General features: G+C 42.8%; 4 protein-coding genes and 1 pseudogene across 4 annotated transcripts in view; 1 reads left to right on the top strand and 4 right to left on the bottom strand.

The window, feature by feature from the left end:
- The window catches only part of LOC115315983, a 16,292-nt gene extending 1,867 nt beyond the window's left edge, over positions 1-14,425 (bottom strand). Inside the window, exons 1-4 of the mRNA XM_029975295.4 lie at positions 14,356-14,425; positions 14,205-14,266; positions 6,957-7,046; positions 6,847-6,873 (exon numbers count right to left, since the gene is read on the bottom strand). Coding sequence (XP_029831155.4) covers positions 6,847-6,873; positions 6,957-7,046; positions 14,205-14,266; positions 14,356-14,404 — 228 coding nt within the window. The 5' untranslated portion in view covers positions 14,405-14,425. The remainder of the gene's footprint in view (positions 1-6,846; positions 6,874-6,956; positions 7,047-14,204; positions 14,267-14,355) is intronic.
- A 21,791-nt stretch (positions 14,426-36,216) lies between these two features.
- On the bottom strand, positions 36,217-41,119 carry LOC115315978 (antimicrobial peptide microplusin-like). The gene is made up of 5 exons (XM_029975291.2): positions 41,044-41,119; positions 40,893-40,954; positions 40,387-40,476; positions 40,186-40,212; positions 36,217-36,336 (listed from the first exon to the last, which is right to left on the bottom strand). The coding sequence occupies exons 1-5, from the start codon at positions 41,117-41,119 to the stop codon at positions 36,217-36,219; spliced, it is 375 nt and encodes a 124-aa protein (XP_029831151.2).
- Positions 41,120-48,197: 7,078 nt separating this feature from the next.
- Positions 48,198-54,856, bottom strand: LOC115315980 (antimicrobial peptide microplusin-like). The gene is made up of 5 exons (XM_029975293.4): positions 54,709-54,856; positions 54,499-54,560; positions 52,574-52,663; positions 51,102-51,128; positions 48,198-48,434 (listed from the first exon to the last, which is right to left on the bottom strand). Exons 1-5 carry the CDS (start codon positions 54,782-54,784, stop codon positions 48,315-48,317), a joined length of 375 nt encoding a protein of 124 aa, XP_029831153.2. The 5' UTR covers positions 54,785-54,856; the 3' UTR covers positions 48,198-48,314.
- Positions 54,857-67,407: 12,551 nt separating this feature from the next.
- LOC115315988 lies at positions 67,408-67,996 on the top strand (annotated as a pseudogene).
- A 3,704-nt stretch (positions 67,997-71,700) lies between these two features.
- LOC115315996 overlaps positions 71,701-71,802 on the bottom strand; it is an 8,061-nt gene continuing 7,959 nt past the window's right edge. Inside the window, exon 5 of the mRNA XM_029975304.2 lies at positions 71,701-71,802. This exon is cut by the window's right edge and continues 349 nt beyond it. The gene's annotated coding sequence lies outside the window, so the exon portion shown is untranslated.

Raw genomic sequence — 71,802 nt, 5'->3', positions numbered from 1 at the left:
CAAAACAACAACAAGTCTCAAACACAGCTTCTCAAGCTGTGTTTGAGACTTGTTGTTGTTTTGTCCGTTTTTTTTATTTTTCCGTGTCTCCGGTTTACGATTGAAACAGATCTTGTTGCGTTTTTGTTGATATAGCGTCGTTATATTTTTAGTACTCGAGTAAAGCGAAACGCCCGTTTATAAAGTATTTTTGTTTGGGGATCGACTATCAAAATAAAAACAAAATTGGAGCGGCTTGTCCACAAGGGCGCTAATATTTTCTTAGTGTAGAACGTGTTTTTGTAGAGGGGTAACTTGGTGGAAACGTGATATAAATGCGAGACGCGCATGCGTCACGATTGAATAAACTACTACCTGAATTCGACGGAGCGATTCGCCGCCTGCCATATTTAGACGATTTTGCTGACTCGATACGGAGCAGACTTTGGCAGCCTTTGGAAAAAATAGTTCTTCCGCCTCAACAGATGTCGCTCCCGGATGGGACCTCACTTCCATTGAATGGTGTAAGTGATATTGTGACAATATCGACAACAAATGGCTTTTTTATGGGGAAGCAGCGGTTTTAATCTGGCTACATACACAGTTGCAAAGGGATTTACACACTCAAAAGCGTATTCTACGTATGTAGATTTTTTTCAAGTATCACCGAGTGTACTTCCGTAATCATGTTTGTAATAACGGCTGGCTTATATGAACTCTATTATGTGTTATTAAAACTAACGGCTTAAACAAAAAAAAAAAAAAAAAAAAAAAAAAGACAACAACAACGCAGGTCGGGGCTTAATATGTTCTAGCTTCCGGTTTTGTGATTCGTTCTTTGGTGTTCTTATCGGATCAGGCAGCAATCTAATTGGCCTTTGAGCTATGATGAAGAGCTCGGGGCTCATTCCGTCCTGCTTTCCTTAAACTGTTATTGCCTATCGCATAAAATCTTTCGTTGCCCCCCACCATTTTTATCTGTCACTCGTGCTCTCCTCTCTCTCTCTCTCATTCTTTCTTGATTGTGTAGCTTTTTCTTGCTTCTTCATGTCTTGTGGAAATAAAAAAAAAACTTCGTATTACGCTATGTGGTACTATGTCGCTGACAACTTAAGGTGCGTGTTAAATGATGACTCTTTCGTGATTACTTATTCGGCGATCTTAAAGGCGGGCGCTCAAAATTTTCTTCAGCGTGGCAGAAGATTCCCCCTCTTTTCTTTTTTTCCTCCTCCCCTTTCCTCCTCCATTTCCTCCTCGCTTTTTACGGCCTTCTCGCACGAGTGCTAATGGGCTTACCGGCCCCCCGACGAAATCTCTGTCACCCTTCAAGGTTCTCTGCTTCAATCCCAAACACCAGGGATTAGTTAGGCAGGCTGAATATGAGCTCGGAAAAGTTCAAGCTGGCTCAATTTTTTTTTTTTTGCTCTTTTTTTGCAGTTCTAAAAAACACTCAGATAGTCAACACCAACTAGCCCAACAACAAGTTCTTTTACATTCGGATACTTCCGCATGCGGCCGCACACGCTACAACACCGCATATTTATCTCGAGTGAACGGAACTTGAACATCACAGCAGAAGGAAAGAAGATGGGTATTTTTATTTGAACTTTGAGCTCTACCCAGAGAGTTGAAAATTGCTCGTTCTAACAACGGCACTCTGAAGAGTGATTGTATCACTAATGTGTTTTCTTCTTCTTTTTTGTTTGTTTTTTGTACAAACTAATAATCATGAGTAATTACAAGTCAAATATATTACAGTCAGAGAGACACAGTCTGACCATTTCTGGGGCATAATATATAGGTTCGTACTACAGGTGTTTTCTAGAGTGACGGCCGCCTCGTTCAAGCTACTAAGAAGAGTAAAAACAAACTTCCATAAAAACTGAAACGGTTTATGGTATATTTCATCTATCTTCAGCCTTTGAAAAAAATTTCTTCGTGGCCAAACGTGCATTTAGTTTCTGTCAACAAATGTAACTGAAAACTTCACACCCGACAAATATCTTGCGTATCAGCAAAGAGAACGGAAAACACGGAGATTGAACCGCAAAATCACAATTTTCTTCGCGTAAAATAGTGCAACTAGCAATAGTAGCATATTATGCCATTTATTAAAAGACAGCAGGTATTACGAAGTTTTCATTCTCTTCTGTTCGCATTTGTTCGCTGATGAAGAAATGGAATGCCCAGATAGCCTCTGCAGCCCTTACATAATTGTTTGGGGCTTTGTCAGGGTGGGCGAAGGCCATCTCCAGAAAAAACCAGGAGTTCGGAAGGTGTGCTACCGCAAGTTTTAGGGCTGCTTGGCTAATTTAGGCGTCTGGCGTTCCCCGCCTACTTAGAAAGGAAGCGGAACAGCGGTCAGCTCAACGTCGTCACCAAGCGGGAAATCATGCCGAAATGCGTCCTTGAACACGTGCGAGATCTTTACCCGAACCCAGCCGGGATTCGCCACAATTCATCTACGAAAAAAGCTATAAAAAGGGGTAGGCTTAAAGGATTTCGCAGTTTTTGAATATATTCATGCGGACTAACTGTCCACAAGTACGGAAAGAAATGCAGTAGAAATGCAGAGCTCTGTTGTGTTCTTTATGTCCATACTTGTCTTTCGCGCAGCACGCCAATTAAAATGAATTCTGCAATATCCGTAGATTATGCCTGGTTATGTTGTCTTTAAAAGAAAAGTAATCAAGCAAGTTCGGTATCGTGTCACAATTTGTGCATATACAATTTTATGTGGAATTCAAAGTCAAAACAGTACTTCCGTGGGCAATAATGCATCCGTCGTTCTTCGTCTTCCTGAAGCTATGAACTACCGATCTTGGTTACAGGACTTTTGGGTCCACAAAATATCACGCTCAGTACAAAAATTCGCATTTTCTACCAAAAGTGCTGGAAATTATTTATTTTTCAAACAGGTCGGGTGGTGATGCGTGTTTGAGTGTAGGACCGTTGACTGGGCACTGGTTCGCGCCAAGCAGTGCTTCCTTTCACGCTGCCCGCGACGAGTGTTGAAATTTGAATATAGCAGAAATAAAATCAACTGACACCCTTAGAATTATTTTAAACTTGCGCTTTCTTCAGGCATTAAGATTTTGATCGTACCTTTTATTCATTGTCGTCTTCGATAAGGGAACAACTTGCCGAGGAGGCCGCGCTGTCCGCGTACGCGGTCGCGGCTTGACAGATAAGGTCGCGAATGCTTTTCACGAATCTTTAAAGACGAAGCATAAAAATGAAAGACGCAGCCACTTTACGCCAATGAAACCAACTTTGTTTTGGGCAGACGTCTTGCGAGAGTTGCAGTATTTTAATTATGCCTAATAAATTAAATGTTTAGGACTAAGTACCAAACTTTTTTAGATGTATTAAGAACCAAAATGTCATTTGGAAAGTTCTAGAGCTGCTTGAGAAACACCCGATAAGCTGTTTGCAACCTGATACGGCTCGCGTGGCTTCCTTCTGACTAGTAATAAAGCTTATGAAACATGACAAAATACCCCGTAATATAGCGCCCGCCCCATCATAAACTCAGTTTCGAATGTCCCGGTATTTGTTTTCATAGGCCGGAAAAAGAAAGAGATGCATGCTTTATTTATATCAGAAAAGAACTGCCCTCTGTTTTATATACAACGTTTGTTTATTGTTTTTTTTCACCTACTAGATATTACAAAAAACGTGGAAATTAACGTTTTGTCGATGTGAGCTATGCGGCCAGGCGAAGATTGGGTTAAAGAAAGAACGCAACTAAAACCGACTGATTACCTAACATTTGTTAATTAACTTTTTGATTATAAAAGAAAACGGGATAGTTGATTTATAAAGTTGTTGGGCGTAATCGAAAGCCACCAAATTGTGCAGTGAAAATTAACGCCATTGCGGTTTGTGTAGGTAAGTTATACGGCCAGGCGAGGATAAGGTTCAATAACGTACGCAACTAAAACCGACCGATTGCCTAAAATTCGCTAATTAACCTTTTAATTAGAAAAAAAAACGGCATCTTGTATTTAGAAAGTTGTTGGCCATAATCGCAAGCCACCAAACCGTCCATTCCTAAAAAGATGTAACGCGCGTACACTATTATACGGCGTCCTCCTAATTTGGGCGCGAAAATATAGTTCTGATTTTATGTGGGCTCCATCTCCGCGTGGCACAGCCTAACGCCATGAAGCCAAAGTGACAAATCATGCGCATCGTTGTGACAACGCCACTGTAGAAGGGGCGAGGAGTGCGCTGGCCGAAAAGTTTGCGGTAACACGATTCGCGTCCAAATTAGGCTTTTTAGGACGCCGTGAGCCACTTCACGTCCACTACATCTCTTTAAAAATGAATGATTTGGTGTTTTTGATGACTACAGATAAGGCAAAAACCGCAATTGCGTAACTCTGACGTCTTTTTTAGAAAAATGTCTAGTCGTTAAAAAAAATCGCTCTGTATAAGCACGATTGTAAGGCAGTTCTTTACGTCTGGCGACATCATTACGGCATGGAAGGAGACGTTGACCACAGATCATCATACGCTGTGTATGATCTGTGGTCACTGCTGTTTTTTTTTTCGTACGAGAATGAGCAAACATTTGATACCAAATAAAATAGATTTAGCATTCACCAAATTCGGCTTGTTTGCTTGATTCAAATTGATATTTGATTTGATTACACTTATTTTGTACCCCCACACGCCTACTTTATTCCCTAATGAGTTACAAGTGATAAATACATTGTTTTTTGTTGTTGTTGTTGTTTTTTTTTGCTTTTTTTTGTCGTGCGAGGTCATTACAATTTATTATTAACAATCGGAGCTATGCGATTACGCGGAGGAGGCGCATTTGAAGATATTCAAAATTGTTCTGAATGCACAAACAACCTCAAACGCCTTGCTGTTTGGGTCGTTTCCTACACGCAGGACCAATAATAAAGCCAAAACCTTATAGAGGAGACTATCTCTATCAACTCAACGCACAAACACGATGTGAAGCGTGTCTGCGTACGTTGGAAAAGAGAGACCGGCGAGCAAACCATAGCGTCGAATGTCCATGCAACAAAATGTCCGTGCACCGAAATATCCGCGCACCGAAAGGTCCCACACCGAAAAGTCTTTGCAGCAAGAAGTCCGTACACTGAAATGTCTGTGCACCAAAAAGTCCGCACCGAAATGCCCTACAGCAAAACGCTCTACTCCGAAAAGTGCTAGACCCACTACGGATGGGATCCTCCGTCCCCTCTGCCGGTTTACGAACAATGATGATTCAGAACCACTGGTCTATGGAGCGCCATCCCTGATATACAGAAAACGCTGCTCGTACTTCCCGTTGTCGCCATGAATTCGCCTAAACAACGAAAGATGCGAAACCAGATATTTATATTAAAATTGATACTTCAATGACTACTTCTTTGAGCAGAACGAGGCATTTGTGCTCTCACAACAGCAAAGAATCGTCTTCCAAACCAATGCTAAAAAAAAGCCAATGCAACTCGTTGGGAAGAGCAAGTTCCAAGCTCGCTCAAAACAGCTACATCGGTTGGTTCAGCTCCTTGTCGCAGGTGTGCCGGCTGGCTTCTGGATAATCTTTTCAAATCCTTGAAGCTTTCATTTCCTCCACCCCAAACTTGTAAAAAAAAAAAAAAAAAAAAAAAAAAAAACAGGCAGCTGGCAAAAAAAAAATATATATATATATCGGAAAATGGCGAGGAGGAAGCGAGAGGTGATTTCCTCCTTTCACAGCGGCGAGAAGGAAAGTGAGGGTCGGGTTCCTTCTCTCTGCTTGCGGGCCGGCGTTTAAGGGGTGTCCAAACAGGACACTACAAAACGCACGACTCCGACAAATCGTGAAAATTGAAGCGGGCGCGTCCGCTTCAATTTTCACGATTTGTCGGAGTCGTGCGTTTTGTAGTGTCCTGTTTGGACACCCCTTTATCGGATGATCGAAACTCCAGGGCGACAATAGATCCCCTTTTTCCTTTTGATATTATTTCCTCTTTTCTTTTTTTACGAATACGATTACGCCCCCCCCCCCCCCCCCCAAGACGCTACATTTTGAATTTACCATTTCATTTGCATCAATTGTATTGCAGTAGATTATGTCCAAATTTTATTTTTGATCAGGACAGGCCGTCACCTGTTACTTATATCACTTTGTATTATTTTTTTACCAACGACTCAATCCGAGATTGGTAAGTCTCACAAGCATAAGCCCGAGCCGTAGCGTCTCATCTCTTTTCTTTGCAACTATAAAACGTATCACACTGATTTACATTTCTTTTTGCTGCAGATACCCGTCACTTTGAGGTATAGGTGCTTATGTGCACCTTCCATACAGCTTCCCCCTCAAGGTCATACTTTTTGCCCTACCCGTGTGGCGGCCTCTCCATGGCCCGCTGGAACCACTTTTTGGTAGTGTCTATCTCCCACGCCACGACGGCTGCTTCCAGCTTAATTATAACCCCGAAATGGCGTTCTCGCAGGTGTTTCTTCATATCCCGACCGATGATAACCACTGAGGGCCCGGTCAGACCATAGTCATGCTCGACCAAACCGTTTGACTGGTCACCAGACGTGTCAGAAAGACGGCCGAACCCGATCAGGCTCCGGTCAATCACTGCATCATGTGCATTCAAGTGAGGCTGTGATTGGTCGGCGGCTGAATCGATTGGCTTTCTCTAGTGAATTGAGGGAAAGTCGTCGCTTTAGATTTCTTTGAGCGCAGAAGCATATGTAATTATTGGGAGAGGAAAAATCTAAATTTATTAAGGGAGAAAATGGGCATCTTGTAATTTACGTTTAAAGAGGTGATGTTCGATTACACATGTTACGGCTACTTTCAAGAAGGTTTCTAGTGAAACTGTAACGTAGAATCATATAATTTCTTACCTCAAAGTGCCTGACGGCCTGAGTTCTCTGCGGGGGAAAACATATATTATTGTTTGAATAATTCTTTTTTCAATTAAAAAACAACTTTTTTGTTTTAAGGTGGTGCTTACAAAGTCTCCTTTCTTGCACCACCTGCGAACGAGGCACAGTTCTGAATCACATTGCAGATGTCTCACGAACTGGCGGAGGGTCTCTTGTAGCTGCGGACAAAAACACAAAAACAAAGGGGAAAAACAGTAAGAAATTTGATTCCAGCGTATTTCAAGGAAGATTTAAGAATATAAACTGTACAATGAAGAAAGCTGTTTGTTTCACATAATGACGAAATTACCCGAGGCAGAGACAATAGAAAGATAGCACTACCATGAAACCTGAGTGTAGACTACATGTTTGCGCTGTCCATATTTTGCCTCAATTTGGTGTTTTCTGTGCTTATATTTAATTTACACCAGCTCGTTTTTGCTCTTACTTTTTTGCTCATTATACATTTAGAGCGTTTTCTATTGTGAAAACTATAAAATCAACGTAGTTTTTGTTAATGGGGATGCTTGGACAAGTTGGTAATTTATGCTTCGATGGAACAGCGCGGATGAAAAGTCACACTCACATGCACACAACCTTTATTGTATTACCCAACTATTTAAACCTACCAATCATCTACATACTAATCTGCATATTTCCTAACAAACATATGAAATCTTCATAGACTTTTCAAAAGCCTCCGACCGGGTCCCCCATAAAAAATTAATATCCAAACTCACATACCTAAACTTCAACAGTAAAGTTGTCTCCTGAATTCAAGCTTTCCTTTGACATCACATTTAATCTGTGATCATCGATAATGACACTTCCCCTCCCCTGAATGTCATCCCTAGCGTCCCTCATGGTTCTGTTTTAGGTCGGCTACTTTTCCTAATTTATATAAATGATATTGCCTCTTCATTATCCTCTACCGTCCGATTATATGCTGACGACCTTGGGCTCTATCAAAATATTGTTTCAATAGATGACGGCACAACCTTGCAACAAGATCTAGAAGCATTAGCAACTTGATGTCATTCATGGCTCATGACCATCAACCCGGATAAATATAAAATAATCTAATTGCCAAGATCACAAAGCAGTTTTTTAATATTTTTCTGGCGAAATTGAACGGGTGAACACATTTAAATATTTAGGGGTGTACCTTTCTGAAGATTTATTATGGAAGAGTCCCATAAACTGCACTTGCTCTAAAGCTCACAAAACATTAAGAGGTTTAACAAGGCATATTTTCATCGCGAAGTCTTTTGTTGAACGTTTACCTTGTATTACACTAGTCAGAGCGTGGTTGGTGTATGCGTCACGGATATGAAACCCTCACCAAAGTTTTTTTATATAACCAACTGGAAGCTGTTCATATCGTGCTACTCATGTTATCACTCATAACCACTTCTAAACTAGCGTCTTTTTTTCACAATAATCCATTGTCCTGCAAACTCTCGACACCTCGGGAAAAATAGACCGGCACTTTTTCATGCACAGATTGTACTATAACCCGTGGTCTCCGCGAACCTTGATCTCTCCGGCCCACCATATAGTTCCTCGCGCCTCGATCACCCCTGCAAAGTTTATTCCCTTTTTACAGCGGAGCTGTTAAGGGCTAGTTTGCCCAGGGTCGTGTCCGTCCGCACAGAAATGTCGACACAACACTCTGGTTGCCGCCGTCGCTCATAGATGGCGGTATCTGTTCAGACTGTTGTGTTTGCCGGTTGTCTGCTTGCCGCCGTCGCTCATTTTTTTTATAATAATAATAATAATAATAATTAATTGTTTTCTTTTCGTTTTACAAAGTTCGGGTTCGTCAAAGCCCATAAGGCTTGTATGACGTGGCCCGGCAGTCTCAAAACTAAACTAAGCAAAAGCTGCTCTTCGCGTTGAACAAAATCAGGAAAAAGGAGGAAAAGATAACTTCAAGCCTTGTACAAAAGAAAGGACAATGACTTCCATCTGCAAAGAGCAACACGACAAATGACAAAAGTTCAAATATACATTCACTAATCTGAACGTCTGATACACCACAAAATCTTAGTTCCTGTAAGTGCCATATAGCAACTGAAGCATAAAGGACACAATTCGCACAATAGAGACAGGCATTATTGAATTAGAAATACTTGATAATTTGAACACACATAAATTCAGCACATATACCAAAGTACAAAATTATACAATATAAAGAGATCATCACCGCAACAAACATAAGGATCAGGAGGATATTGCTTAAAATTCAGATACCTAAATACGTATACTGTAATCACTGTACAAGAGGCATCAAGGTCAGCACACAGGAAGACATAAAACGTTCTAAATATACTTTTGCAAGCACCATGTTCTAAATTTGTCTTTAACTGATTTAAGAGACCCTAGGTCCATAAGTTCTTCGGGTATATCATTGAAAGTGCAGGGAATATAGAAATCTCTTTGGTCTTTTTCCGTAGAGCGTATGTATTCTTGGCAAATAGAACCTTTCCGCCTTTCTGAGGGGCCTTTTACGAACTGGTTGTTTGAATTCTGTTCTAGAGAAATAATGCGTTGTTATAACGATGTATTTGAATAGAATATGCAATGGCATGATGTTAAATGATTCAAGTTTGTGAAACAGACCTAATTGTTGAAACTGAGTCCCACATGAAATGTTGTTTGCTATCCTAAATATCAATTTATTTACTGTCTGTGGTGTGTGATTTGAGCAGGAGCCATAAACTAATTAATATCTGAGCACAGATTCTCCAAGAGCACGATAGATATTTTGTTTTATAGCGGCACTCACTGCCGTACCAATACGGTATATATATGAAGAAACCATTCTCAACCTCTTTTTTATGTAATTCACGTGATATTCCCAGGTCATGTGTTTGTCAAAATGAAACCCTAGATATTTTACGCTGGCCTCATAATTAATTTCCGTATAAATTTGAGGTCCCCTTTTGGTTCACATATGCATAAAAAACGATGCAAAACTACTCGCTTATGTGGATTCCTAAAACACTTCCATTTGGTCTTTTTCAAGTTTACAAATATCCTACTTTCACTAAACCAGTTCATTAATACGTTTACATCATTTTGAAATATTGTTACTGCAACTTCGTAATTTTAATGCGGGAGAATTAAGGCCGTATCATCCGCATACATAAATAATTTCGATTGCAAATTGAGTGTGCCCAGGTCATTAACAAAAATATTAAACAACAAGGGAGCTAATGATGATCCGTGTGGTATTCCATAATTTACCATTACAGTTTTGCTCATATAATTCTTTATCTTAACTCTCTGCGTTCTGTTAGAAAAATAGCTCTTAAAGAACTGAAAAAAAGGTCCTCTCAAGCCCAAAGCAAAGAGCTTCTGAAGCATTTTTGAATGGTCAATTGTGTGAACTGCCTTTGACAAATCTAAAAACAATGCTAAACCAATGTTATTTTCATCCAGAGTTTCGTTCACAACATCAGTGAAATCCTCAAGAAGCGACGTTGTGCTTTTCCCTTTCCTAAAACCGTACTGCGCTTTATTAATTAAATCAAATTTATCACAGAAAGAGTTTATTGTGTTCGCAATGTGCTTCCCATTATGTGGGAGATTACTGGCATAATCGATAGGGGTCTGTAATTTGCTACATCTTTTTTATTTCCTCCTTTAAATAACGGCCTTACAATCGCACTTTTGAGCCCAGCTGGAATAACCCCCGTCTCGAATATGCCATTTAGAACAGATAGTAACACATCCTTTAGCTTATCAAAATTATGTACAATATCTCTTAAACGAATCTGGTCAATTCCTGCCGGATTTTTATCGACATAGTGTTTATGATACAACGCAAATCTGCGTGAGTCATCGAAGGCAGATACGCCGACTCCAGGTTGTGTGCTAGATTTGATAACCCGGTTTGCTGCTGGAAGTTTATTTTAGCTTTAAGTTCCTCAACATCAGTTGCAAATTTATTACTGAATGTTTCACGTAACGATACCCAATCACCTGATTCACCGAAGTTTCTTGCGATTGTATCATCAATGCTTGTTTTTGTTTCTTTTCCTGTTAGCCCATTTACTAGGTTCCACGTTCCTTTAGCGTTACCTTTAGTATTATTACATTTTTCTTTATAGTAACTGTGTTTTGCAAATTTGAGTTTAGCTGTCAACTTGTTCCTTGCTGAACGGAATTCATCTTTTAAGGACTGATTTCCCGGATTTTGTTTACACCTAGTCCATAGTTTGTCCTTGAGTCGACATAGCTCTAGTATGTCACTGTCGATCCATACTTTACCCACACTTCTCTGTTTCAGTCTGATAGTTTTCTGGGAGTTTTTGTATATATTAGAGAACACTCCAACCATAGTTTCATATATGTGAGTGTGAAGAAGATGCTTTAAAGAGTTCCAGTCGAACTCTGAAATCAATTTATCTACATTTTTTGTTGTCCAATATTGTTATTCATTTTTTATCCTTTTTATTTTCTGCAGCTATGTTATCCAGCATTGCGACACAGACAGTAAAATAGTGATCAGAAAGCTTTTTACAAACTACACCAGCAACTATGGACATGCAGTCTAGTCTGACCAATACGTGATCAATGCAAGTTTTTGTTATTTTGTTTCCAAGATGCTCCTCTCTAGTGTAGTCCGCAATCAAGTTTTCAATACCAAAGCCTGCTAACATGTCAAGATAGTCATTGAAGCCACTTTCTGAAGCATTTCTGACGTCTATATTAAAGTCACCGTCTGATAATAAAGCTTCACACACATTTAAATTACTTAGCATATCCAAGAACTCAAAAATGAATGATCCCACATTTAAATCAGGAGGCCGATAAACAACACAAACTGTAAATGAAACCGTCGGATTACTTACTTCTACCACTAACAACTCTGCTTGTTAGTGGTTGAACCCCTCCAGCCTTTCCACTCTGGCCTGCCGACTTGCGGACGGCCATTATTTCATTCCCACCATAGTACATCTTCGCTGGTCTTCCTTCTTCACCAAAGTGGAAAGGCTGAAAGGTTTTTGCAATACCAACACATTCAAACGCTCACTCCTGCCATTATGCCTATCAGACTGGAATAGCCTGCCCTCAAAGTTGGCAGCTAAAAACAATTACAAATGTTTTTCGGAAAAGATTTCTGAAGTAGTTGAATAATGTTTATATCAGGTTATTTACTAACCCTTTCTTATTTTTTTTGCAGTATTTCTGTTCGTTTAATTATAGAAAATTGAATTTGACACCCCCCTATGTAATGCCTCCCTCAAGTGGTCCTTAAAGCGGTACAGAATCAAAGCTTGAAATGTCCCCGGAACACTTCGAAACGGGCAAAATATGATTCATAATATCCGTACATGGTGATTACTTGCTTGTGTTGTCTGCGGATGACTATATTTTTCGTTCTAACCGACGGATTCTGGCTAGCGTTTCGAAATCAGCAATCGAGGCGGCGCGGTTCGTCTCGGGATATTTGACCGTGACGTCACACTCTGAACTTTGTCGACACGGCCAAGGGTGCCGTAATTGCGATCGTCATCACTAGGTGGCGCCAGCTTTATCGCTCACGCGTTACAGTCTCGCCAAGTGAGAATAACCGAGGTGTGGTGTGCTAGAAGAGGTGTGCCAAGCGCCGCTCTTTCCCGGGCACCTCCATCGGACACGCCGCGCCAAGGTGCTGCTCCTGATGGGCACGTGACCTGAGACATTCCAACCAACTACAAGGTGGTATTGGGAAATCGTTTTATTGGTCTTGAAATTGCTTTTTTGCGATTACGGACGAAAGTTTGGTGTTTCTGAGCGGCTGTCATAAAGGAGACCACGTATACACAAAGGAATAAGCGCTAAAATTTCGCTTCGTATCCTTTTAAGGTAAGGAAGTGAAATGAAATGATAAAGTTATGTCAGAGCCCAACAAGTGTGTTACGTCTAATAGTGTTTTTCTACAATGGTTGAAAGCAAAAATGTCGAGTACAAAAGAAAAACAATTTATTTCCTTTTTGTGCCCGTTTTTTTTAAATATTTTACTGTTTTGTTTATTAATGCAACTTAAGCAGTTGACCTTCTCTCACGATTTTGATCTTTTCAGCAGTGTGAAGGATTATGCAATTATGTGCGATCATCGTGAAGTCAGTGGTTTGCATTAAAATAAGTTAAATCAGCATTTGAGTAACAAATAAACGTAAATAATACGTTTAAGATTTTGACCACCTACCCCTTTTACCTGCCGCGTTTTTGACAACGGTGTTCTTCCATGCAGGTATAAAACCTGTCAGAAAATTCTTTCAAACTGTACATCGTATTACTCTATTTTTATATTCAGTAAACTTATATTAGTAGAGTGTTCCGAATATTTGTTTCCAGCCTACTGCACTTTCACTAGCGATGAACCAGTCGCTTCTTGATCAGGAACCCGCTGTGCGATAAAGTATAAGAAGCTTCAAATGTATTTCCTTTGTGTATGTCGCATGCCGCGTCAGGAAATGTTCTGTCTACACTGAACGAATCCTGGAGCTTCTGTTTTCCCGCATGGCACTTGAAAGGGCCAATCACTGTCGACCAGACGCAGCCGGCGCTTCGAGCCGATGGGACAAATCAGACAGCAACGAAAGCGCACCATCCTGGTGCTCGTCAAGTTTCTGTACGTGTCCTACCTTCAACTGAACTTGAAAATCTTCAACAGCTGAACAAATCGTAAACGAAAATGCCCAGTGACTTTCGCTTTTCACGCTGCTTGATTCGTCTCATTAGCCCGTAGCGTTGGCTGTGCCAGGACTTAATTTGAAACGAAGTATGGCACTAAGAAAACAGCGCAAACAGTTTTCTTAGGTTAATAGATATATTTTCAGCCGCGCCATTCACCGAACCTCCTTTAAAGGACAAAGCGATTGAATTACCTATGTGCTCTGTGGGAAAGCAGAGGCTCCAGCTTTCTTAGAGTATCGCGTGGGACACAAACCACGGGGACAGAAAGTTTTACGTTCGTCATTCCCAAAATCTCACCGGCTGGGTCATCCCCCCTCTGTGCATCATGATGCATGATGCATGATGTTCCCCAAACGATCGGTCTCAGCCTTGCGCGCTGCCTCGCGTAGTTGTATTAGCGAGTTCTGGAATAGCGTACGCCAAAACGCTAAATGTGCAAATAAGTAGCGTCTTCGCCCCTGTGCATGCACCAAGCGCTAACCAAATTTGAATTGGCGCATTGTGACGAAGCTTTTGTATATGCTATTCTAAACCTCGCCATTGTTAGTCAGAAACATGCGTCATTCGAAGAAACAAGCCCAAAAGATAACCTTGGAAACTATTGTTTTAAATGGGACACGAGAGTAAAACGTTGTTTGTAGACTCACACTAGGTGAAGTGTTGGCGCGAATGCAGTAGAAGATCGATTCTATTTCCCGATCCTTTATACCTGCGACAGAAAAAAAGACACGCAGGGTTGTAACAAGTATTTCTGACGCAAATTACCAAGATATAGTGTCAAAGAGCGCATGTACTCACCACATATTTCCAGGGGTTCCTGGCATACTACGAGGCTCCAGTTGACCATAAGGATGAAGGCAATAATAGTCTTCATGACTGTACGTGTGCGTTGCTCAGTTTCGCTTGTAAACCGAGTGCGATCAAAACCAAGTATGAAATACCCCGAGGCCCCGAGGCAGCTGACCAACCCCCCGAAAGAGAAACAGAGGTGTAAACAACAATCAGCAACTTGGGAATCGCGATTAGTTTCGCCGACCTCGGCGCTGACCTGTTCTGGTTCCTTGTGCGCGTCGCAGGCGAGCTGACCCGGGAAGCACGTGAGTACGAATCGCGTGATAAGGCGTCGCTCAGGCTGCTCGTATTTGACGTAGCTCGGCATGCAACGTTTGTCGTACGCTTGCTTGCCTTGCTTCTCGAGGGCCCTACCAAAGTCGCGTATGGTCGTTTCACAAGAAATCTATATTTTCCATGTGAAATGCGTTGAATTCAAACTTTGGATTGGACTAGTTGGTTCATTATGACCTGAAGGACTTAGAAGTGCGAAAAACACGATGGGGGAATACGTACAACAGAGACCATGGGATACGTAGCCTTTTCTTGATGTTTCGATTGGATGCTTGGCACTTTTTTTGGAAGTTAATGTACTTTATTTAGGTATGACGAAAGCTCTCGATATAATCAATAATTAAATGTTTTCGTTAAGATGTCTAGATATGGAGTAACCAAAACATACACAAGGTGGTTCAGAAGGTATTTGTCGGGCGCGAGAGCTTTGTACGCTGTCAAGAAGTCATGTCTCCCGCATAGGTCGATACTTCTGGGGCGCCTGGGGGTTTAAATCTTGGTCACTTTTTATACATAGTTTTTGACTATGATCTTCTTGACCGTAAAAACTGTTCTCAGATACTACCGTACGCAGATGGCGTAAAATATTCCACGAAATTGAAACCCCTGTAGATTGCTTGAAATTGCAAAACTTTAGTTGAAACGTGAACCTTTAGTTGGTGGTGTTCAAAAATGTGTCGTATGTTAACTTGAAAAGACATGGTGATTACAATAAGCCGAAAACAATATGCTATATACTCATTCTTACATGCTAAACATGCGTGAAATAAAACGGAGGTCTGAACTTTGAAATCTCGATGTATTCTTGGATTCCGGTCTTCTAATGGAAGCACAGCCGTGAATGATGTAGTTGCTTCATCATTGAGGATGCTTGGCATGGTGTTTAGAATTACACGGATCATTAAAACCCCGAAAACTGTTATAGCACTTTAAATCGTTTTGTCCGCTCGAGATTAGAATTTCCACTAAATGCGCGGAATTCACTGCCGTCGTCTAGGCTAGAGAGAATTGAAGGAGTGCAGAGACGTGTTAATCGTTTGGTTTACGACTGATACCTCGATAAGAAATATTATTACAACTGGCTACTTCTGGAATTCCAAATGCTCACACTTGAAGAAAAAAGGTATATTAGAGGTTTGTAACATTTGCAACAAAACTATTGAACAACAGAGTAGCTTGTCCAGGTTTGCTAACAGGCATGCACATTCGTGTATCATTTCGCTTCTAGAGGTATAATTAACGTTTTTTTTTTAATGTTCCTAGACATTCACAACTTTCGCCTCCAAGGAGAATGGTAGACTCGTACAACAGTTTTACCTCATCTGGAAAAGATGTGTTTATAGGTTTTAACGTCCTTTTTTAAAGGTAGTAGTAGGGGAAATACATAGAACATGTGCTTTTCACTGTTGTGTTTGTACTTTTATTATTACAGTTTTCGCATCGCTCATTTTGTTTTGAAAGTATTATGGTGAACCACCGGTGAGGCGTATAGCTGTTGGTGGACATCTTCAACTCAAGAATAAGAATTAAAAATACCCTACCTTCTCCCCACCTTCCCCCCACCTCTAAAAAGACACAGTGTTTTCTTCACCACAAAAAGAACCTTCGCATCACCGATGCGACAATTTACGCTCAAATGCAGCGCTAGGTTTCTGAAACATTTACCAAAGTTTCAGAGGTTGCTGTTAACTGATTAAAAATGACGGACAACAAGGCCCATGTATGCACAAAAATGATGACGTCAGCTAAAGAGAATGGAGGACCCAATCTCTCTTTGGGAAGAAAAACAAAAGCGCTTCTTATTTATTTAATACGATAACGGTAGTTCTGAAACTTCGGCAACTGGTTCGAAGAGCTGCCGCTAGATTTGGGCCGGCACTGCCCTCTGCAATGTGTAATTTATTTTTGCAGTAAAAAAACATATTTTTTTTTTTTTGGGGGGGGGGGGCACAAGGTATACTCTAATTGCGGCTTGACTGTTCCGTGACGATGCGCCGTTGGAGTTCGTGCATCCGCGATCGGTGTGACTGTTCTTACAACAAGCGTGCTTCTGTATGCTAAAAAACGAAAAATGCTTTTGTAACTTTAAACTGTCATTTCGTAAAAATTTATTTTTCGGAAATTTTTCACGTGAATCGATCAGCTAAAAGACTATACTCGTTTTCACCTCAAGAAAAAAGGACGTTTTGCGCATTGTTCATACGCCGGGCGAAGTAGTTCTTAGAAGATTTGGCTGTTGGAGAAAGAAACGACGCTTTCGGCGTTTGAAATGTTTACGTCTTGGTAAGATAACACATATCCAGTCTAAAATACACCTATAGAAGTCTTAATGCTCCACATAAATGGGAAAATTAGTATTGCGCCGCGAGGAGCCGGACTTGTTTTACTGCGATATTTGAGGTGGAAAACGGGTATAGAGCAAGAAGCTGCATCTACAAAAATAATCTTGTTGAGCCTAGAAGAGGTGAAGGAGAGGTTCGGCCTCCAAAACAACTGCCAAGTAATCACCTCTTAAGGACAAAGTATTTCTGCTTAGTCCAAACATCACATTTATTTTTTTATTTATTTATATATTGCACCTAAAGTGAAATGCTGAAGAATCGTAGAAGGGCGGGGCATGATAAAAAAGCTTGAGGTACACCTAAGCACTTCTTATGAGTTGTGCATGCGAAAGCATATAACGCCGTTCCTCCGCTCCCTTATTTCGTCTGCGGAGTACTTGGGTCGACGGTCGAGCGCGCGCTCTCTCCTAGCCGGTTTGACCTTGGGCGTGGAGCGGTGGAGCCACTGCCTTGCGGACACGCAGCGCCATGGGGTGGCGCTCATTGAAACTGACGCGCGGCTGCTTCATATCACTGCCATTCAGCAAGGCTTTCTGCGTGGTTTGAAAGCTGGGATGAGTCAGATCGCGGCTTCGGGAATTTACCTGCCGTTTGGCGCGGCTGAGGACGTCTTCTCGCTCCATGGGAGAGTTATTGCTTTCGCATCGCAAAAAGACCCAGATCTACCAAGTATCTAAAAGTTGAAAAACGCACAATGTATGCAAGATACAAAAAAGCGAAGTGACATGTGTCAAAAAGAATATAAAATGCAAGGTCAAAAACACTGATTGAGGAGCGGAAAAAAAGAACGAGGACAAATATGTATGGTAATAAATTTTCAGCACAAGCATTTTTTGGGGTTATCGCGCATGGTGTAAATATATGTGCGCAAACGCTATACGCCAAGTTACGTTGCAACACACTGCGTCAAGCCCCATACAGAAGGTCGGGGTTATTAAAATCCGTCCGTTCAATACACTTACTTGGTTTAGATCGGGCCGCATCATATTAAATGACCTCACCCCAGGGATAAACTGACTTTCAACTGAAATGGTGGGGCAAGTGGCGCCTTCTAGGCTACTGGAGGCCGCTGAAAAAATCTGCCGGGTACGGGGTTGGTTTCTGGGACCTCTCCAAGACTAACGAAGCGCTTAACCATCTGAACTCATCAGGAGCTCGCAGTCAGTAGAACAGACGGATGCTAGCAGCTGCAACCACTCTTGATCATAGTCCGCGCAAGGGTGAGATCAGTCGTTAATGATTTGATACAATACATTTTTATGGGAAGTTTACAGATAGAAAAAATTCCACAACTTGAGAGCTTCCACTAAAACATAAATATATCAAATCACCAATGATTGTCACTATTACGACACTTAGAACATGATGTTAGGACAGTCAGGTGCCATATTACAATCAATCATTCGAATGTTTATTAACAGCAAAGTATGTGAACGGCTGAGGAAGTAAGGTTGTGCGTGTCGGTGAGATCTTGGGCCAGGTGCAGTAGGGCTGTTTCTCCGTCGAGGATTCGCCGTGTCGGACCTCGGCACGCAGTTCTTTGTCATGCTACTCATTATAAGGTAGACCTATTGCGCCCAGATTTTAGAGTATCTCCAACTCCCCGGTTAAAGTGATTTGGCTTAGGGACCGCGTTTGCAATACAAGCTGCGAAAAAGAGGCAGAAGGGTAGATTTTCGTCAAGCGCCACCAGGCTTGGCTCAACATCTCCACCGCTATCTCCTCGCCACATCCCTACTCACGCATGCTTGTAAGTATCCAATGCGCTCCAGAAATATACGCTAATAAATTGGAAACTATCTTAAATATAGGCCCGCTCAGCCAAGCTTTCATGAAGCGCAGGGTGCGGTTGTCTGCAGCCCACCTTCATCGATGCAAGAAAAATAGCATGTGGCCCAATTTAATATTTTTCCCACTGCTTTTATAACGTTACGTATCATCGTGTATGTGTAATCGACGAGCACATATCGCTTGAAAGGTTGCGTGATTAGTGACGTTTTGGTATTTTGTTTACTTGCATAGGTTTTGAACATAAATTATACAATTTACTAGCTGAACCTATTGCCGTGTCTGCAATGTAATATTATGCTGCTCTTTGTTATTTTGTTGGAACTCCTAGTGTGCATAATGTTTGGTGTTCTGGCGCCACCTTTCCGGTGTGGCCTAAATGAATGTACAAACTGAGTTCTAAATTCATATAAAATTAAATGCCACCAAAAGGCAATAACAACATGATGATAACGCTGAGACAAGACGAAATTAAATAACAAACAATACGGCACAAGCTTTGAAACGAAGCTAGGTTTATTCGGTCTTCGTTGCAGTGTTACCCCATCTTTCACTTTTATTTCATCACGCTGTTCAATGCAAGGCGCGTTCATCGAGAAAACTTGAATAAAGACAAGAAACGTAAGCCGGCACTCCAGTAGGCAAATTTGCTTGGTTAGCAATATCAACATTCTAGACTTTTATAAACTTCCACGTTATGCCATGGTATGCAGGTGCAAGATGCACACAAACACCTGTTGATTCGTATGTTTACGCGTCAGAATTTGGTTCCCATTCAATATAATCCTCACCAGTAAAAATAAAGTAGCTTATGACAAGCTGTTTTATTTTCGCAATGCTTTAGGGAAGACGGATATACAAATGCTTATCGATACAGTTTTTATACCAATTTTGAATGAGAAGCAGTAATAAACAAGCAGACGGATAGATACGCCTCAAAAATTATTTTCCAAATAAAAAAATAAAAAACTCCTCAGGTTAATAATAAAAAAAGGAGTATAAAAAACTGCGTGTGAAAGGTGTCGTGTTCAGAGATGTGAATATGTTTATCGGTACCCAATGGCATTTTGCAGAGTTTCCTGTGGGATATTTGAGTGGGGTGTTCCGTAATGTGTGCAGTTTCTTTTCGTCGCAGACTTCTTTGAATGCTTTCATTTTACTAGTGTATATCTGAAAGGCAGTAAAAAATTTCCGAAGAAATTTTAATTTCCACGGCTTAAAAATGAAAAGAATTACCGGCGTCTAGTTAAAAAATAACAAGTACTAAAGTTTGGCGAGAATATAAATACACTGCCATTCTCTAAGAAAAAAAAAAGCCGATAAAGTCAGATATTTGTTCAAGGGACTTCGATGTTGTGCCCAATTTATTCTGGTGTTGCCTGTCGAGAAGTTTTCGCTTCTCATGCCAGAAGTGATAAATCTTCTAGAATATTAGCGACGTTAATTCGGCATAAAAAAGAAGGTAAATTTTACATAAATATTTTTAATGGTAATGTAATTTTTGAAGAGCTAAAATATATGTACAGGGTGTCACAAAAAATTACAGTCTGTTTTATAGAAAAATAAACTAGGCATCGCCGAACGCTCATTCTCCGCCCAAAGGTAGCGCTAGAGGTCACAATTAGATTAAAATGCAATCAAATGCAAAGGTGCAAGCCAGCTGGACAAGAATGACGAAAATAATCCCTGGTGAAGGGGAACAAGAGTGACAAAGGACAAACACAAATCTCCGAACACAGCCAGGTGACTGGTGCGCGACCAAAAACATCCGGACCAGGCGGATTTTTTCGGTCGCGCACTAGTTTGGAGATTTGTGTTTGTCTTTTGTCCCTCTTGTTCCCCTTCTCCAGGGATTATTTTCGTCACAATTATATGCTGAAGTTTCAGCCCGATCCGATATCTTATTCAAAAGTTATAAGTGATTTTCTGAAAATTTCAATCGGAGAATAGAGCCCATTTCTGCCTGTTTTCGGTTTCTGCATGGTCCCATAGAGCTCCATGTATTCGAAAACTCCGTCGGCTGAGATTTTCCCATTGAAATTTTTAGAAAATCACTTTTAACTTTTGAATAAGGTATCGGATCGGGCTGAAACTTTGGCGTCTGGTTGTGACCTCTAGCGCTACCTTTAAGCGGAGAATGAGCGTTCGGCAATACCTATTTTATTTTTGCGGCAGAAAAAGGAAAAGAAAACTGTGTAAATTTTTTTTTGTAACACCTTGTATAAATTAAAAAAAAGGAACGATCGGTACATTTTCGCTTCAATAAATGCAAAAACGTTTCGAGTTTTAAAATGAAAAAAAAAGGCCGCTCTCATTTTTTTTTGGATCAGAGCCCTTGTACGTGTTTATATGACCCTGCGCCTTTTGTAGCATTGGATGGCAAAACATGCATGTATTTTTTACGTCGTCATTTTTTTACATTGCGGCCAACATCGGTTTTCAGCATTTTTCGCTGGCCGGTTCCTCCAAGAAAGTGCCAGTGACTGATCGACATAGGTTTTTTGTTGCGTTCACGTGCCAGCCCAGCCATGGAAGTTTCGAGAACTGACCATTTTATGTTTGCTGTCTCTGCCGAGCAGAAAACAACTGCGAAAGTTAAAGAAGATTGGCGCTATGTATGACATTTTCCAAGAAATATTCCAAAACATATTCAATATGGAAAATAATTTAACCTATTAAATATAATGAGATAAAACAGCGGAAAAAGGTACAAAAGGAAACGACAACGATAGGCTCCGTGAGCACAGGTCCCGTTTCGGAGCCACAGTGGGAGGACACCTTTTAGTTCACTCTAAAGAGTGCCTGTATATTATTCAAGACTTGGGCGATTGAGTGACAATAGATCGGAGCAGTTTTCGGAACCCAGTTAAGATGTGACAAATTGACATAAAATAACGACAACATAATTGGGCCAGTAGGCGGTCCCCTGTTCAGATATGACAAATTGACATAAACAACAACAACATATTAGGGCCAGTAGGCGGTCCTCAGTAAATAGAGCTCATGGTCCACTCCAAGGCGCCGGACATGTCTATGGCACGATGGCTTCTGGGCAATGAGAAACAGCTTGAACACTAAACATTTACACAAAGAGAGGACAGGACATACACAGAGCTGACTATCAACTATTTAAAACATTTTACTTGCCATTGTTCCAAAATTGGAACGTGTGAAACTCGATTTTTTGTTCTCTTTCGGAATATACCTTTGTTTTTAATTTTTATTTTCGCATACTGTTTAATGGCTGTGGAAAACACCGCAATTTTAGCTTATACTATTTGTCATTTTAAAAACTTTGAATCAGTGTTTGTGAAATGACATATTTTGAGTTTTTTCACAGCCGATTGTGGGTTGCGTCATTTCGCAAGAAAAAATGGCGTTCAAATGAACAAAGCAGATTTAAAACAAAGGGAAACCATTGGCAATTATGTGATAAAAATAAATAACCAAAGCCTGTCCGTCTTTCACTGGCTTTGAGTTTTTTGCGAACTTACCGCTTTTGGAACATAGTCACATGACAGTAGCGAAATTCAACGTAAACTGAAGCCTGCGCTTCGGCGTAGTTTTAATACTTTTCGGTAGCGCCCCCTGTGCGGCGGTTGACAGAAACTTGAATGGCAGCTTTCCTTCCCGTGCTTTTGAGATTGTTCAACACGAGTAAGCCGTGGCGTCCACGTGCCGTACGTGGCAACCTCACCACTTGTCAATGTCAGTAGAGAACTACCTTATGGCTCCTTTTTTTGTGCTGGCACACTTCCTTACCATGCAATATTTCTTTTCTTAGGACATGGCTCAACGCTTCCTTACTTTGGAGGCTGCAGTTGAGCTTTTGTTCAGCTTTTCCGATGAAAAACGCGAAGATGCATCCATATGCCAGTTGCCACCTGACGAAGATGGCAACATTACTGACGAAGAGCACGTTAACGAAAATGACCTCTGTGAGGTTGTTCCCGCTGATGTTTGTGCTCACGTCAAAGGGCACCATGACAAAACAGCACACGACAAAACAGCACGCGACAAAACAGCCCGGTCAAAACAGCACACGTCAAAAAAGCACAGCGTCAAAACAGCACGACGACAAAACAGCACGCGTCAAAATAGCACGCGACAAAACAGCACAGCGTCAAAACGGCGCAGCGACAGAAGAGCACGTGCCAAAACAGCGCGGCGTCAAAACAGCACAGCGTCAGAACAGCACTGCGTCAAAACAGGACATTGACAATAGAGCTTGGGTTTGGCGTTTTCGATTTTAATTATTTTAAAATTCAGCGTACATTTTTCGTTTTTTATTTCAAGCAGACGTTTTCGGTTTATTGCTGAGTATATTCATAAACTTTTCAATTCTTTTCGGTTTATTGACGAAAACCATTATACTGACGAAAATGCAATATTTAAAGGCGTTTCCTTAAAATGAATGGTGAGTGAACCAGGTACTGAATTTCTTATTTGTTGCTGTCTGTGGCAGCCGACGCGACCTGTTCTGCAAGACGCACTGGGGCCCTATCGTGATCTCACATTATCGTCGTGGGCTCGTATTTGTACAGAGGACGAACATGAGCTTTACTACCACTTCGGTTGGAGCGGCAAATCACAAAATCAACAAAACGGCAAGCATTGTGCTCTGTGCGCCTTTTCCCCATTTTCACGACTGCGAGAGGTGGTTAATTCGCGCAGTCCAAGACACGACGATAAATCAATCGTATTTATGCCCCCCTCCAGTAGACGGAAGCTATGGGTGCGGCATTTACGGTTTAAACTCTTCTCTGAACAAAGAATTTGACACACAAATCCCTATCACGTGAAAAACCCACATTTCGTCCGGAAGACCATTGCGTCGGTTCAAATTTTGTTAAAAGTTGAACCGATCTCGGAGACCGGCTAAAAACTGCGGAAGGAAGTGGTCATACGGTCAGTAATGAAGCACATTCCCCCACCCACACCTCCAAACGCGCTCGAAAATACTGACCTTTTTCAGTCAAAACAGAATTTTTTTCGTCGTACTTTTACTCATTTTATTGGTTTATACCGAAAACGCTGAACCCTAAATATAGCGATAGAGTTAAAAAATTCATGTTTCAAAGTAGGCACTGTATAAAAATGGAGGGTCTAGGCCGATTCCTCGAAAGTCATCTCGTCGACGGCCAATTTGTCGAATCCGTTCTCATCGGAGCAAGTTGGGAGTGGGGAGTATACTCGATGCGCACATGAAGGCTCCCTGGGCAGTACCGAAGCCCCCGCTGTTGCGTATTCTGGCTATTTCTCGAGAAGTTCTGCTAATATTGACGATGAAGTTTGCTGGTGATGTCGTCTACAATAAATGAATCAATCGCACGACAATGTGCTGCTGTTAGTTGTTAAAAATAAAACAGAAAGTGTGTGCGGCAACGGTGTACTTAGCCCACGCTATACGGCAACAGCACTGAGGCTATGGCATGTTTCTGCTTCACCGGTTTCCACTCGATCGAAGCCTTCGTCGGAAATAATCTGTGAATTTATCTCAAAACAACTTCTCGCCTACAAGCTGCAGCCCCGTGTTTCTGGGACATTTTATTCACGGCTAATGAACCCCGCAGAATCGTTGCCCATTGTACACCTTGAATTCGCTCGACATTAAAGTTACCTTACCTTCTCGGTTCTATTAAGGCATCTGTAATCGGCGCATCTCCTGCTTTTTGGGGGAGACGTTCTACGCTTAGGTGGCAATTACGAAACGACGAGTACTACGGAACCTCACCAGACCGCCGTAAACCAGACGGTTCATAACTTCAACTTATAGATTTATTTTTTCCAATAAATTGTCATCTTTCGTTGATTCTAAAAAAAACAAAAAGAAGACCAGACAACGCGCATCGACGTGAAGATATCATCTCTAACTACCCAATCTCTTCAGTGGTCAGCGTAGTTAAGTAGTAGTAACTACTGCTAACTTCGTTTGTTTTTAGCAATAGCACAGCAGCACCAGTCGGGACACTGACTTAGCAATGAAATAGGCAATAAATTCCTTTATAACCTAGTGACAATATATGAAAGGGTTAGGAGGTTCGACATTATTTGCGCAGAGAGGTGAAGAGCGCGCTCGAAGTTGCTACTTGCGTGCTGTTTTGTCGCTGTGCTGTTTTGCCGCCGCGCTGTTTTGGCACGTGCTCTTCTGTCGCTGTGCCGTTTTGACGTTGTGCTGTTTGGTCGCGTGCTATTTTGACGCCTGCTGTTTTGCCGCCGTGCTGTTTTAACGCTGTGCTGTTTTGACGCGTGCTGTTTTGACCGTGCTGTTTTGTCGCGTGCTGTTTTGTCGTGTGCTGTTCTGTCGCGTTCGCACGTCAAAGTCATGCAGTGCAGCGATGATGACGTTGATTCTCCGGAGTGCACCAGTCTCGAGCCACAGCGGAAGAGACCCACGAGGAAAACCCGTGAAAAAACGGTAGTGGGTACCCCAGCGTGTGCAGGAAAAGCGCACAAAGCTTCTACCAAGGCGGGGAACAAGACCCCAAAGCATTCTAATAGAGCGGAATGGAGTCAACATTCGATGTTCCACAAAGCACTTGCCAACCAGCACCCTCGGCCGTTGGTAGAGGAGTTTCCTGAGCTTGCAAACATGAGCTTCTTTTTGCCGTTCAGCAAAATTATTTCTCCTGAATACCTTGGGTTGCTCGCTAAAACGACCACAAGATATGAACTCCAGAAAGAGACCAAGTTGGACGTCACAGCAGCGGATATTGGGCAGTTTTTTGGTCTCTTACTTCTCAGTGGCTATCACTCCGTTCCCTCCGAAGACTCTTACTGGGGTACGGCTGAAGACCTTTGCGTGCCTTTAGTGGCGACAGTGATGCCCCGCAAAAGGTTCAGGCAACTGAAAAGATTTTTTCACATTATGGACAACACTCAGTTGAAATCAGGTGAGAAGATGGCGAAGATTCAGCCATTTTACGACGAGATTTCAAAATATTTCCTCCAGTTTGGAGTGTCCCACGAAAGCCTCAGCATCGACGAGTCCATGGTGCTCTATTATGGCCACGAGTCGTGCAAAATGTTCATACGCGGGAAGTCAATTAGATTTGGCTATAAGATATGGATGATGTGCTCTCCAAATGGGTACCCCTATGCGATGGGGGTATATTGCGGAAGAAAGGAGAAGGATGATAAGACTTCCCTCGGGTTTAGGGTGGTTAGCAACATGGTATCTGTCCTGTCTAGCCGTGAGCAACATGAGGTCTATTTCGACAACTTTTTTACCTCTTACGGTCTCCTGACGAAACTGGCTGACGAAGGAATAAGAGCGACGGGGACTGTTCGAGAAACAAGAACTGGTAGTTGTCCGCTGAGGAGCCAGAAAGACATCGCAAAACAGGAGAGACGAGCTTTAGACTGCAAGTGTGACGGTGCGGTATACGCATGCAGATGGCACGACAACGCATTGGTCACAGTGGCCTCTAACCATCTCAGTCATGAGCCTGTTTGTACTGCAAAGCGCTTTTCACGACGCTGCAAGAAAAAGATAGACATTGCGCAACCATATCTGATCAAAAACTATAACGAAGGCATAGGAGGTGTAAATGTAATAGACCGCCCCCTTCGTAGCTACCGCCCAAGGCTTAGAAGCAAGAAGTGGTCGTAGAATCTTTTTAGCAATGGTCTCAACATGACTGTAGTCGCAGGATGGATCCTTCACCGCGAACTTCACAAGGTCACAGATGCCGCCATGACGCACCCAGCTTTCACGCGGGACGTCGCCATGTCCCTGCTCCACCTGAAGCAGAAACTCGCCCTGCGACCTGGACCTCGGGTTCATCCCAGCATCGCGGGAAGGAAGACTGACGGTCACTATGTTGTCTCAGCTACACAAGGAAAGTGCGCGGAGTGCAAGAAAAAAAACAGAAAAAAACACTACCAACAAATCATCATCATCATCATTTATTAAACCTTGAAGGCCATTGCTGGCATTACACAAGATGGGAGTAACTGCTGAAGAAACATTATATAAAGGAACAAACAAAAAGTGGGTTACATGCTGGAAAACATTGTTATATAAAGCAGCAAAAACAAGAAAAAAACCACTTAAAACGTTTTTAGGGAAAAACAGCTGATGAAACAGAAAATTACCCAAAATAAAACATTTCTATAAACACGAGTTGACTTTGCTATTAGTGCAAATGCAGATGGATGGTCAGTTGGGATATGAATGTATTATAATCTGTCTGGGTCACGATACTGTTAGGCAGGCTATTCCAGTCCGTTATTGTGAATGGCAAGGTGGAGTTAAGAAACGAAACTGACGAGGCCAAAATTGGACGAACTTTACAGACGTTATCAATGCAAGGAAATATGCGAGTGGCTGGGGATAATAGTGAAGTTCTGATGTCATGATTATGATAGTAAATCTTGTGAAAAAGAGACAGGCGTGATAATTTCCTTCTGGTTGAGAGGTGATCAAGGTTAGCTTTCATTCGTAAAGAAGTGATGCTGGTGTCTCGTGAGTAATCTGAAAAAATGAATGTGATTGCGCGATTTTGAAATGCCTCTATGTTTGTTATCAATGAATGTTGCGAAAGGGACCAGTGCGAAAAGCGGCTGCGCAAGAATTGCTTTGCAGCTTACCACGGCTTGTGATCGTGAAGCGCTGACTGCCCCGTAACACATATATTGAATAAACATATTTTTCAAGCATTCTTTTTTATCTTTTTAGTTTTCGAAGCCCTTGCAACGTAGCTAAAAGGTTCTCTTTAGATAACAAGCAATTCCCATTTTACGCTCAATAAATGTTCTTTCAGACGACACTTGCATTTTGTATACTAGAAATAAATGCCAATGTTACAAAAATGGAACTTGCAAATAAACATGCCTAGTGATTGTTAATTTGGCTATATGTTTTCATAGTTATTTCAGAAGCCACGTGTAAATTATCAACAGCCATTTTAGTGTTTCAAACATTGCGTCATAGTGCGGCGTTTAAAAGTTTAATACTTCTTTTTGCAACTCCTATTCTTCTTAGTCCCTTTGAGCATTCCTCGATTGCGAAGTAAGATGCACTTTTTAGAACTGTTTAAAAAGAGTAAAGCATAAGAAGAAGTGCACAAAAATAAATCCGACGCAAGGACAAGAAAAATAAGAAAAATATACTACATAAACGAAAACTGAAAAAAATTAAGAAAATATCTTCATATGCTGAAGCAAACCCCATATATTTCCACTTCGAGTCACTGAAATCAGTATCCCGTGGATGTTTTGAGAACTTCTTCCAATGACTGTCCTCACGAGTCACTAGCCCAAAGCCGCAACACACCGTAGATATTCCTTTTCTTCGCTGTGCAGCGTGATGGACGGACTGGTGACATATTCCTCTCCACTCTGTTCGATGGCTAGTGCCTCAAGCAATGAAATAACAAAAAATCTATACATGCCTTAGAATACCAATAACGATCGCAGCGAAGTTTAAATAATTTTTTTAGAGCAATGAATGCCCCGCGAATGACACCAGAATTCATTTGTTGAGTTCTGGTGCCAGAACCACGAACGCCTCCACAACGGTCGACCGGTTTTAGAACGCGCAGAGCGCAAGCGCGCATGCGCACAGGCAGCGGTTTTGTTTTAGAAGCTCAAAACAAAAAGGCACATTTTTGAGAGTGTGAAGTTCACACGCACTTAAAGAAATATGTTATCTTTTAAGAATACCTAATTTGTATTTAGTGAAATAATATGCAGTCATAACTAGAGCTAAATGAAGTTTGATTCATTATTGTTTTATTTAGTTTTTAGTAATGAGCGCCTTCGGGCACGCGAGCACTGCTATACACCTCTATGGTGGCGCCATCCGTGTTCCGGCCGCGCAACTCGCTATGTTGCCGGAGGTTGACAAAATCGAAACCGCTGTTTATCGCGAAGCGTGAAGGAAGGTTAGTAAGCATGGAGAATAGAAGGGTAGGAGAGGGCATGACGTCAGCCGCGTAGCCTCCACAAGCCATGCTCCATTGACGCCTCGCCTCTTTCTCATTTTCCTCCTTAGTCTCCTCAGTTATCAGCCCAACATGACAACATCACGTGACCGTAGCTAGCCTTCGTCTAGCCTTCGATCTGATAAAACCTACTGGACGGAGCGCGCGCAAGCCTGCAAGGAATCCTCCTATTCTCAACCAACCATCTCGCACGTGACATGTCACGCATACCAATTGCCAGAGAGATCTGCGGTCACGCTGGGCACAATATCGTGTAAACGTTTTATGACTAGGCTTCACCAATATTGCAACGTTCCCACTCCTAGTACTTCTAAGCTCATTGTTAGTAAGTAAGTCAGGTGAACCAAGTCCCTTTTAGATCTGGGCGGGTTCTCTGGAAGAGTTCCTCTGGTTCCATAATAAAATAAAATAAAGTGTTCATTTTATGAAAGTTCACATTTTTATGACAGTTCACGGCCGTTGCGAGTTTTCATGTTGCGGCAAAGTGTCTCCCACATCACCAGGCGGCGCCCCGTGTCTTCCGTCTCCCTCCGCGCGCCTTCGTCGTCTACATCCACGAGTCCCAGGGCCGTTCCAAGCTGCAGCTGGAGGCGTTTTTTCGTTTATGTTCGAGGCGTTTACATCGGCTCACGATATGGTCGAATGTCTCCTCTTCCTCTCCACAAATTGGACAGGTTGGGTCGTCCCTGTACAACTGCCACCTCCGGCTCTGAGTCAGGAGACAGCCCGTTCGTGCCTTGAAAAGCAAGGCGCTGGCTCTGTCTCCCCTGTACCGGCGGTACGGAGCTGGCTCCATCTTGTGCGTTCGGTAGAGCTCGAGGCTCTCTTTCTTCTGGGTCGCCCTCTGCCACTGCTGTGTTTCGGCCTGTGTCACCTCTCCGCGAATCGTTTTGGTTCATTCTCTTTCCGTGGTCGCCTGTTGCCTGACTGTCCCCCCGCTGAATTTTGAGTCTATGGCGTTTAGCTTCTTTATACAGTTTGTTTTCGTTCCCTTGTATCTAATATGGTCATACATCCTTCTCGCAATGCTCTCCGGCGGGAGGAATTTCAATCTTCCCATGTAGTGCAGCTTGGACCTGGCCTCCCTGGCTTGGTGCGTGGACCAGCCCACCTCTCCCGTGACTGTTGCGTTCGCTGTGGAGCTGCTTCCCACCAGTAGCCACCTCCACAACTCGTACTGGTGTCGGTCCAATCCTTTTATCACTGCTGCGCTGTATTGGAGCGTGTTGTTGGCGTATGTAGTGGCCAGGATTGCGAGTGTTTTCCACGACATTCTGTCCACCGATTATTTGTGGTATGAATGTCTGGCCAGATGCCACACCATACCCTTCAAATGGTTTGATTTTGCGACTATGTTTTTTTCATGTTGGGCCGTAGTCCTTATCGTTTGTAATTGTTGCACCGAGGTACTTGTAGCGTGTTTTTTTTTGACTGCCTGGTTTTGCAGGTAAAAATCCTGGTCGCCCTCTGAATTAAACCCATCCACTATGTTTTTTCGTTGTAGAATTTAAAATTTTCCCTCGCTACCTCTTCCGTACAGATGTTCATCAGGTGTTGCATATCTGCTGTTGTTTCTGCTATGAGTATGCTATGAGGTTAAATCGCTTGCCAGCAGATGGCAGGGTCAAGCAGAGTAATCCCAAGCAGCTAGGCTAGGTGGCGCTAATTACCGCCCAATTCATGTTCTACAAATTTTTTTTTATTTTCTCAGGCCACCATTGCCGCTTCGGGATCCTCTACTATACACACATCGACACCCATTACGCATAATACAAGCATCAAGTGAACATGCATTCAGCGCATACACATACGAGGCACATACATATATCAATACAACGGCACACTAACCCGAACACTACAGCCAAGCTCTGCGTTTCCGACTTCTATAATGGTCGTTTTGAACGTACGGAATTTCTCGGTGACGGCCTAAGCAATAAAGAACTATTCCCAGCATGTTGATTTTGTGCCAGCAATGTCATACCTCTGAGAGTATTTTGAATGGTTCAGGGGAGGAATCTCTTATTAAAAAGTAAACGCTCGATCACGCAGCAATTCTTTGAAAGCCATAAATCAAGCCGCTCCAATGCGGTTCGGAGCCACGAGTTTGTTTCCCCGCACGGAACGTCGTGGCCTCTATTTTTATTGTAGTCTTTGTTTTTCTATTTGTGCTGTTCGCGCACGGCTGCAAATGCCGTTTGAATCAATCTCTGTAGAGCGGATATTCACCCAGCTGGAAGTGATGCTTCACGGGCACAGAAATCACTTTTCGACCAACTTGAATGCAGTCAAAGCCGCGACTTGCGGCAGGTGTTAAGTGTACGGAGCTAGGCCGTGGCGAGCTTGAAAACTCCTAGCGCTGTTCCCAGCGCGCCACTTGTAGGGCAGTTTCTTCAGGAACCGTAGTATATTTAAACATCAAAATAAGGGATAGCTTTCTTTTTTCGATTTTACCTACCAATTTTCCTTAATGCTAAAATTCCAAACCGGAAATATACGTACTTTCCGTAATAGTTTCGTACTGTTCAGTCCTTTCCCCAGAGCGCAATCGCTTTCGGGGAGGAGACAACCGACAGTCTCATTGGCCACTGTACGATAGGAGCTTACGGTTCAGACCAACGTTCCAACATGACTATCCGCACGTCGATCGATTGCACCTAATCCGTCAAGTGGTCTTAAACTCTTTAATGTAAAGCGGAATGTCAACCTGCGACACACCGCCCCCTCCGATCACGGCCCGACCAGCGGCATCAATGCCCGACAGTTTGCGTCATCTCATCTTGTTAAACCACTGATACGGGAACACACGATCACATCGGCGATGATTCCAATCTTCTGTTTACAACGCACAACACTGTCATCACGATGTTGCAGCTATGTTGCTGAACCATGTTGATTGCCGGTTGGTACTCGGCATTAGAAAACAGAACCGAACTCAGCACAGAATTCAACCAGGCACCCGGCAAAAAAACCTGCCTGCCTTGGACGCAGTTTCTGCAATTTCCCTAACATCGAAAACGTCGACACAGTTCCGCGTGGGTCCCGCAATCCGCGCAATCCGGAGACGGCCATCTTACCCAGTGCACGTTGCGCTGCTGGCACTGCTCCGGAACTTGGCTGTTTTTAGCGGCTTCGTTTGCTCGTTTGATAAAATTTATGGTAAAAACGTCAATGCAACCGAAATGTTCTGCACGTTTGGACTAGAAGACGGAATTACAAGCGGCCTTCGCTGCCGCTGAAGCTCAATCAACTCAAAAACATTTATTAAACAAAGTGCGTGACGTGCTCGAAAAACGAAACCGAAAGAAGATGAGTCGGGAGGGCGAAAGCTTTCACCCGTCTGCCTGGAGAAGGAGAAAAACGTCTTGTTCCTCCCTTCTCGTGTCGGCTTGGGGGCGCGTTAGTAGAAAGGAGGAAAATGCGCTGTTGCTACCTTATCCCTCCATTTATTTCTGGCGATAAGCCGATATGTATATAAAAGCAGCTACGATATCTCAAACTGTCTCTTTCTACGGTATTTCATGCCACGGTTGTGTCGATATGCCTCCCCTTGCATTTTGAAACACTAGGTCCGTCGCACTGTCTAGCATAGTCCAGCCATTGCGGCGATCGTAGACGCCGCTCTTTTGAAAACTCGTAAGCGGTCAGGTTGCAGTCGCACTCGGTATTGTCACAGTTTACGTGAGAAACGATGAAGAAAGCGTAAAAGATAAAATTACAGAAATCAAGAGGCGCGGAAGACACCAAGGGCCATTCGCTAATCCGTCATTCGCTCAAATGAGCGCCGCCATTCGCTAAAGTGTCATTCGATCAAACGTGGGGGGCAGGGCTTGATTCGCTACAACGTCATTCGATCAAATGAGTGTCTCCCTTGTCCGTGCGAGCCTTCCCCTAAGAGGTTGGTAATGAACCATTTGCTTAACGTGCAGCGCCAGTGGTGTACATACGTGTTTTTGATTGAGGGGGCGAAACAGACTCCTCCTCCCCCCCCCCCCCCCCAGAGCCGGGGGGCGGTGCCTATGGTATCCCTTGGGCGCCGCCGGCCAGTGTTTGCCCTATTTCAGTGGGGGGGGGGGGGGGGGGGGGCGGGGAGGGGGGGGGGGGCAGAACATGTGTTGTCCCCCCCCCCCCCCCACACACACACACTGAGAACTGGGGGCGGGCAAGCGCCCCCTTGCCCTTCCGGTTGGCACGCCCATGTGCAGCGCCTTCCAGTGGCGTCGAAAAGTGTTCTGGGAAACGGATCTATGCGGAGAGCAAGTCGTCTGCGCCTTGCGCAGGAATTGCGGTGACGTCAGAACATCGCCGAGCTCTGACTGGTTTTGGTTAAAAGGATAGTGGGTAGACCTGAATGCTAGAAGCCTTGAGGTCTACCCACTAGTTTGTTTTCAATCAGCCAATAAGAGCTCGACGTTCTGACATCATCGCAACTCTTGTGCAAGAAGCAGACGAACTTGCGCTCCGCATTGAACCGGCTCGAGCGTACGTCGGAGGCTAAATAGGCAAGAGGGCAAATGTAGGCGTCCGGCGAAAAGCAGCGCTTGCTACGCTTAGAGAGCCTTGGTTTAAGAGAGGGTGCTGCTCGAACCATGGAAAGAGCTTGAATTTAAAGGCCGACACTTCCTTCCCCACCTGCGTAGATCAGCTTCCCGATCGCAGGTCTGCGTTGCCAAGTGGCAAAGAGGATAGCGGGCCGCAATTTAGGTGCAAAGCATGGAGACGCTTTCGCCATCTCCTCGCACCTTTCGCGTATTGCAAACGCGGCGCATAAATCTCGTGACCCAGACTGAACACTTGAAAACACTCTCAAATCTAGTTGCTCTAGCTACGCTGTCCTCTCTTTCTGCGTCCTCTTCAGTGTCAAGTGGTAGGCGCAACAGTAGCCAGGATGAGCACACAGGTCGTGCCCACAAGTCGATGCGTACCTCGCGCTCTGCGTTTCCGGGGCTTTCGAAAACGTTTTGTAATGCCCCCGGTGATTTATCCACTTTTCGTGACTTGTAAAAAGCCGGCCCCCAAAAGACGCAACAGTGAACCTGTAAACTGAAGCAACAGTGAACCTGTGAACTGAAGCACTGATGGAGGATATCGAGAGTTTAGGCACAACTGCCTTGTATCGTATTTACTCGAGTAATAGCCGCACTGTTTATGAAGAAAACCTGAGGGTTTGCTTTTCCGCGGCGCACGGAGATTGCCAATCACGGCGATAGACAGCATGATTCCAGCTGTTTACAGGACAGAGACAACGTCTTCATGCGAAGAAACCATCTGTGAACATTGAATTTCTATGGAGAATCGTGTTCTCGATCTGGTTATCCGCTATGTTATTTATGCTTAACGCAATGATTGGCTGTTTATGTGCTGTGTGGGAAGCAGACGCAAGGGTCTTCTTCATAAATAGTGCGGCTATTACTCGAGTAAATACGGTATTTACCGCCAACGATGTCGTGTCACCTGAGAACCACTTACGGCATTTCACGTAGAATATTTCAGGTTACGGAGCTTTTTCTTGTGGTACGCGGCGGTTTGCACTGAAGTATAATATTTATGACCATCTTAATGATCTTTCCATACTATAATATAACACGTTTAATTTTTTGTTTGAAGCGTTGGGAATCAGACGAGGAGCAAACATGGTTTCTTTTTAACTTTCAGAATGTGACAACGGAAAAAGAAATGACTAGAAACACGGGACTTCGGCTTTATTTCTGCGATACAAGGCAGCTCATATTATCTATCCGAAAAATAGCAAGAAATAAAAGATACATCCAACTTAAAAACCCGACAAATAGTAAAAAAAAAGACAAATATAAAAAAGTTATCACACCAATGATGCTTGGAGTTGGGCTGGTTGGTTTGACATTGATGGAATGCTGCGCTGCGTAGTTACGCGGAAAAAAACTGGAGAAAAGAAGTTTTGTCTGTTTTTCTGTCCTTCTGCTTTAACTTCATTTCTCCAGTTTTTTCCGCGTAACTACGCAGCGCAGCATTGCATCAATTATCACATTCATAGCGATCGCAATGACGTTTGAGTAAGATTTTTTTAAAAAGCAATTTCCCGCGAGTGGCAACAGAAAATATTTTTTCCGAAACATTGTTTAAAAAGTTATTTTGTTCTTTCGATTGATCCTTTTGTTCACAAGCAAAACGTATATTAAGTGTGTGCTAAGTATCCACGCCGGATTTAATTTCGGCTGAAAAATCGGATGCGGCACGTAACAACCCAAGCATTTAATTGAAAGATGTTTCTTTTTTTAAAGGGGGCATTTTACCTGATGAAATTTCGAGGCATGATTTTCGTTTTATTAAAACAGATCAACCAACGTGCCACGGTCAATGCGGAACGCGGTCTCGTGTGCTTCTTGCACAGGGGTTGCGATGGCGTCAGAAGGCCGAGCTCTTATTGACTTATTGAAAAAAATAGTGGATAGGGCCCTCAAGGCGTCTAGCATGGAGGTCTACCCACTATCCTTTCAATCAAAGCCAATCAGAGCTCGACGTCGTTATGACGTCACCGCCACTCCTGCGCAAGAAGCAGTCGAGCTTGCGTTGCGCATTGTGTTGGATGACGCAAACGACTGAGTTAACGAGGGTATGTGCTTGTGATGTCATCTACCGATAGGCGCAACAAACAGACGACACTCCGAAAAAAACAACAAAAGAAACAAAAACAGACGTGACAGTCTGCGCACTGCGTTAATGGGATGGTGGCACCGCAAGCACAACCCTCGTTATCCCGGTCGTCTACGTCGTCGTCCGCCGTTGACCCGTGGCGGGTATGTTCTCATTTTTCACAGAAAAGGAGCTACGCGTTAAAATTTCCACTAAACTAAACATTGGAAGAAACTTTGCAATTGCGATGTGCAGGTGAATGTTTTAAGCCAGTCTGAGAGCAACGCGGATATTGAAAACACCTTATATAGCGCATATCGTAGATAGGATGCAGTAAAGTAAGATAAACACAATGAGCAGAGTAGACTTCGAAGAAGAGGTGTACTGTCAGAATAAAAAGTAAGTTTAATTCAACGTTTAATGAAACGTTTTAATCAACCTTTAAAGCAACGTTTACTACCGCGTTTAATGCAACGTTCATTGCAGCGTCCGTACAAAGATTAATGCGACTCTTAAAGCACCGTCAATGGTAATGCGACGTTTCGCGCAACGAGAGCAGAGTCAGTGCTCAGGTGAGCTGGTCGAAATTTACTATGATGAATTTCACCTGAGACTGGGGCAGAAGAAAGAAAAATGTTTGACAGTGGTACAAAGTGAAACAAGGAGGGACAATGCCTCTAATCCGTCTTCTGTCAGAGCCTCGAGTTAAATGCATCACGTTATGTTTCGAGTAGTCGTTGACCTAAACATTGCATTCACCTCCATAGTAATTCTGACAGTACATACATTTTCCTACATGCATATATATATAATTACAATTAAAATATAACCGGGGCAGCAAGCGGTTCTCAGTAGAGATAGCTCATGATCCACTGCAAGGTGCCGGACATGTCGATGGAACGATGACTTCTGGGCAGACTGTCCAGACACTCTCCCAGCAGCTTTTCGAGCTCGACGTACTGCTCGTGCTGGAAAGTAAATTTGAGGTCTAGTATAAGCGGTCAACATTAAAAGCAAACATTTTAAATCCGAAAACATTCCAAACTTAATGAGTGCGTTTACTAACGGCAGATGCCGGATGATGTTAAGGGCATTTGTCACGTCGGAATTTCGTCCCCGGTATTTTGATTTGGGTAATACTCAATATATTTGGCTATTTCGTGGTAATAAGATAAATGGAACTTGCCTCCATCAATTGTTTTTTTTAATGTTGTTAGTAGGTATATTAATATAGTTTACGATACTTATGTTATCGATAGATTATGCATTGGAGCAGTCTTCAAGACCCGAATCATTAAAGTCATGCGGAGTCTTCGATACAGGAGAGTCTCTCAGCTCTGCCTTCATCATAAAATCTACTACCACATTCAGAACTTAAAAATGAGTTGCTATCAACCCCCGACAGAACATCATCGCGCCTTAACAACAAACGTGTCATCAAACGGATTTCAGGCTCGACGAACAGATTTAATAGATCATTCCTTCCTCAGGCCATCAGAGACTGGAATAACCTCCCACCATCCATTGTCACCACTCTGGACCCAAATAATTTTCTATCTTGTATTAATCTTCATTTTTTCTCTCACTATAGTTTTACGATTTGTGTAATTATGAGCGGTCCTGAATGTGTTAAGTTTGTTAAGTTTTTAAGTTTCCTTTTGTGTTTTTCATGGATTTGCGTTTTCCGTATTGTATAAATCTTGAACACCCCCCCCCCCCCCCTTTATGAAATGCCCTTCACAGGCCCTTAAGGTGTAAATAAATGAAATGGACTGAATTTATACCACATGAGCGCCCGCGAATAGGGTTTCTCGGGAAGCCCAGCGGACCCTCAAAGGTTAGAGTTTTTAAAATCGGTTGAGATCAACGCATCGCAGATTCCCGCGCTTTAAAAAAGAAAAGCGCACGCACAAAAAAAAAAGCATTTTGTGTATCTGTTTCTTAACACTGAACCAAAACGGATCAGTACATCATCATAAAGACGGGGAATAAAAATACAAAGCCCTACGAGTAGTTATTTTGTTTGAGTGCAATGCAAGCACAGACTGTTGCGGCAAATAGTTGGTGAACATCGGAATAAAATTAATTTAATTCTCCATGGTTCTCTTCCGGGCGTAAATTTTTGTTTCTTTTTTATACCCATAAACTCAGCAACGTGCGGGTACTGCAATGCGCTAAAGATATAATAAAAGAAAAACCAAAGCTTTCAGTGAATATCGCGACTCCAATTCACTATAGGTGGCGCCACTCGTTTTCCAAAATGGTGGGTTCAGTGAGGGTCGGAGATGCGTGCCGCTGTTGAGCCTGTCTAGTGTCCTGGCTTCACTGAGCGACACAAATTATTTCTGCTAATACGAGGAAGCTAAGGTGTTATGAGCGCAGGTCACCTCTTTACCCTGAAAACAATAACGGTGTTTCGCGTAATATTTACGCCAGGAGGCACGTTTTAATTCTAGATCGAAACCGAAACTAAACTCTATTTTTGATTTAGTTTCTCAGTATCGGTCTTAATTTCAGATTCTTTTATAACTTAAGATGTGTCTCACACCATGATTATTTATTTAAAGTAGTTGTTCGCGGAAACTTTATTTTGTGACATACGTGTTCGATTAAGGCGCTTCAAAATATTTTGGAGATTTTAGTGTCCCTTTAAAGACAGGGTCTTTCATTCACCTTAGAGGTAACATAGAATATTGGTATTTGTTGAAAAAATCAGTGCTGATATTTGAGTTCACACTGCCTTTTCCCACTCAGATAATTGCCATGTGAAATAACGAACTGTGGGCTTTTCAATGGGTTTTTCAGTATTTATACGATTAATTGCTTTAAGGTTTTAGCCAGCACAAGAATAACAGAATAAATCTAATTTTTACAATATGTTCACAAAATGTACGAATTAATAAACGCTGTTCTCACTCGAAACATTCAAAGATGAAATCCAAGTCAGACAGATGTGTGTTTTTTAAAGCAACGCGGAACGCTTCGGAGCTTATATTAATCCAGTGTTTAACTCCTTGTTTATCTTGATAACCATGTCAGAGTTTTTCATATGCTAAAAAGAAAACAAGATGATACCTTTCCGGGGAGACTATTATCGTTAAATGGCGTATTTTTGAGATTGTGGCGTTAATTGGGGGCATACTTTGCCGCGATTTGTATTAATATTAATATTAGTATTAAAATTAAGATATTTGAATACGCGATTTTCAAACGTTAGAATAATTATAATTGCTTATGATCTAATTGCAAAAGCGCGAACAAGTGTGGCAATCAAAAGTGTGCTAATTATCATCAATGGTGCCCATTGCAGCATTTTTAATTACCAAGTTATAAAATAAGAACAGTCTAAAATCAATGAAAGCATTCTAGCTAATGTAAGAAATTCATGTAAAAGTAGATTAATGGACGGTGCTATCAAAATCGCGACTTTTGATAATCGGCGAAACTTCTAAAGCCGCCGCCAATATCCTTGAAAACAAAATGTCTCCCCCCCCTTCTCCCCCCCCCCCCCAAAAAAAAATAGTGACTATTTTTTTATAAGATTTATTTACATTTACTTTTAAGCACCGTAGTTTTGCCAGTTTCAGCATTTCCAGTTCGAAGGAACGCCTGCCTGCTTGAGCGTCTGCTCACTGCAGCATGTTTCATTGGCATTGGAAGCCGGTGAAAGAGGAGTGAGTTTTAGTACTGAGTATACGAGCGAACGCAAGCGCTGTGTGTTTGCATTAGCTTTGCGTGTTCCACACTGCGCGTGAGCGTAGCCCGAAATCGCGGTCTTGGATTGGCGCATGGCGATGACATACATGCGCTACGTGGAGCACGCCACTCTAACGCAAACGCACAGTGCTTGCGTTTGCTTATATACGCAATACTAAAACTCTCTAATAAAGTAGAAACCCATACCGGCTGCAGCACTGAATTGGGACAGTGAAGAGTGTTGTTTTCATTCGAAAATGACATTTCGCGAGCCTTGATCGGGAGAAGTTCCGCCGTGCCCGCTGAGCCGGAGAAACGGGGACCCTCACTAGAGCGCTTTCCGTTTCCGCCGCTGGAGGGCGAGCAACGAGCTGGAGACGCGATTAGTGACAGCCCGATTTATAACAAAAGTCCGCGAAGCTGCTATTCCATAGAGCACGAGAAACGCTATTAAATTTGCGTGATATACATTCCACAAAAAAGTTACGTAAATTGGATTTTTTTTTTTTTTTTTGCGGAACACAAGCGGACGAATGGAGGGAATGAATGTAAAGATTTCAGCGATTACGAATTTCGTAATACGATTCGTTTTGAAAAAAATGTGATATGCGCAGTAACAATGAGAAAATAGAACGTCATGCTGATTCTACTTGCGCCCATCGACTTGTTTGGTTTAATCCTATTCTGAGCATCATAATTTGCAGGGATCCTTGTGTTGTTTTTCTTGATTCATTGACTTGTGTTCTGCAGGAAATACGAACTTGCAAACCTTTTCTTACAACGTATGTCAGAATGGTGCTGGGATGCTGCACGATGTTTTAGATGCTCATAATACACATTAAATTACATTTATGGAACAGCGGTTTTTTGACTAGTTTTTTGCTAAGTTACATTGATAGCAATTACGAAGCAATGGCGTGATCTTCTCAAGTATAAATGCGCGGTATATGTTCGAAAACATTTCTCAAACTCTCCGAGTAAATTCTGTACACTCCAAAGGGTTAAACAACTTAAGACGACTATATATATATATATATATATATATATATATATATATACGTATATATATAAACCTTTTTGTACATAAAAGCCGTTGAAGTAAAAAAAGACAGTATACATACCGTCAGGAAGGGATAGAGCTCCGCGGGCTGCAAGAAGAAATCACGCATTGTAAAACGGTACATGTAAAAGCTAAAGGCGTCTCGCACTATGTGGAGGTGGCACACTAATCTTAATATACTATTGCTAAAAACAGGGTTTATACGCTTATTTATAACAGGCTTATCACCACTCAGAACGTTTTTAATCTTTGAGACACTTACAAATTCCGGATACTTGCAGAAAGTGCGCGCCATGCAAACATCCGTGGTGCACTTTGTCAAGTCCCAAAGGCTCTTCAAGCCCCTCTGCAACTAAAAGCAAACCGCGAAAAGGAATCGCATAAATGTCTTGTAAATTATTCATGTGGATATTTGTATCTGCAGTACAATTAAAGTGCAGTAGTTAAACATAGTTACTTAGGATTGTATCACAGTATGGCAGAGGAATAATTTAAATGAGGTGGAGGAAGAGTACTAAAAAATGTATACCATTTTCAAAACCTCCACACCCTTCGAACACATAAAGCGTAAAATTGTACTGGTAGCTTTGGATCATACATTGTATGTGACTCAATTGAGCGAGAAGTTACAGCAAAATATATGCGTCCAAAATCGTATATTAGGAAATATCTTTTTTTTAGTTAAATTATGTTCTTGGGACATGATTCTTTGTTCCAGTATTTAAGTGCTCCATCTACGTTTACCAACTAATGCAACAAAATACTTACGCCTTCAGTTGCATGAGAACGGATGCAGGCACAGACCCAGCTTATTTGATCATCAGTTTTATCTAGAACAAAATATGCGCCACCGTTACACAAAAACATTATAAGCACCTTGCCGAGAACTTAAGTTATATTGATACTAGACGTGTCGTACCGCAGAGGTCGAACTTCTGAGACGAAGCCAGAATAAGGAAAGCCGCCAAAGTGTAGCAAAAGAAGATAACCTTCATCGTAAGAGAACTTTACAAAATACAAGCAGCGAACGGAAAGTCTACCGTGGTCCTCCCTTCTCCTCTCTTTATACACGTCCCATGGCTGCCTGCTTAGGCTCTCAGGTGATGCTCAGTCAATAGGCATCAGCTGAAATCACGACAACAGGAGCGACAAACTGATATCTTTGCTGGCTTCTGCTGGTTCCTTGTTGCTGATGCAATGTTACTTTATCTTTGGTCTTGGTCTTCTAGAAACGTTACTAAGGTCAAGCACGTTTCGATGGTAGAAGACGCCTTCACTACGTAAATGTGTAATGGCCAATTACAGAGAACTGCGTGAAGTTGCAATCGGCCGTTTGCATGTAATTTCCAAGCTTACATGACAGAAGAAAGCTTCGCTTTTCAACAGGCACATTCAGATATTTCGCCGTAGAATATCATTCAACTTAATGCAAATTGGTTGCAAATTCCTCAACAGTATTAATATTTATGTGCTCAAATTTAATCTGCAATAGAACGCTGAGGATATGTGAGATAAGAATCGTACACCCTACCCAAACGCCGAAGGAGTACCTACGTGTTGCTCCCGCTTTGAATGAAAATGAAAATAAACGTGTTTGTTTGTGTGTGTGTCTATTTAATCGGCTCAAAACATCAGCAGAGAGTTGAAAACACATGTTTTCGAAGACGGATAAAAATAGCAATGTCACCTGTGGATATTTGTGTTCAATATTTTCCTTACAATAATCATTCTGTCTTTTTATTAAACCCAGCTCCCTTTATTTGATTTTCAAAAATTCTTTATATATGGAATCGCGTATTCACATTTGGTCCGTACATTTTGTATATATCTTAATTTTTTTTTTCAGCATGATTACTTAGTTATACACAAATAAATAACGCCAGTATTCTTGACATGAAACATAATGAGGACAAGGTCTTTGTACCTTCTGAATCTTTTTTTTGTGACATTATTCGCTTTTCTTATTTACAAAAACGCAAATATGGTTTTACTTATGTGTCTTTTTGACAAACAAATAACCACGAGATGATCACGCATGATCAAATTTTGAGGCCACTGCGCGCCAAACGCTTAACACAAACAAATTATGCCCAATTCACACCAGGGATGCAAGAGGCTTTCAGCCACCGGAGATAACTAATTTAATATTAGAAGTAACGCAACGCAATAAAGTAATCACATTTTGAAAACGGCTGACATCCTATTGATAATTGATTGATATTGAGGAATAGACTGACATCCAATAAGACGAGAATGATTTGAGAATGAATCGCAGTATTATGTAGGTCTATAATAATTAAATAGTCTAGATATTTTAATCTCGGCAGTTTACTGACGGGCGAATGGAAGGCGCTGACGTATTTGCCACCATTGCTTGACTTCGATTTGGTCGGTTTAGGTATGACCATCCATGTTGCTGTGCTAATGGTTCATGTCGTTTTAACCTAATCCTGTGACTAAAATATTTCTCTTGTCACACACAACCAACAAAGAGTGGTACTACGCCGCTTTGAAAACCCACCAAGTGGTTTTAAATCTAAATTGCAGGTTTTTTTTACGAAAAACTTTCTATGAATTTGGTTATGTTTGTCGTTAATTTCAGACATGTTTGGCGGCGAAACGACTGAACTAATGCATAGGGAGGGTTAACATAGGCTGCAGCTGCACCCGCTGACACTAGTCTTCAATGAAATCAACTAACGAAGAGACTAATGCACGGGCGTGTAATTAAAGACGACAGGTCGAAAACCTGCTTAACGTTGCGCTGAATCGCGGGGTACAAATCAACTTGCAAACTCCCTCTCAATTTTGCTTATTTCAGATTTTTAGTGAACTTCCAAGACTTGAGACTCATCTGATAAAACAGGGGATCTAGAGAAAAACGATATTGTCTCGGTCTGTTTTTTTTCTTCTTCTAAGAAATCATGTATACGGCAAATATTTCAATAGCCTATCCTAGGACGATTAGTAAATTGCTTCAATGGTCAGGCCTGCTAAATACTTATTACCAGCATTTCCAAATGTTGGACTAAGGAAACAAACTAAATTCTATACAAACATATGCAATAACACGAAACAAAATCTCTAACCGGCATTGTCAACGCTGCACTCGGGCGATCTTCATGCAGATGACCCCCCTCCTTCGTCGACATATTGGGAACCCAAGGCACTTTTAAGCTGTTTGTGATAAATGTTTCACCCGGGAACGATTCCCCACTACACTATAACAAATGATTTACGAAAGAAAAGTAAATGCGCTGTAACAAATTGTATTTTTTTATATATGAAAGGTTAGTACATTACTCCCCACGTTGCAAGCTGCCGACGGCGCGGCAGCTTGCGCAACAGTAATCTTTTGCGGGAAACAAATGCGGTCAGCGCTACGTGCTTCGCATTGTTTGCAAGAGCGCCTTATCCCTTTTTCAAACCATAAATGAGCGATCATAAACATACCTTGCGCTTATAATTGCGAAAATTTCGATACCATCACTAAGCATACATGCATGCTCATTCTTAAGTAATTGGCCTCTCAACGTTCGTGTAACCATGGTCATTGACACATACTCATTGTTCGCCAGTGTTAATTGTGATTGCCGTGCCACCTCTAATATTCTCACACCTATCCGGTGTGCCGACAACGAAAATAGTCATGACATGTTACAAAATCAATTGCAAAAATTGTGCACATTATTATTGAACGCAGCTAGGTAGTGAATATAAGATCGGGCGACACCTTAAAGAGTACGGCCAGAAACGAGGTGAAACGCGACGGGAAAGGCGAATACAACGCGTTCACCAAGGCGCAGAACGAGGCTTGGAGCGACGAGTTGGAGCCACCTTATTGTGGCCCTGGAACGTGATTGCAAGAAGGGCAGAGCCCTTGCGACGAAGGGCAAAAAGTTCTATAGCCTACTTGCTCATGTGGGGGATATTTGGTGCGTAGTAGCAGTGTGCCCCTACCACAAACTACGGCTCAAACTTCGAATTAAAATAATATCTCCAATCGCAAGCCGTGTGTTAGGTTCTCATCTACTTTTAAATAAATAAGAAACCGAATGTTTAAAATATTTTTATAATAACACTGGCAGTTTCGTTTTCTTTTTCTTTTTTGCCTTGCGAGGGACATTGATTTGTCCTACCCGACACACAGTGCGAAGCTCCAATCTCAACGCGAAGGTGATCGAGGATGAAAGAAGAAACTTAGAACAGAGCGGGCGTAGTGGACAGCAGGTACTAACAATATCCTAACTATAAACCGGGTTGCTAACGCTGTCTGTGGCATAGTACTGCAAAAGAAAGAAAAAAAAGCTGAGGCGTAGTTTTGTGGAAATGCTTCCCCTTCGCACGCAGCGGACTAAGGTTCGATTCCCACGGGCGGTGGCCGATCTTTTTTATGCATTTGGCAACACCTAAAAAAGGATACCCTACATCTTCAACTACGACAACAACTGCAACTACAGCTACAGCACCAAACTTTGGAGAGAAAAACAAAAAACAGATATCGCGTTAAAAAAAAATCACTAATACCCTTGTTACACGGGCACACTTAACTACATTTACGCTAAGCCACACAGTTAGCGCACAATATTTGCCGACAACATTCTGCGGCTATGCAGTCAAAGCTATGGGCGAACGTGCGCTTGAGCTTCTTGATCATCCATTGAAGCAGTGCACGCGCGCTCTTCACTTCTTATGGAATAGATGTCCGAGGGTATAGTGCGGTATCAGTGGTGCCGCGTAACAGCAGTTAAAGCTGAGTCAACCGCGGTGAAGTGTGCCCGTGTAACAGGGGTATAACTGTATTATGAGCTTTTTTTCCTGATATTTTGTGGTAAACATCAATATTTTTGAATGCGATGGGGGACACATTTAGAAAGAACATTGACGTCTTCCTTTCATTCTGACAAGTAAATTCGTATTATTACAACTATCCTGCCCTCCCGTCAAAAAACATTTACAACGCTCGCAAGACTCGACCGTGAAAGCGGCGTTCTAGGGTTTCATCATGCACGAGCGACGGCCCAATGCAAGCGTCTCAGTCAGCGTCTATCGATATGCAGCAAAAAGTGACTGAAAGGACTAAAAAAAGCAACCAAATAAATATGCAGTCATTTCAGCTTTTATATGTTTTTTTTTCACATGGCATCCGCGATCAGGAGAAGAAGAGACCGTCATGACGTACAGTTAAAACGTGACATAAAAGTATTCGCTTTGGTATGCCAGGTACAGTTCAAAACTTCAGAGCTACTTGCCTTTAGAAGCGGAGTGACAGGAACATATTAACTTGATACGAGCCAAACGCCCAATTGCTTCCAGACAAATGTTTACCTGTGTAAGTATCTTCCCAGTATTGAAACCATGGTCGCTGTCAAGACGGTTGCACAATTTACAGAGCGGCGGGACCGCTTTTACGGAAACCAACATCTTTATTCAGCATCAACACGCGCAAAATAATCAAGCCAGATCGATCAAAATAGGTATTCTATTAGCCCCTTTCCCTGGCAGATGCCGTGCGCCCCGCGCTAGCGGTCGTCGAGCGGTTGGCCTCCGTGAGCGATCGCTCACGTGATATACCCCAGTGGCACGCGCTGCGGAGCAAATCAAGCGTAACGCTCCTAGCGCCACCGTTTTCAGATCATCTGATATCTTACTGAAAGGATGAAGTTCTAATCGGAAGCGGAACTTCAAGTTTTGAAAAATATTTTGATTGTTTACTACTTGGTTAACAGTGACACGATGAAGACAACTAGAAGTACGTACCTGTACGAGCCGTAGGATGCAATTAAGCAATGCCATACTCGTATGTCGTAAAGCGATCGTCATCTCCGAAGGCGACTTCCATCTGCAGAGTATTTGGCGTATTGGTCTTCTAATTATTCCATTTACATTCCAGAGACCACACAACAAACAAACGACACAACGAACAAACGACATCCGAATGGGCACGTACATCTTCCACATAACGCGATATCTTGGGCCTCTTCGCTGGAAAGGTGAACGACTCGGCAAACACTTCGCCGAGAACGGCTGCCTCGTCGTCACTCAAGCTGGAGCTAAGCTGGTATCTTCGTCGTCGTCAGTGCTTTTGATCTCACTGTGTCTTATTAGACCTTCTGAAATTGAGTGCAACGACGTCATCGCCGCAGTATGCTCGGGGGAGTCGGTCATGACGGGAGGAACGAAAGCAGCACAGCAGGAGAACCCACCCAGCAATCGAAACAAAAAATCCGCGAAACTCCTTCACTCCTCTGTGGGAACGTTGATAACGAAACTGAAATGTTGCGATTGACTACAGATCGTACTCATCCGAAAAAGGCTGCGCGGAGAACCACTTTGGACGGCTTGACGGGCTCCGCCACTTTCCCACGGATCGGTTGGAGCTGCTCGGCGAGCGCCTTACCGGCTCCAGATATACAAGCGGCACACGGAGATATGGCTCGCATCTCGCGAGTGGAACAAGAATCCGCTCGGCGAGCGCGAACCGAGCGCTCGCTATATGCAAAGGGCAAGGGCCTATATGCCTGGGCCAGTCCCGCTGCGAAAACAAGCTTCCGCACAGCGCTTCCGAAGGAGCGTACTTGCGGAAGTTATTGGCTGCAAGTGATATCGGTTGATGAGATCTCCATCTACACATTTTTGTGAACTCAAAACGACCCACACTCATAATAACTGACGAGGTCAACGACCTATGCTCGTTCAGCACTCCACAAACGCCGGCAGCCATGTTTGTTAATTGTTTCCAACCAAAGCGGGAGAAGCAATTTCAGAATACATTTGGAAACAACAATGACTCTATCTTGATCAGTTGCTTCTCAAACATAACAAAAATAGTAGATGAAGATACTATTACAGCACGTAGATACAAACTTATAATTAACCTTTTACACGTTAATCATCTCTCCAGCCAATGAAAGATGTAAGCACTTTGCAAGCACGGGGCGGGGCTTAGGGCCTGCGACCTCTGAATTCTGCACCTAAATGGCGTGTAGTGGCGTAAATATTGCAAACAAATTTTTTCCTTTGTGACAAATTTTCTATACATGTCCGCTCAGAAAGGTAATATTTTTTTATTGCTGACAGCAATTAAAAAATATTATCTTTCTTAACGGACAAGGGCAAACTCCGCCGAAGCCCCCGCCCCCAGCTTTCCCTTTCAACGCTTATATCTGCTCGATACGACATCGCGTTGTTAGGAAACATGTAAGTAGCGGCCCAACACGAGCGCTTTGCCAGCCCAATTAATGGCGCCCTGTGCGACTACTCCGGTCGCCCACCCCTAAGGCCGGTACTGTGCTATAGGCATCCAGAGCAACTCTTGATTCGCTAATCACCAAAGCTTGTTTATATGTTGAGCACCGCCCAAAAAACAAAAGTGGGCTTCCGATTTCTCGAATGTAGGTACACCTTTCATTGAGCATAGCCACGCGTCTGCACTTTACCTTTGTCGAAAGCAAAATGACAGTCAATCATATCGGCTTAGAGATGAATCTTTGATGAGCAGACACCGGTCATTTTTTGAATTGGTCTGCGGTCGGACCATCTCCGCACTGAGCATTATATTTACCCAATAAATAAACCAGCGAATACCACTTTTGAGCACCGACGTTTACGGCACCTTATCCTTAGCCGTTGTTGGTCTATAATTTGCAATGACTGGTTCTACGAGTTCTCTGGCCGAACGGCACAAAAATCTCGTCCTTTTATATTCATACCGTATGCAATCAATAATATACAGACGAGAAGACTCGCCAGTACCTCGGTGCCATCAGGGTTAACTTAGATTGTCGTGACTTCTGCGCAGTTGAAAGTTTTACGGAAGAGAAGACCAATGACACCTTCATGGCGTGCGGCTCAAGCGTAAGGCTCACCTAAGGCGAGGTCTGTGCATCTAATTATCGATTTTTTTTTTGCGGCCAATGATACTGCGTAATTAGCCAAGAAGAGTGTTCATTACCGAAACAAGAAGCTTGGACACAATAAACCACGCCCTGTGTTTCTTAACTTGTCAGTAACTGCAAAAGGTGAAACGAGAAAAACGTGAAACCTTGTTTTTATTCGCGAAAGGGACCGAAGTATTTTCTACACCCCACTATTCTTTGGAACATATTTTTATTTTTATGTGCGGGTTTTATGACGCAAACTTTTGACATGTCTCAGCAGGACATAAGCGGAAGCTTGGGGTGGCTGCGTTCAGTGGAAGAAGGACAGGGTCCAGTGGACGAGCCCAGTCTCCTTCATCTCCTCGGCGGCTGGCATGGAATGTTGCTGGCACTGCCGCACAAGTTCGATCAGTTCTTGGTACTCTCTTTGCTGCGAATCAATAGGAAACGTTCATCGTTAATGATTTTAAATTTGGCGCGCAAAACAAAATCAAACTGATATAAAACTCTGCCTCCCGCAAAACGTACTACACAACTTTTTACCGCTTATCACCAGTTCCGTCTTTTCAGGGTTTCTTTTTCTTCGAAGTTCGGGGTGTTTTCTCAGAGTTTATTATTTTTCCACAAATTTAGTGTTTTCTGGTACCAATGTTTTGCTGTCAGACAAAATTTCGGGGTTAATCGGGGCCTAATAGACCCTTTTCAAAAGTCCGCGCCATCGCCTGTACGCTACTGCTTGATCAACGCACTCTGAACATATGTAGTGCACGCGTTCGGCGCTCGGCGTGAACTCGGCTCGGCCGTTATTGGACACGAGCGCTGCTTCAGCGTTCGGCGAATACTCGGATCCAATCACGCGCTTCGTGAGCATGCAATGGGAACTATCAATGTTGCTCGATGGAAATTTGAAAAGGGTATATTATACAGAAGAACACAGGATGGGAGGCATGGGAATAAAACCTCAAAGAGAGTTTACTGGGGACAGTGTTCCGGTTCAGGACAAATTAAAGCTGTAGGCAAAGATTTCCTTCACCGTAAAGCTTGAGTTTTTTTTTTTTTTTGCTTATTTAAGGACATATGCAATTCGGAGCTTTGGGGTTTTTTCCCGATTCTGATAAAGACCGTGGCTCCGGGTTGAACATTCGGAGTTTATCTATATATGGGCGATACACGGATTCCTTCTTATCACCCAGACGAAAAGGCCGGAACTAGTGGGCTGTGGACACGGGCGTGACGTGTTACATTTCCACAGCCGAGTAGACAAAGATTGCGGTGCGGGGAAGGGGATTATTAAGTAGTTACTAAATACTGGAGGGTGTGACTTATTGTCCGCAAAAGTTTTTTCGCTTTGAAACACGCTCTTCGGCCATTTGTTTATGCAGCAATCTCATTGGTTACGGTATAGCGACGACCGGGACCTGCTACACCCTTCGTTTCTTAAGTTGTTCCGTAACTATAGTTCCGTTAACTTAATTTGCAATGAGTAAGTTACGTAAGCATTATTCTTATTGCTCGCTTTTTGTAATGTTTCGTTTTTTTTTTTTAACTCTGCTTATTATTTTCTGAACTCGGACCCTGGATTGTAGGTTTTTTTTTCATTTCATTTCATTTATTGGTACCCTCAGGGCCCGAAGGCATTACAGAGGTGTGGGATTGTTACGTACAAGTTAATAGAACACTCAAATTACGAATCAAGGTCTAGTAGTAAGGATACGGCATTTTTAAAATCAACAGGGTTAACAATTGTGGCGATGGATGTGGAAAGGTGATTTCAGTCAGCAGACGTACGAGGTGTGAATGATCTGCAGTATGTATTAGTGTTGCACTGAGGAATTTCAACTTTATTCTTGTGATTATTGCGTGACGATATGTAGGATGGCTCCAGTAAGAGTTCAGTCTTAAGGATTGGGTTGTGAAAAAATATTTTCTGAAATGAACGTAATCGATAAAACTTTCGGCGTAAAGAAAAGAGTTGGCAAGGATAGGCATGTTTTCATAAAGGTTACGCTTGATGTACGATGGTAATTAGAAAGAATGAAACGCACAGATCTATTTTGGACAGCTTCCAAGGCGCCGACGAGGCTCTAAGCGTTAGGATCCCAAACAGCAGAAGCGTACTCAAGTTTTGGCCGGACTAGTGTTTTATAGAAAAAGAGTTTCAAAGTCGAAGGAGTCTGGAAAAAATACGTTTAGATAGCCAAGCATGCGGTTGGCATTGCAAATGACGTGGTGAACATGCGATTCAAATGAGGGGTTATATGTGATGTGAACGTCCAGATATTTGTAAGTGTCAACCCGCTCTGAAGTCATATATTACACCGGGATGCGCGATATTGTCGAGATAATCAATCGATATTGTAATAATTTCGAAGCATTCTTTTGTTTAGTAATAAAGAGCCAGTTCAAAAACCTGACTTCTTTACTTAGACGTTTCGACCCGAGACGGGTCTTCATCCGTAGACCCGCCTCGGGTCGAAACGTATAAGTAAAGGAGTTAAGTTTTTGAGGTTGCTCTTTATTATATACAAAATCTCGGCAGCCAAGCCCTGCACCTCTTACTATATTTATATATATATATATTTTTTTTCCTGGGCCCTTTGCGCTCTACTCATTCCCTCAGTTTTACGCAAAAAGAACTGTAAGACGTTGTTTGGCAATGGGGTTCTCGCAAATAGAAATTGCAATAAGACTGTTTTCGTGTTTTTCCGAGGTGTTCGATGTTATCGCAGGCTCAAGCATACATGACTTCAAACGCGGTGTAAATAGACGAAGAGCACGCAGCCGATATGAGTAAGTGCTTGACGTCGCAACTATTTTCACATGGCGGATTTCGTCAATGACTTCATAGATGTCGTTATCCAACTCAAATAAAACGAGCCACTTGCTCGCCATACTTTTAGTTACACTTTATTTTCAGAATAATAAAGCCATTTCATAGCAAAATATAAAATATATTTGCCTGTGGTATCATTAAACTGATCTGCCGACTTCGTTACGACCGTGGTAGCATAAGAAACTCCACGTCTCTGCTACACGTTATTGCGTGTGCAACTAAAAGCCAAGATGCATTAAAAGTTGGTTTAAAAAGTGAACTTACAGTGAGATAATCCTTAAGTTGCTCCTCCTGAAATACATAGGGAGGTACAACGTTATATACTTGTTTACTCAAAGAGCTTACCATCAGTCGAAGGCTAGACGTATTTGCACGAAACGATAAACGAAAGAATAAGTGCTTAAAAAACAAACAATATGACTGCCTGCAGTGTTACTGTAATTTACATCTTAAAAGAGGCACGCAGTGGCTAATGACGCAGCATTTATCAATATGTGATTGACCTCCGACTGTATTTACCCCACGAGGTTGCAATTTCATAGGATGCCCATTGATAATGAAATGATTCTGAATTGATAATCCTTTAAGTTATCGGTGATTTTAACTTTGCTTAAGAAACTTGTCGCCTTTCAGGCAAATTAGATTTTACATTCTTGCAACTTTAGCTTAGTTCTGCGTGTTCAAACTGTCTTTAGTTTCAAAGTTTGTTACAATATAAACAGCTCTAAGAGATGTCCCATCCACAAGAACAAACCCTCCGCACGATGCCTCTGGCGCCCGAAGCACACTAGGGCGTCTCTTCGGCATAAAAATGGGGCGCGGATGAATTATTTTCTATTTCGCGATGTCAGAACAACGGTGTGTCTATATTAAGGGGCACAGTGGCACCACTTTTTTTTTGGAAATTCAAGGGACCAGCTTCTCTGGCAGCTTGATTGTTAACAGAAACTATGGTTTTGATGTGTTTTATCAAACACAGGGGGGGGGGGGGGGGGGGGGGTCTTGGAAAAAAAGAAGTGTTTTTCGGCCCGAGTACATAAATTACGCATCGCAGGAAGCTTGAACTTCGTAAAAATGTGACGCCATGGATTGGCATAGAAGGCGAAAGTTTCAAAAACATGACGGTAACCTGATCGAAATTTTGAAGAAAAAGACAAAGTGTTGCTATAAGCTCCCGCTCACCTAAGTCTAATATTGTCAAAACAAGAAGTGGCATTGTGGGCGGCTTTACGGTATACTTTAGTGAACGAAGATCTCTCAACAGGAAAGAACAGAATACTCTTTCTTTCGCCGCCATGTGTTTTTTCACTGATACAAACGTCCCATGCGTCCACAACGTCAGGTGGAAGTCGGCTCATTAAGAAATTTTGTCTTTCTCTTTTATCTTTTGATCCAGGTAACGTCATGTACTCCTAATTTCGCGTTCTATTCCAGTTCCATTCCAACCGCTAGCGTCACATTCTCACAAAGTTTCAGCTCTCAGCGATGCGTAGTCTATTTACGCAACCCGAAGAAACATGGTTCTCTTCCTTTTTTTTTAATCGCCTGGTACATCAGCTTACTAATAACACGGCCTACACTTGCGCGCATTGTTCTGGAGATAACACCCTAACCATACCTACACCTCGCAATAATAAATGCCGTCTACAGACGACCATGTGAAACAAGTGAGGTAAAGAAACTGTTTTTGAAACACTTTCACTGGTTGCTACGTTTTTCCTAATGTGAAAACTCACAAAGCGTGGATACATGCAAAGGACCCGAACAGAACAAACGTCGTTGCTGCAATGTGTCAATTCCTGGAGTTGATGCAAGCCGAATTTCAACTGAAAGAAAATAAGGTAGAAAGGTTAGTAACAACTTCAAATATTATGTCGTTGAGAGAAAACAAAACGTCGCTTCTCACTCCAATGATTACATTATAATCGCGGTTTTATTAATACTGAACTGATGATGTGTTCGTTTATTTCCTTGAATGTAAAGGTTTTGTTAGTTTTTATGCATAGCTATACTGATTGAATACTTTTGTTGTTATTTAACGTATTTGTTACTTTTTGCTATCCAAATTTTCAGCAGCCCATCTCTTGCCTAATGCCTTAATATATGATAGGAACTCTAATGTAATAATAACCAAATAAAAAATATATGAATAAAATAAGTAAATAAATAAATAAATAAAAAATCAATGCTTCACGGAATATGAAAAACCTTTTCGCAGTAATAAAAACTAAAAGGATAAAATATCAATCTTTTTGCAATGTTAGTTTTGCAACTATGTGAATTCAAGAACGGAAGTAAGCTGTATTTATTCTCGTGTTAGTTATTGAATTTTCGCATTTTTAGTTTGACAGCGCTGCAATTCTCTGGAACGATGATTTAAGGGTGCAGTTTAGTTTTGCCCAGCAAAGTCATGGCTGAACAATATACGTTTATTTTCTTTTTGCTCTGTATATACTCGCTTGTCTTGAGTGCGAAAAAAATATATAAAATAAAATAGAATAAAAACTGAATGGTGATTAAAAAAAGAGTAAATTGTAGTTTAGAGTAATATTTTGGAAAAATCTTTCAAGCGAAGTGACCAACGCACTGACGTGGCGAGTGTCGCGATCAGTTAGCTGACCCTTCGAACGTGTAATGCCTCAAAGGTTTTTGTTTGTCTACTTTGGTTCTAGATTTGATTAATGAGGCTATTTATGAAGTTCAGTTTTTACAAGGTGCCATACAAACAAGCCCAAAGTTTATAACGCATTGTAGATCATTTAAGTAGATTCGGACTATTTTGTTTCGGTCCGAAATGTCTGAACCGCTTATTGGCTTTTAGACATCAATTGTAAATGTATTCATTGTAGACGGTAAAAAAAATTGAAGAAACAGCCGAAAGCCGCTGCTAAAGTACCCAATTACAATATAGGGTGGTTCAAGTCACCAGGCTCGAACTAAAATGGACAGTAAAAATCGACGGCTTCACGTAGCCATCTAAACTTTTCGTCAAAGGTGTAATTCACAGGTCGGTTTTTTCTTGTAAAATTACAAAGCGTAGCTCTCTTTCTCTAAAAAATAACACCAAGAAACTTGCCAGGATCTGCGGCGGGCAGCAACGAAGACGACAGGGGTCCAGTAGCAGGGTCTGTTTGGTGTTCGTATTGATAGATGGCGCTACCTCCTTATCGCGACGGCTCGCGACCACCGTGGTTCATTAAAATGAATATAATTTTTTTTTAAATGTACCTTCGCTTAAAAAAGTGAATTCAAACAATAAAAACAAAACTTAAAGTAAAAAAAACAAAACGCGTCTGCATAACGTCGGCGCTTTTGCTGTCAGCAGATCTCGCCTGTGTGTCGTCTGCTTTCTTTCGCTGGTCGGCTGCACCTTCAGACGCTGCTCCCGACGCCATCTATCAATACGAACACCAAACACACCCCGCTACTGGACTCGGTCGTCTGGGTCGCCGCCCGCCGTAGAACCTGGCAAGTTTCTTGGCCCTAATTTTTACTAAAGAAGAACTACGCTTTGTAATTTTACAAGAAAAAACCGACCTCTGAAATACACCTTCGACGAAAAGTTTAGATGGCTTCGTGCAGGCATCGCTTTTTACGGTCCATTTTAGATCGAGCCTGGTGACTTGAACCACCATATATACCTCTAGCTGAGGTTACTTACATCATCGGTCGCTTTTCCGCGAACGCAGTTGAAAAGAACGTTGAGTTGAGCATCCGTCTTGGCTAAAAAGGTGCATAAAAATATCCTTAATTATAATGGGAAAAGCCGGAAACTGAGTACAACACATAAAATGGCATGTTTGATTGCATGTGAACATAAAGAAATAAATCATAAATACGAGGCGCAAGACTCGGCGGTATTCTTACGTACGACAGAGGTTGAGGTCTTGAGAAGAAACCAAAAGAACGTAGGCGACGAAGGCTGAACATTGGAGAAAGGACTTCATTGTGAGTGAACTATAAGGGACTTAACCTTCTCACTTCTGAACTTGTAGGTCCACTTTGCGTGCGTTCGCAGACTGGTGATGACGGGAGCGTGAATGGGGATCGGCTGACAGCGGGGCTCGAAAGCTTCTGTATCTTTGCTAGCGCGCGCTGGATCTTTGCAACCGATTAACTTTTGCCGAGGGTTCATTTTGTTTCCTGAAGCCGAACTACAAAGGTCGTAAGCGACGGTAGCATCTGCGTTTAGCATTTCGGGGTAGCAGCATGGAATATCATCAAGGGACAGCAGTACTCGAGAGAACCGATCTGGGCAGCACGGTAGGAGAAAAAACGACTGGCGTTGGTGAACGAAAGTAATCACTGGAGAAGGGGAACAAGAGGGACAAAGGACAAACACAAATCTCCAAACACAGCTAGGTGACTGGTGCGCGACCGTAAAAATCCGCCTGGTCCGGGTATCGAACCCGGAACCTCTCCATTTCCAGTGGAGCGCTCTACCAAGTGAGCTAACCAGGGGTTAACTCATACTAGCTTTATAAAAAAAAAAAAAAAGAATAATACAAATATATTTTTGTTTTGAATAATTATTTGATGGTACCTGAAAAACGCGGGAAAGCTAGAGTGTAGATGAAGGGGGAAACGTTTGACGGGTGTCAAAGCGACGATAAATTAAACACATTGCTCGAGGTCAGAGGGGGGGGGGGGGGGGCAAACAATTTTGGCGATTCTATGCTGAGACGCAACTACAGTTTTCAGAGTCACTGTGGCGGTAGTGGTCTAATAGTCCCATTACGCGGATCCTTTCAACTCTCAATACTTTATTGGCTTTTGGCGGCCACTAAAAGTAATTTTGACTGAACTATGAAGTTTGACGCAAAGTTATCTAAATAGGGACGCTGATTAACCGTAGACGAATTTTTGCGTTTGATAAACGTTTAATAAAAAAAAACAGAAAACGGAGCACTTCTTGCTTTCTTTTGGATTATAAATATTATTAGTATCCAAATTCGTCAAACTCATACCAGAGATAGTACATAAATGAAGCATTATTGTCGTTTACATTATGAAGAAAAGTCTCGTACCGCTCTGTACTACTCGCATCCATTTATATCTCGGAACTACAGGTTCCCCCGGTGCGCTGGTCCACGAGCTCGTGCTCTTGCCGGCTCTTGTCATCTTCTAATATTCAACATCCTCCCCATGCGGCGACGAAAGAGATGATCCCGCCTCAAGCAGACAAAGGCGCTGAATAGAGCGGCGTAGTTCCGAACCGCTGGAGAGTCGTAGTGCGCATGCTCGAGTCACGTCATCTTTGCCTGAGAACATCCCCGTTTTTGTGTTTCTAAGGACATGGAGTAATCGCAGTTTTTACGAATAAATCTCTAGTACACACAGCAACAACTATTTACAATCAGGGTGATTCCGGTATCGGCAGACGGCAGCGTTGGGCTGGCTCGCTGGCTCGCGTCGGTCAGCTCGAGCTCGCTTCTTCCTCGTCGTTCCGTGTGTCTACTCTTGGACACAACACTCCCTCAGACCAATCACAGTCCGTCCCAAGACACCGGTTTGCGTGCTCTCGAGGGGTATCGGCGCTCCGCGCTTTCAGACGTTGTTCGGGCACCCATAGAAGAGACAGTTGCTTTTAAGTCTGGTTTCCCACGTTCCGATGGGTTATTTTGTTCCTGTCTGGGAATGAACAGAGTATCTGACACAGATTCCCCGGTGCCTGCAACTTGGTTTGGTCGGCGAAGAAGTTTTTTTGAAGTGTCGTTTTGAAACTCCGTTCGGCCCCTTGACTTTGTAGTGCGCTCTCCCAAAAGACTTCAGCATTGTGCCTGGAATCAAACTTCTCCTTGGATTTCGGTAGTCTCGCAAAAGACACCGTCTCCCTCTTGAAGCTTTCTTCTTGGTTCTTTTCGAGCTTGAACCTCCGGTAACTTCTCTGCGTGAAGGAGATCCAATCTGGTTCTATGTCTTCGCTTGAACAACATTTTGGATGGTGCGAAACCAGTAGATGTGCGTGGCGTTAAATGATATGCCATCAGAACTCGGGAAAGCTTCGTTGCTAATGACCCTTCGGTCTGTGTCCGCAGTCCTTGCTTTAGCACTTCTACTTCTCGTTCGGCTGCACCATTCGTTGCAGGATGAAATGGAGCGCAAAACTTGTGTTGGATTCCATTTCCCCTTAAAAATTCTTCGAAAACTTCAGAGTGGAAGGGTGGTCTGTTGTCCGAGACAATAGTTCGCGGTAGTCCATGCTGTGCAAAAAAAATTCCTCAACACGTCCATGACTTTTTCCGCAATTGGGCTCGACGTTATTTCCACTTCTGGCCACTATAAAAGGCGCCGGTGACAACTAGAAACTTTGCCCCTAGGGACGGGCCAGCAAAATCAATGTGCAGTCTTTCCCAGGGTTGTTCGGGTGTCGGCCAGTGGAAATGCTCTTGAATTGGTTGGTTTCAAAATTTCTGACACGGCGAACACTCTTCGACTGTTCTGACAATGTGATTGTCAATGTTCGGCCACCAAGCATGCAGTCTTGCCAAACTCTTCATGCGCACAATGCCGTCATGCACCGCATGAAGCTCGTGGAGTACTCTTCTTCGGCATGCTTCTCGAATAACAACTCTTCGGCCCAAGAATAAGCATTCTTCCTCCATCGTAAGTTCCAACTTCCTCTTGAAATATGCTTTCATATCTAGACTTACATTCTCCGGCCATCCGGTCTGAGTGAATTTCAGTGCCTTGCTGCACAGTTGGTCTTTCTCTCCTGCCTCCTGCAGAGTCTTCATGCCCACTGGACACATGTCTAACTGTGCCAAGTAGAAACCATAGTCAGTAACCCTTTCTTCTTGTCCATCAATTGGCAGGCGAGATAGGGCATCTGCGTTGAGATTGTCTTTTGATTTCTTGCAGACCATTGTATATTGATACGCTGACAGAAGCATTGCCCAACATTGCAATCTTGCAGCTGCTAACGTTAAAATCCCTTTGTGGAGTCCAAAGATGGTTGACAATGGCCTGTTGTCGGTTACCAAGATGAATTCGCGTTCATATATGTAGTCATGGAATCTCTTCACCCCAAAGACTATCACTAGGGCTTCCTTCTTTAGTTGCAAAAGCAATAGGACGCTTTGTATTGTCCCGGTACACGTGCGCTAACACGGCTCCAACTCCAACTAGGGAAGCGTCGCGAGACAAAATCAACGGTAGCTCTGGATAATAGTGAGCCAACACTGAGGCTCTGCTCGAAATTCCCTTAAGTTTTTGAAATCTCCTGTCACACTCTGGTGACCAGTTCCACGGCACGTCTTACATGCACAAGAAGCGTGAACGGCTTTAGTATCGTAGACAGCTTAAGCACGAAACGTTCAAAATAGTTTACGAGTCCAAGGAACGATCATAACAAAACGATCAGGCTGTACAGGAAGCACCGGGAACCGGTGCTTCCTGTACAGCCTGTACATTTTTGCTCATTGTGCTTATTCCGGAACCGCTAACTGTATGTCCCAGGTAGTCCACCTTGTCTTGCATGAACAGGCACTTCTTTTTCGGTAGCTGAAGTCCACGATCCTTCAGGCGCGTTAGTACTTCGTACGATCTCTCTAAGTGCGTTGTATTGTCCCCTGCGGTTACTAAAACGTCGTCCAGGAACACGCAGACACCTGGAATCCCTCCCTATATTATCTCCATTTGTTTCTGGAAGATATCAGGGGCTGAGGCGATCCCATAAGCTAGACGCTTGTATCTGTATCCTTATGCGTGTGTATGGTGACATACTGGTGAGACTTTTCATTCAACACCAGTTGCTCGTAGGTGTGTCTTAAATCCGACGTTGTGAACTTCTGCCCATTGTTCAAAGTCGTGAACAAGTCATTGGCTGTTGGCAGTGAGTACTGGTCCACTTCAAGTTGTGGATTTACCGTGAGCTTGTAGTCGCCACATTTCCGGGCCTCTTTTACTTTTTTTGAAATGTTGACTGCAGGCGTCGCCCACTCGCTGTAGTTTATTGGCATGACGACGTCTCTTTTTATTTTGTCACCTAACTGTGCTTCGATCAGATGCTGGGGTGCATAGGGAACTTTTCGGCGTTTCATAAACTTCGGCTCGGCGTCTGGTTTCACCTGCAGATTGACTTCAACTCCTTTGAAACACCCTTGTTACTTATGAAAAGTTCATGGAACTCGGCCAGGGATGCCATCTAAGCAATGCGCATCTTTCACAGTATATACCTGGAGTGCTCGTATCCATGTCTCGTCCAGGACCTCTATCCGATTTCTTCCCAACAGTGGTGGCACAGCTCTACTTTCACCACGACTAGTGGTAGCGTCCAGGTCTTCCGGTTGCTCGTGACATGGACATCAGCAGTACCACAGACGTGCAAGCTTGGTCCTCAGCAAGTGCGAAGCTTGGTTCTGAAGTGCTCCAGCGTACGAATCTTCAGTTTTCCTTGCAGCCGCTTTTGAATCACTGTCACCTTAACTCCGGTGTCCACCTCCATCTCCAGAGTCTCATCCTTAATAAAAAAGCTTTTCTGGAGGTGTGGTACCGTCAGTAATTCCGCGTTTGTCCACGGGACAAAATATTCTTCCGCTCTCTCTTCCTCTTTCAGCTGTTGCACCGCTCCCTTTCCTTTCTTGGCTGGTTCCTAGCGTTTGCCTTTTCCATGATGATTTGATGTTTTCTCTCCTCTTTGTGGCACGCTGTTGTTTTTGCAGGCTTTCCGCAGGTGACCCTTTTGTCCACATGCGTCATAGTAGCAGCCTTTATCGCGGCAATTTTGAAGAGGGTGGTTGGCTTTGTGACAACGCGAGCAGGCAGCGCTTGTGTTTGCTAGTTGTTTCACTTCGTCTTCAACGGTGGCGCGCGCATTTTTGAGAATCTTCATTTGATCCTCAGCCGCTTCGAATCCAACTACCGATTCCACAGCTCGCGTCAAAGTCACATTTTCAATTATTAGTCACTGCTTCTGGGTCATCGTGTGATTGAAACCACAAACAAATCGGTCGCGCAATTGCTCCTCGAGTTTGTCTCCAAAGTGACAGGATCTCCGCCAGCCGTCTTAGTTCTGCTAGATACGTAGTTGAGGGTTCACCTGATCTAAGATCCCGGTTTCCAAATTTGTAGCTCCTCGTCGTCACTTTCTTGTATTTCTAAGGCCATGGAGTAATCGTCGTCGTTACGAACAAAGCTTTAGTACACATAGTGCCGCGCGTAGCTGGCCAAGTAAGCATTACGGCCGCGGCTTAACGGTTATCGTGCTTGCTTCCCACACGAAGAGCCAGGGTTCGATTCCTGGGAGCGACGCGTATATTATTTATTCTTGCAATTCAGTGTTCTGGTAAATGCGAGAGCTCTGTTGCATCTTCGAGGTCTAAATGTTATATTCTTCGCTTCACCTTACGTCCGAGCGCGGCCGATGTTATGAGCCGAAGGGCCAATCAAACAGCGCAAAAAGCGCAACGTCATGGCGTGTTCTCTGCGCCTGATAGGACTAGCCGGCGGAGGAGCACGCACAGAAAGGCGGCGAATACCGGCTGGTCCTATCAACTGCAGAGAGCACGCCATGGAGTTTGTGCCTCTTTCGCTGTTTGATTGGCCCATCGGCTCATGACATCGGCCGCGCTCGGACCCAAGCTGAAACAAAGTATAGGCACCGAACGTTCTACGCCGAATGTTCCAGAAGCCCAGGCGAGTCTCGCCTCGGCGTTCGATCCTGCTGTTACGCCGCTATCGACGCACGCGACGCTCTATTGTTATCTTCTGTTTTCTTCGTTTTTTGTTCTGGGCACAAGTTCGCCCCATGAAACGTTTAGCTTGTTTTAGCTTGTTTAGTCGCTTCGTCATTTGTCATTTGTGACAATAGAAACAACTGTTTACAATCAGGGTGATTCCGGTATCGGCAGACGGCAGCGTTCGGCTGGCTCGCTGGCTCACATTGGTCAGCTCCAACTCGTTTCTTCCTCGTCGTTCCGTGTGCCTACTCTTTGCCACAACACTCGTAACCCGACCGCATTTCCTTAGCCGAAAAGATGTGCTGTCGTCTTCTACAATGACCATGTTGCCGACTTGTAGTCGAGGCAGTGTTGCATGTCGTGCCAGACTTTGAACTCCTTGTACCCGGACACATTGGGGCAGTAGTTGGCATCGAGCTCAAGCACCTTGAACGCTATAGTGCGTCTCCGACCCTCGAAGGCGTCTTGAGTTTCGAAAAATCGGCACAAGGCCTAGCGGTGGACTTGGGCTCCGATTTCGTCTCCGGCTCGGCAGTGGCCGACGAGACGGGCGCACCCCGTTCGGGCACAACTCGAGGTGCCATCCCGGAAGGTGGAGACACGGCCCTAAAATCTGCTCTTCCTCTCCCAGCCTTAACTGCACGTTCCAGCCCAAGTTACTGAAGCTTGCAAACTTTCAGAGATTTCTGTAATGATGGCGGCGTCTGTTCCCACTTGTCCATTGGCATTCTTTTGTAAGACGGGATTGCAACAGTCATCCGGTACAAAAGTCTCGTCTTCGTTTGCATCGTTCTTTCCTCCGTTTTCCGCTCCTTTCCGCATTCCGTCGTCTGCTTCCCCTTGCCCTCTGTCCCGTCTGCTTCTTTCCGCTCGACGCTGTGTGCTTCCATTTCATCCCAGTAAGATTCATGTTCAAATCGCTGGTGGTTTCCTTTCGGCTCTAGACGGCTAGAGTCAGATTGACGGTGGGTTCAATGCCAGCCGCAAGCTTTGGCTTCTTCTTGAGCTTGAGAAGATATCAGTAAAGCGCAAAGAGCAAAGAAAAAGGATATATATATATATATATATATATATATATATATATATATATATATATATATATATATATATATATATATATATAGGTATATATCTTTTTTCTTTGCTCTTTGCGCTCTACTCATATGGTCAGTTTTATGAAGAAAAATCTAAAACGCCTTTTGGCACTGGGGTCCCCGCAATTAAAAATCGCAATAATCTTGTTTTTTTTATTTTTTTTATGAGGTATTGGAGTTTATCGCCGGCTGAACCATACATGACTTCAAACACGCTGTCTATAGACGAAGAGCACCGTAGCCGATATAATAATAAAAATAAGATATTTATCTTTGGGTACCCAAATACAACCACATATTTGACTTCTCATTGGTGCGCCAACACAAACAAACACAATCAGCAAGCAAATACATAGGCTCTAAACACGCTTACTAAAAATATAAAACATCGAACACGAACATAATTATAAGGGATAGAATAATATTATTCAAATCGTGACGGTGCATAGAGTTGCGCCGAATCAACTACGCCATATGTAGCCTTGACCAGAAAAAAATAAATCTCGAACGATCATCTTTTTAGACAGTAGTGAAAGTGAAAATATCTTCATTATATATTCATACCTATAATAAAAGTGCTGTTCAAAGTATCTATCAAAAGTTATCCGGACAACTCTGTTCTGAACATTTTCTATGTTCATAGCCTGCGTCTTAGATAATGAGTTCCATACGACAGACGCAAACTCAAATAGGTAGTCGACGTCGCACCTATATTTACATGGCGGATTTCGTCAGTGATTTTAGAAGCGTCGTTATCCTACTCAAATAAAAGAAACCATTTTGCGCCACACCTTTCGTCACACTTTATTTTTAGAATACAAACACTGCATACCAAAATAGAAAACATATTTGCCTGTGGTACCATTAAACAGATATGCCGGTTATGTTTCCACCCTGGTAGCATCAGAAACTGCACGTCTTTGGTACATGCTATTGTGTGCCACTAAAAGCAAAGATGCAATTAAAAGTAGCTTTTAAGAGTGAACGTACAGAAAGGTAACTCTTAAGTTGCTCCTACTGAAAGACATAGGGGTGTACAACGTCACAAACTTGTTTACTCAGAGCCCTTACCACCAGTCGAAGGCACAGACAGTTATGCACGAAATAATAAACGAAAGAATACGTGCTTACAAGAAAACTCAATATGGTTGCCTGCATTGTTACTGTGATTGACATCCTAAAAGAGTCAGGCAGTGGCAAATGACGCGGCATTCATCACAATGTGATTGGTCTCCGACTGTCCTTATCACATGAGGCTGCAATTTTATATGCCGTCCATTGATCATGAAATGATTCTAAGTTGATAATCCTTTAAGCTATCGGTGAATACAACTTTACTTATGAATGCTGTGGCCTTTACAGCAAAGTAGACTTTACATTCTTGCTACTTTAGCTTTAGTTCTGCGTGTTCAAACTGTGCTTAGCTTCAAATTTCGCTATATTATAAAAAGCTCTAAGAGATGTCCCACAAACAAGAACAGACGCTCCGCACGATGCCTCATGCGCCCGAAGCACACTAGGGCTTCTCTCTGGCATCAAAACGGCTTGCGGATGAGTTATTTTCTATTTCCCGATGTCAGAACGATGGTGTGCCTTTATGTGACGCCACTTCCTTCTGTAAATTGAAGAGAGAGGCTTCTCTGCCAGTTTGATTGTTAACACCAACTATGGTTTTGATGCTTCACATAAAACACAGGGTACTTTAGGAAAAAAGAGTGTTTTTCGGCCCGAGTGCATAAACTGCGCATCGCTATTAAACGTCGTCAGAAGGTGACGTCAGCGATTGGCATAGAACATGGAAGTTTGAAAACATGACGTAACTGGATCAAAGTATAAAAGAAAAAGACAAATAGTTGCTATGACCTCGCGCTCACCCAATCCTAATTATCGTCAAAAAATAAGTAGCATTGTGGGCGACATTAGGATATATTTCAGTGAACAAAGACGTGTCAGCAGGAAAGCACAAAATATTCTCTTTTTTTTTGCCTCTATATGTTTTTTTCACTTATACGAACGTCCACAACGTCAGGTGGAAGTCGGCTCATAGAGACATTTGGTTGTTCTCTTTTATTTCAGGTAACATTATGTCCCCCAAATTTCGCGTTCTCTTCCTCTTTTATTCGAACCGCTATCGTCACATTTTCACGGAGTTTCAGCTCCCAGCGATATTTATTCTATTTACGCAAGCCGAAAAAATGCGTTTTTTTTTCTTTCTCAGAAATGCCCGGTATATACGTCAGTTCACTAACACGGCCTACGTTTGTGTGGCTTGTTTTGGAGGTAGCGCCCTAACCATAACTAAACCTCGCAATAATAATTGCTACGTTTTTCCTAACGTGAATACTCACAAAGTGCGGACACCCGTAAAGGCGCTGAACAGAACAAATGTCGTTGTTGCAATGTGTCCAGTCCTGGAGTTGATGCAAGCCGATTTCCAACTGAAAGAAAATGAGGTAAAAAAGTCAGTTACAACTTCAAATACAATGTCGTTAAAAAAAAAAGTCACTTCTCACTTTATGAATGACCATATCATAATCGCGGTTTTAGTTGTTCTGAACTGATGATGTGTTAGTTTATTTACTTGTATGTATACATCTTTTTAGTTTTTATGCGTGGCTATAACGTTCTTGAGTGTATACTTTTTTTTTCGTGGACATAAAAAACGCGGAAAAAAACAAATTGAGTTTATTATATTATTAACAAACCTCTTAGACTAATTTCTGCAATGAACGTCGAAATAGAAAGTAATGACTGTGTCGAAACTAAGAATAGTCGTGGCATGCATATTTTTATTGGGTTTCATTGAAAGAGCAAGTGGAGGAATAATAATCGCAGTTTACTAAATACCGAGATGAGCGAAAATAAATCCCAGTTTTCCGGCTCACATAAATGAGCTACCCATCGCAGAAAGCTACAGATTATTGAGAATGTGGCGCTGGCGGAGGTGATCGAATGCGTAAGTTTGTGAACATTACCTTATATGTATCGAAAGAAAAAAATAGTGGCAAACGTTTTCTGAGCCGACGTCCACCTAAGCCAGCATTCGTCAAATAAAGAAAAAAAAAAAAGACACTATGAAAGAGAGCCTGTTGCATTTCTTTATTTCAAAACACTAGCCAGCAAGAGAGGCAGTGTTGCTTGCGTGCTTGCTGACAGGTTTCTGCGTTGAAATGGAATTACGGGAGCTGCAGGCACCCGTAATTCCATTTTTTGGTTGGACAATTTTTAGGTTTAGTTGGATATGACAGAAAAAAATTTTCCCGGTTTTACATTTTTATTTAGGTTTTTTACATTTTTACCCTGCTCTCAAAATTTCGCATTCTGTCACCACTGCTAGCGGCACATTTTCCCGGAGTTGAGCTTTCTATGCGTTATAGATGTGGACCAATAAATTGGGATTCATTTTCTCTCACCAAGCCGGTACATCAGTTTGCTCAATCCATAAGAAAGAGAAACGCTACAGCAGCGGTATAAGGTAAGAAGCTCAAGCAATTGTGGTAGTGTGCTCTTCGTTCCGTGGTGGTATTGCTTGTATTGCACTAAAAAATATGAACCATTTTTTCACTGTCCGGCATGACTCACTTGGCATACAGCAAAAAAAAATCAACAAGGTTATATCAAAATATGTTAAAAAACGTTAAAAATATGTGAGCTGTAACTTATAGTGCTGTCTGAGGTTTGTTCCTGTATTCTGTGCTTGCATCTAAAAAGGAAAAATTTTCTACATCATCTATGGCATTTTTTTCAAGCAACACGGCTTTGATTGCTCCGTCAACAGCAGAACACGATGTCATTTAACAAAAACATTGATTTAGTATTACACAATCAAGCATCCCTTATTCCACCGGCAAGTGCGTACCTTTAAGTAAAATAACGTCATGATTGGCAAACTATTGATTCATGCCCACTCTTGAAGTAAAAGCAATATATGATTTCTGCAAGCAATTATGCAAGTGTAACGTTGATTTATCGTCTCATCTCCCTTGATCTTCCAAGGGTACAGCTGTAACTATTACGAACAAAACGCAACCAAACTTGAAACCTACAACAATTAACGAAGTGCATATTTGCTGACTAGATTCCTTCTCTCATACAAGAAGCACGTTCCAAAGCAAGAGGTTTATTGGGGCTACACTAAATTCATGCTGGAGTCAATTTCGGTGTCGTATGTCAGATTAAGACCGTTCAGGTCGATATTGGAGTGCAGAAACAGAAGCGTTTGCACCCTGTGTCCCTTAAGCTTTTTACTACTTTTCGTGTGGACAATGCCGAACTGAGACCTATTTCGTTCTCGTGTAGCGGTGGATGGTGGAGCTTGAAGTAGGCGACAGGCAATTGGTATCAAGCGCTCAGATGCACACATGAATTGTCACCACGTTGAAGGGAGGATATATTTTAGGGTGGCGATGTGGGGTAGTTGGTTCATACTGACAAAGGGAAAAACAGCGTGCAAAAGTTATATGATTTGCCGAATCGTCCAGTAACTTCCTTGACCACGCACTTGAAAGGGTTCTTTATTCAGCGAGATAGGACAGCACTTTTCCCGCATGAAGATCTAACCCCACTGCCACTTCTGTGATGTTAGCATAGGACGGAATACATCTTTTGTACGCAGGCACCTTCCTCTGTACTTCGGGACCAGCAAATCTGCGGCCGTATCTGTTAGACAACTAATAAAGTTACGTCGTTCATGCAGGATTTCTGCAGCTCTTTCCCTTTCGTTTGGTAGTCAAGGCAAAGTCTAAAGTTCCTGCTCCCCTTGTGTTGCTACTTTGAAGATCTCATGAACATCTGACAGAACAGCAGTGCCTGACTGAGTCTTGGAATTAGCGCCGCTAACTGGCTCAAAGCATAAAAACCGCTGTGCACATGTCGCCAAATTCAACGTCGTCTAAAACCGTTGTTCACGTTTCTCTGTTGACTTAAAACTAGTGGCGATAACGGCTTTTCGTAAAGATTTTTGTTATTCAGAAGGCCCCCAATTGACCTCATGATTGCTGCCCAGCAAGTTTTAGCTGGTAACTTAAGCGTTGTTTAACTTTCAGCATAGCACTCTTCTTTTCTCTTTGCAAAGTTGGCCGCAATCTGTGAGAGTTAATTGCGTGCTTGATTAGACATGGACTTCTTATTAACTTCCTGCAATGTCACCAACTTCAACAAAACTGAAAAGAGAAAATTTTGTCCATGAGCACTGCATCCCAAAGTAGTGATGTGAGGAAAGTGTTGTGAAATGTATTTTACGAGTGAGGGTGGCTGAGTCAAGTTGCAGAGAACTGAGTTTATTAGAGCGACAGAAAAGCGTCTACTAAAAACCAGCACAGAGCATCTTCTGCATGGTGGGGAGCGGCGGTGATCCGCCGCTGCTTATGTTCCAGACAGAACAGGGACAGGATAGAGAATCTCCGCTGAGCCCCGCTCTTCAAACCGGAGGTGTGTGTGGCTCTCCGCCGGTAGGGGATGATGATGATGATGATGATGATGATGATGATGATGATGATGAAGTAAACATTGATTTAAATATCGGAAATATTCGAAGATGGGTGGGGCCCCTAGTCCAGAGCGTAACGCCGTACCGCTGGCTTGTACCGCGCGTACTTAGCATGTTGGCCTTCGATCATTCTTGTGGCCTTTATGTTGCTTGCGTTGTCCGTAACTAGGGAAAAAACCTTTCCTGTTCCAAGTTTTCCTATATCCTTCAAAATCTCTCCTGCGATGTATTCTCCGGTGTGCCTGTGATGTTCCATCTCTTCGATGTTGTAAAAATTGGGCTTTGTCGTGACCACCTCGAACTTCAATATGCTCTCACGTCATACGTTCGTCCAGCCGTCTGTGAGTAGGGTGGCACTAAGTGCAGAATTAATTTTATGTTCTGCCTGCGTCACCACTCGGGCGTGCTTCTACTACAATTGTCAGCCATCTAACGAGAGCCTGGCGGGCAGTGCGTAAGCGGGCATGAGAAGCTTGAACGCTTCTCGCCAGTATTTGTTTTCGGTGACAGACAAAAGCATTCACCTTGAATATATCGCTCGCGCGAGTGCCTCATCCAGCTTTGTTTGGCGCTTCAGTGCCATTGTCTCAACAAATGCTTGCATAGAAGTATGCTAGTTGATAGGACTGTCAGTTTCTCTTCGAGAGTTTGCGCCTTTGTTTTCCGACGGTGGACGGTCTAGCCGCGCAACTTTTACGGATGTACTTCTTGAGGGACATCTATCCAGATTGCAATCTTGCCAATTTGGTTGATACACCAGCGCAGCAGGTTGAATGTCCAGAGGGCACCGTGAACATTCGACGGGTTGCGATTGGATTCGTATCTGGCTCAACAAAAAGTACACACAGCTGGCCCTTTCCCATTGTTGAGCACATCGAAGTTCATCCAAATATTTGAACAGGGTCTCACCATGGTACGCAGCGATAAGTTGAAACAGATCCAAAGCCGATGCGCTCCCGAGTTCCGAGAACTTAACGCGTTGCGCACAAGGGTTCGCAAAGCTAAAGTGACTAAAGAGATTTACCCGGTGAATCGGCTTACATTTCTTTGGATGTCCCTTGTGGATGGCATAATTACGAACCAGCGCTCAGGTAGACAGTTACTCAAAATCTAAACACACAGAAATATACACTCGAACTGAAGTGTGAGTGTATATTTTTGGTGTGTTTGGATTTTGAGTAACTGTCTACCTATGCGCTGCTTCGTAATTATGCCTTACCAACTCGCCAAATCTGCAGTATTAACTTGCGGATGGGATTTGTTCTGCTGGCAGTATACAGATGAGTAGCGAAGAATCCGCCATATTGACATAAGTTTTCGTTAACGCTAAAATAGTTTTACATGATACTACACCACCAAAATTCGCCAAAACACTCTTGCCGTTATTGGCCTTAGTAGCTATCTTTTAGATCGTTGCTGAATTATTCTGATTGGACAATGTTTCCAACGTTTCCAAAACTACCGAAAAAAGACTTTTTTTTTTTTTAGTTTTGTTTGGCCTTCAAGATTTCCGTATACTTTCCATCCTTATCCTCCTGTAACGGGCTTCCAGACCCACCAAAATTCTCTTAGCAGTTTTCCTTCTTCTGTTTTGTCTGTATGTGTGTGTGTGTGGGGGGGGGGGGGGGAGGGGCGGCCTTTACTGTACGTTTAAAAATAAATATTTGAATTTAATTTATACCATCGACTTGTCTCTTTCTTTTATTTAGCGCCTTGTGGAAGTACGCAGACGAAAATCGATGTCGGTTAGTGTAACTTTTAAAAACTTCAATTCTTTTTAGCAAATAGACTTTGAGAAGCTGCGCTTTGATCTGTAAGCAGAGTAAAATTGCCGTGCAGTTAAAATTATTTTAATGTTGCTTTTGTTTTCGCATGCTCCGTTTAGGTACACAAGATTTAGGAGCACCTGGAAACATTACGCAATTAGGCAAATTTATAATGAAACATGCAATCATAAAAATGAGTAGCTGTGTACTAAGCATGAGTGATTTTAGTGGACTATGACAACCTGACGATGGGCGCTCGCACGATTTGGCTTGCATTTATATGTATGTGACACATTCTAATGACCATTCAAAATGAACAGCAGAAAATAGTGCTCCTAATTTAAACGGTAAAAAAACCTGCGTTTGTTTGGACGCCGTAGTACTGGACCTGCAGCCTGAGGATAGCGAGCACAGGGCGCTATAGGCTAATATCGGGCCAGTAATGTCCAAGAGAAAGTACCAGCTATGTTCTTTTTAAAGACACTTTATTTCCAGCTATATGTACCGCAGGAAACAAGGTATATTATACTTATGGAGCGCTGAGGCGTTCAAAAATGTAAAATATTATATTCTAAATCAGATTAATATTAGAAAAGTGTTTTTACGTTTAAAACTATATTTTTTTAATTTTTAATATTGCTTTAATTAAACTAATGGCAAGCATTTAATCTGTTTGATATGCAATACAAAGTATATGACTTGTTTTTTTTTAATTATTCATTGTTTAGCAATCTTTAGGTCGTTATTCTTCATGTGGATTAACCATCAGTTCAATAAGCAGCAGTGCTTAAGCAAAACCTCGATGTCATTGCCCCCAGAATCAATCGCAATTATGTTGGACTGTTTTTTTTATCTCGCCATCCACTTGGCATTCTTCGAAGGGGAATGCTGAGTGGATGACATCATGAAGATAACAGTCTGACACCAAAGACGTTAATCTCTGCAAGAAAGTAGATACATTTCAGGGCGTGTCTGCCAATAAACGTTAAAAAAGAAACGGTAAATAATATACGCAGTGAGCTCGCAGTTAATTTATTAATGACATATACATATTACGGCAAACGCACCATTGGAATGAGAGGAGGCGGGGGTCTAGGATGCTTTTGGAACGGGACAAACGAGTTTGAAAGTATTCGAATCTTCTGATTTTTCGGACAAGGGCGACTTCGTTACGAACCTCTGCCTCTTCTCGGCGTTCTAGGAATGATCACAACGTAACACATTTTCACTTGTTTGCTTTTGTTACGATGGGACTTCGTCGTCTTCATTTTGCAATAGCCAAGACGCGCGGCCTCAGCACGGGCCACGCCTCACGCACTGTTCCTGGTTGAGCTAGCGACATGTTCGCAGGGCTTGCAGCTCACCACCGATCTCTGCAGTCTTCTCTTGTAAATTACATGTAAATAGACCACCACTGAACACTTGCGACGAGGATGGGAGGAAGGGATCGTAGCACAGGAAACGCATCTGTCAACCCTGGGACCTACCCACTGTCGATTGTACCAGAGCTCCTTACCACAATCAGTGGAGGAAAGCACTTTTCAAACATTGACTTGGCGCAAGCCTACCAGCAGCTGCGACTCGATGAAGCTACGCCTGAGGTATTGTGTATCAATACGATCAAGGGACTGTACGGCGTCAAGCGTTTACCCTTTGGCATATCTGTAGCCCCGGCTATCTTTCAAAAATTTATAGACGTATGCCTTGCTGGGTTACCGGGCGTCGCCACATACTTTGACGACATCCTCGTCACTGGCTCCACCAAGGACCAGCACTTAGAGCGACTCGAAGCAGTTCTACGACGTTTGAGTCAAGCAAACCTCAAAGTCAAGAAAGAAAAGTGCCATTTCGATATGTCGGAGGTTGAATTCCTCGGATACCAAGTGGATGCTGCAGGCATTCGGCGGACACAAGAAAAAGTAAAGGCGATTGTAGAAGCGCTACAGCCAAAAGACAAGTCGGAACTACAATCATTTCTTGGAAGGATTGCCTTCTACAATCGGTTCCTCAGTCATCGAGCAACTGTGGCTGAAAGCTTGCATCGCTTGCTCGACAAAAATGTACCATGGAAATGGGAGTCCCGACATAAGAAGGACTACCAAGTGCTGAAGGACTTGCTCTCGTCAGCAGAGGTCCTGGCGCACTAGAATACTGATAAGCCGCTCTTCTTGTCATGCGATGCCTCTCCCTACGGTTTAGGACCCGTACTTGCCCAGCTTGACAACCAAGGCTGCGAAGCTCCCATTGCTTACGGGTCTAGAACGCTCGGTAAGAGGGAATGAACTATGCCCAGCTTGACAAAGAAGGGTTGGCCACTTCTCGACTCGGATCCCGATGAACAAAAAGATGTATGTGTCTCAGGCCAGGCATCTTCAGAGACGGAATTCTCACCAGCGAACACCTCTGGTGCGTTTTCACTTCCAGAGCCTACACCGCTCATCAAGGGACAGGACTCTGCTATGCCGAATACTGAACCGACATCAGAAAATTCTCCTGGACCATCCTCCTCGTCTGTTCCGGTGCCTCTACCCAGAACACGCCCCAAGCGCGTTACAAATTAACCAGTGCGCTTTCGAGAAACTGATTAGTTCTATCGAGAAGGGGGAAGTGTTACGATGGGACTTCGTCGTCTTCATTTTGCAATAGCCAAGACGCGCGGCCTCAGCACGGGCCACGCCTCACGCACTGTTCCTGGTTGAGCTAGCGACATGTTCGCAGGGCTCGAATGTCACCAACGATCTCTGCAGTCTTCTCTTGTAAATAATATGTAAATAGACCACCACTGATCAGCTTCCTTTATTCAACATATTTAGCTTAACTCAGGAAAAAAAAAGTTTGAATCTAACATTTCCTTGGAAACGTTTTAAAGGTTTCGCATGAAAATAAAGAGGAGTAGAAGAAAAGTCGCATTAAATTTTGGTGGTGCGAAGTTGTGAT

Source organism: Ixodes scapularis, unplaced genomic scaffold, assembly GCF_016920785.2.
Source record: "Ixodes scapularis isolate PalLabHiFi unplaced genomic scaffold, ASM1692078v2 PGA_scaffold3__209_contigs__length_174095766, whole genome shotgun sequence".
In the NCBI taxonomy this organism is placed as follows: Eukaryota; Metazoa; Arthropoda; class Arachnida; order Ixodida; family Ixodidae; genus Ixodes; species Ixodes scapularis.
The sequence above is the reverse complement of the archived record's forward strand: the minus strand, read 5'-3'. Positions and strand labels throughout refer to the sequence as shown.

What these genes read in the sequence shown, in the direction of transcription:
- LOC115315980 (XM_029975293.4), bottom strand. Translation starts at nt 54,784, where the DNA reads ATGAAGTCCTTTCTCCAATGTTCAGCCTTCGTCGCCTACGTTCTTTTG. An exon ending in TCAAGACCTCAACCTCTGTC is followed by an intron (nt 54,561 to 54,708) that starts GTACGTAAGAAT and finishes GCACCTTTTTAG; the next exon opens with CCAAGACGGATGCTCAACTC. An exon ending in TTTGCATGTATCCACGCTTT is followed by an intron (nt 51,129 to 52,573) that starts GTGAGTTTTCAC and finishes TATGTATTTCAG; the next exon opens with GAGGAGCAACTTAAGGATTA.
- LOC115315978 (XM_029975291.2), bottom strand. Translation starts at nt 41,119, where the DNA reads ATGAAGGTTATCTTCTTTTGCTACACTTTGGCGGCTTTCCTTATTCTG. An exon ending in TCAGAAGTTCGACCTCTGCG is followed by an intron (nt 40,955 to 41,043) that starts GTACGACACGTC and finishes ATTTTGTTCTAG; the next exon opens with ATAAAACTGATGATCAAATA. An exon ending in AGCTCTATCCCTTCCTGACG is followed by an intron (nt 36,337 to 40,185) that starts GTATGTATACTG and finishes TTTACTTTCCAG; the next exon opens with CACGAGCAGTACGTCGAGCT.